The sequence below is a fragment of the Protomyctophum bolini genome (assembly GCF_963924005.1).
Source record: "Protomyctophum bolini genome assembly, chromosome: 13".
NCBI classification, from domain to species: Eukaryota; Metazoa; Chordata; class Actinopteri; order Myctophiformes; family Myctophidae; genus Protomyctophum; species Protomyctophum bolini.
In genome coordinates this window covers 24,829,277-24,901,365 of record NC_137874.1, presented here as the reverse complement: position 1 = coordinate 24,901,365, position 72,089 = coordinate 24,829,277, and the positions used below count along the sequence as shown (strand labels likewise).

Here is a 72,089-nt window from a genome sequence, read left to right as displayed (position 1 = left end):
GCCCACCAACGAGGCTCCCCTGAGCCGGGTGGTTGCGACAACGGGGTGTCGGATGCAGTCCTAGGCCTCCACCGACACTGCTACTACTTCACGCAGCGGCCGAAGCCACGAGTCTCACTCGACGTGACGACCCTCGACGACCGACTGCTTCCCTCAACATTACAGGTATGTACATTGTGAAGCTAGGTTTGTTTAGCTGTTTAGCTAACCTTTTTGAGGTCGGGAGTAGCAACCTCATTGGATGGCCGACGCCACCCTAGCATGTTTAGCATTCCAGTTAGGCTGTTTTCAAGGTGCCACACCAACTCGTCTATGACATAGCCATAGCATCGGAGCTACTTCGGCTATTGTCTCACGCTGCTCTCATACGGTCACTGAATGCCTCACGTTGCTGTCCAACAGCCAACGTGACGGCTGCCAGGATTACGACCGGCACAGCGTCTTTGGAGGGGCCAATCGGACCCTGCAACTCCGTCTCCAGGAGGAGCGTGCTCAGACGCTTTCCCATGCCTTGGGCCCCGTCCAGGGTGTAGCAGCCCCAGACTGCACACCGGGACCGCTCCCCAAAGAAAGGCAAAAGCTCTTGACACAGATCCCCACCATGGGTGGGTCTGTGGCCAAGCTGCACAGTATGTACACGACAAAAATCACTGTCGGGGGACCACCGCTTCCCCTGTCCCAGGTTTTTCAGAGCACATTACACGGCTAGCTGGAAGGAGCCCATGACTCTCCCGGCTACCCCGCGACGCTCTCAATGCTTCAGAGCTCCCTTCTTCAGGAGAGGGGCCACGGCCCTACTCCTGAACAGTTGTCTAGAGTTCGTCTCCTACATGAGAAAATTGTGACCTTCACGTACTGACTCACCGACCTGACCGGCCTTATGGCCACCGCTTCCATCACCTCAGAGCATGCTAGGTGGCTGGAAGCCTCACCTGGTCTGGATCCCGTTGCCCAGAGAGAGTTTTCCGAGGGTGTTATCATCCCCGGAGGCCTCTTCAGAGGCGCACTCGAGAGGATCACCCTCAACGTGGAGGTGCAGCGTCCAGGCTGCGAGGCCCTGACCAGCAGCCGAAGTAACACACTCCCTACCCTCCCCCCATGCGCCGGGCCCAGCACCGGACGTAGCAGTCTCGGACTGCACGTCCAGTCCGCCCGCAATGCGCTTCTGGACCATGGCACAGGTGGGCGTCCTGGGCGTCCCTGTAGCCAGGTCCCTCGATATTGTTTGCACAAGTACAGCATTTTTTGTCTGTAGTACAGGCTATGCCACAATACAAAAAGACAACAAAACAATATCCACGGAGGGGGGGGGACATGAACCCACTGCCACGGGGGCCCCATGGGCCCCCCCCGATGCAGTGGGGCAGGGCATAAGGTCAGTGGCGTACCAAAACGCCACTGGGGAGACGGGTCATGCCCAATTTTCTCCGACATGCTAGGGAACACTACCCCCAGGCGGGGCGTGCCTCCCATAGCCGGAGAGAACCCACTAGCCAAGCACCTGGCACAGTGGGAGTGGTGCGGAGCATCCCCGTGGATCCTCAACACCATAGCGAAGGGCTACAGACTCCAGTTCGCCAGAACACCCCCAGCGTTTTCAGAGGTCATCTTCACCAACGCCGGGGGTCCGGAGGGTCTGATTCTCCAACAGGAGATAGCTTCCTTGCTGGAGGAGGATGCCGTCAGAGAGGTACCCTTGGCCCAGCGTCGCAGCGGGTTCTACTCCCGCTACTTTCTGGTCAAGAAAAAGGGGGGGGGGTCTACGTCCCATCCTGGACCTGCGGATACTCAACAGGCACCTCAAGTCTTTTCAGTTCAAGATGCTGACGGCCGAGTCTCTGGTGCGCTCCATACGCCCAGGCGACTGGCTCACATCCATAGATCTAAAAGACGCCTATTTCCACATCCCTATTTACCCACCTCACAGGAAGTTCCTGCGGTTTGGGTTCCAAGAAAAGGCTTATGAGTACACGGTCCTTCCATTCGGGATGTCCCTCAGTCCCAGAGTGTTCCGTCCGCTGTACGGAGGCCGCTCTGGCACCCCTGAGACTTCTGGGTCTACGGGTGTCCAGTTGCATAGACGACTGTCTCCTATGTTCAGGATTCAGCGGAGGAGGCCGCGAGGAACACGACTCGGGTCGTGTCCCATGCGACCTCACTGGGTTTCAGGATAAACCTAGCCAAGAGCATGATGACGCCTACCCAATCCACGGATTTCATGGGCATCACTCTGGACTCTGTCTCCTACATGGCTCCACTGAGTCGGGACAGGGTCAACGACCTCCTGAAGTGCATGACCATGTGCAAGACAGGCCGCACACTTCCACTGGGTACGTGTCTACGGATGGCCGGACTCATGGCCTCGGCCATCTCTCTGGTAGGTCTGGACAGACTCCATATGAGGCCTTTTCAGCGTTGGCTGAAATCCCTCTTCCACCCTTGCCCCAAGGACCTAGACCTATGGGTCTGGCCCGTGAGAGGCTAATGCTGACTGAGGCCGGTCTCCCTCCGAATGTTGTCGCAACGATTCAGAAGGCCAGAGCCCAGTCGACAATGACCCGCTACGAAACAGCCTGGGCCGTGTTCGAGCAGTGGTGCTCAGAACGACCTAACCAGGTTATCCCATTCCAAGCTCCAGTAGTTTACGCCCTGACATTCTTGCAGGAGTTCCTAGACAGAGGTCTAGGCCTCTCCTCAGTGAAAACCCACTTAGCAGCCATCTCGGCCTGCCAAATGGGCGTTAACGGCCAGACAGTATGGAGACATCCGCTGGCAAAACGGTTTGTGAAGGGCGTACACAGGGTCAACAGACCCCTGGTCCCCTCTTGGGATCTGTCTCTAGTCCTCAGGGCTCTAACCAATGAGCCCTTCGAGCCACTGCAGACGGCTGACCTAAAATGTCTTACACTAAAGCCAGCCCTCCTGGTCGCCCTGACGTCCGCTAAGAGGGTCAGCGATCTACACGCACTTTCGACCAGAGTGACAGTGTCCTCGAACTACACTCTAGCTCTGAAATGGTGGTCGAACAGAGGTGTTCTGACGGAGGGGGTCCCGATGGGTCTCCCCACAGTCAGGAGGTTGGTCACCACCGATGCCAGCCTCTCCGGTTGGGGTGCCACCCACGACGGGAGGATGGCCAGGGCCGTGTGGGATGCCGCATTACGCTCCTCCCACATCGACTACATGGAACTACTGGCAGTGTTCCTGGCACTCTGAGAATTCGAACAATTCCTCAGAGGTCACCGCGTCCTGGTTCGTTTCCGAAAACACCACAACGGTTTTGTTACATCAACAGGCAGGGGGGACTCCGGTCCTCTCGCCTGTGTTCTCTGTTTTATGCGTTCCCCCCGTTGGAACTGATTCCGCATGTCCTAGCCAGGGTGCGGGATCAGGGATCAGAGCTGCTACTAGTAGCTCCAGCCTGGGGATCTTGGAGACAGGACATAGTCCCTCTCCTGTTCGATGAACCATGGCAGCTCCCTCTGTAGAGGGACCTGCTGGCCCAGGCCGGAGGAGAGATCTTTCACCCACGTCCTCAGGACCTAGATCTCTGGGTTTGGCCCGTGAAGGGGCGTCGCTAGAAGCGATTGGCCTGCCTCTGAATGTCGTAGAGACGATCCTTGGTGCCAGGGCTGCCTCCACCAGACGACGTTATAACACTGCCTGGCTTGTGTTTGAGCGTTGGTGCTCGGACAGACAGGAAGAGGTCTTCCCTTTCCAGGCGTCTGTGAGACACATTCTGATTTTCCTACAGGAGTTCTTGGACAGGGGTCTTGGTCACTCCTCAGTCAAGATCAACCTGGCGGCCATAGTGGCCTAGCAGGTTGGTATGAACAACAGACCATTCAGTGAACACCTACTGATCTGTCAGTTCATGAAAGGAGTTGCGCGCCTCAGACCGGTCGCCAGATCTCTGGTCCCCTCGTGGGACCTGACGATAGTCTTGGACTCCTTGATGAGAGACCCCTTCAAGCCACTGGAAACGGTGGACCTGAAGTTTCTCTCTCTGAAAGCAGGCTGGTGACATGCACGCGCTCTCAGTGAGCAGCGGCTGCTTGAGATTCAGTGGTAATGACACCAGGGTCACGCTCAGGCCGAACCTTTCTTTTCTACCTAAGACCTTTCCCTCGGGCTGCTCGCCTGTGGATCTCACGGCCTTCCATCCTCCTCCCTTCTCTTCGGTGGAGGATAGGAGACTACATTGTCTCTGTCTTATGAGGGCCCTGAAAGTCTACAGGTCAAGGACTGCCCCCTTCAGGCTGGGTGAGCAGCTCTTTGTAGCCTGGGATTCCCAGTGGAAGGGTAAACCCATTTCGAAAGTAAGACTCTCGCAGTGGATTATGGAGGCTATAAGGTTAGCCTATACCTCGTGTGGTTCTGAACCCCCAGAGGGTCTACATGAACACTCTACAAGAGGTTTGTCAGGAAGTCTGACTGTTTTTTGTTTTGGTCGAGAGGTCCCTTCTGGCCCCTGGCCTTTAAAAACCTTCTCAGTCTCCCTTGCGGGAGGGACGCACATTCACGTGACGTCTCTCTGGAAAAAGGGGGACCGTGGAGCGGTCCTGTCAGCCGGGGTGATCATACGGGAGTTTTATGATGACCCATATGACTCTCTTCGAGAGAGGCACTTTAGACAACTTCGGGTTACTTCAGTAACCTCAGTTGTATAAGTGACTCGAAGAAGAGAGTCATTGAACTGCCCGTCTGCTTTGGCAGGCGGCAGAAAAATGGTTGATAGGAATGACTCGGCGTTCACGCCCACCGGTTTTATACCTGCGGGTCAGGACCGGAGGCGCCGCCTTGAGTGACAGCTCCACGAACCAATAAATTAGCTCGTGAGTTTATGTTTTGTTCTGTGCTCCAGCGCCACCAAGTGTCTCGGACCCATATGACTCTCTTCTTCGAGTCACTTATACAACTGAGGTTACTGAAGTAACCCGAAGTTAATGTTTATGGATATTGATGACGTTAGTTGATGACAGAAAATTGGAAGCAAATGTGTTTGCACCTGGTGCGTGCGTTTTACTGCATGGGCACCTCCATATTTCAATTTTTATGTTTCTTCCCCCATACATTAAGACTGTCACAAAAAACAAGTAGTGTAAATAGCAAATCTACAAGCTCATATTGGCTATTACTTTATTCTTTTATATAAAAAAGGGACGGTTTTGGACATATGAGGTTTCCACCTGACAGTAATGAATAAGGAAAAGTGGCATTCATGAAGGTCAATTAGCTTACTGTATTTTCATAATCCATACCACAAAACGTACCTTCATCACACTGCAACCCTTTCCTTAAAATGTATTGGTTTGAGATTACTGATTAGTTATTGAGTGTGGTGCTCAATGGTCACCAGGCCGGCTTGCTTACAAACTTCAGAAAGCAGTCATAGCCATGGAATGGGATCCAAAAATCTGAAATCTCATAGCCTATCTTGATCATGATGTTTCTGTGCATGAGTTTTGCACAAAATCTGCAAGAGTCAATAAATCAATCAATCAATCAATCAATCAATCAATCAATCAATCAATCAATCAATCAATCAATATATGGAGAGTTAGAGGGGAAAAAATAAATTTTATTATACGAGCAACGAGCTACAGTTAAGCGTTATTGGCCAAAACGTTAAGTGGGCTGTTGTAGCGCCACAATGAGGTTGATATGAAATATCTTGGGTGGAGGTTCTTCCTTGGCCTATGTGATTGTAAGCGGCATTCATGATTTGTGGCATTTTGCGCGAAATGAGGCACTCCTGCAAAGTCCCCAGATGGGAAAAAACCCTTAAGAAAATGACCCTGTAGGCATTCTTGCATAAAAGTACTTAATGAGTTGTTTCTATATATGCTTTTTATGTGCTGAATCCATTTCTGCACAGACATTGAGTAATTACCATAATTAATCACTATAAAGACTGCAAATGGCTATAATTCTGATAAATAATTATTGTACTTAATGTGTTGTTTCTATATGATTTTTATGTGCTGAATCCATTTCTGCCATATGTCACATGATGCGAGTCACTGTTTTGTCAGAAATTGTCACAATTTATCACTAAAACTAGAAATTGGCTATATAATTCTTTGTACTTAATTTGTTGTTTCTACATGATTTTCATGTGCTGAATCCATTTCTGCTGTATGCTGAGTGCTACGAGTCACCGTTTTGAGTAATTCACATTTAGTATAGGTCCGGGCATGCTGCCATTCTGCCAGTGCCATCATGATAATTTCACTGTACCTGTATCAGTGAGTGACACATAAATGAATCCTTTTGCCAGCATCATTCTTGTGAGAGCAACAAAGGGTTGTGTAGTTGTCTGTTGGTTTGTATCATGTTGTTCTGTAAAAGTGGTGGTATTAGGGCTTGTTTGTTTGTGTGTGCCTCGACGGAGCGGGCGGTATAGTTTCTGCTATCTGCGCACTGGTTGCGGTTGGTTGGTCTGGGCAAAATTTGCACGAAAATGACCCGGCCGAATTTTTGTCCCAGTCCAGCCCAGAGAGCACCAGACATTACGGTCTGGTGCTTTTGAACCCTTTGATATGAGAACCAAGACGGTGAGTGCATGGTTTCTGGCCATTTTATAGGAAGCAGAAGTCCCCTACAAATATGTCGTTCCATAGACTAAAATGTATTCTTGGTGAATACATTTAAATATAGTGAATGGAATATAGTACTCCTGATCAGGATGGCACTAGAGCTTGGTGAAGGGGTCAGGGGTCAGTTAATGGTGTGAAGTAGTTAGAGTGGCACTACTTTAGGTTGGTTGTAAACCCAATGCACCCAATGCAACTGTCGCCTGTACACTATTACTTTCAAGGGAGTGAGGGCAGCGATTCTTTGATGAGGCTACCCTTAGATGTTCTGACGATTTGAATTGACGTGTCTTCGAGGTCTATTTCTCACTCTATGAATGGTAGTAGTCACCAGAACGTCATGGCTCCTGAGAAGCACAACATCCGGATGTGTGGCTGGAGTCTTCACCAGAGCGCCAGGGCTCTATAGTGAGGGTTCCAGTTATTTGGAACCACAACAGCTGGATGTGTGGCTGGAGTCTCCACCAAGGCACTGGGCTGAGGGTTCCAGTTTTCTCGATGGACAGCAAGAATCTCCACCAGAGCCCCAGGGCTCTAGCCTGGTTCCCAGCCTGATTTACTGTGTTCCGTGTTTTGTTTTGTTTTGTCAAGCGAAGTGACAAAACAAATCATGGAACGCAGCAAATTACTCTGGAAACCAGGCTCACAGGGCTTTTATAAGATGTATATCAAAATTATAGCTATTTCCAGTTTTTAGCGATTCATTATGCTAATCAATTTCTAACAAAACGGTGACTCATAGCACTCTGCATATGGCAGAAATGGATTCAGCACATCAAAATAATATAGAAACAACACATTAAGCACAATTATTTATCAGAGTTATAGCCAATTTCCAGTTTTTAGTGGTTATGCTAATTTCTCAATTTCTGACAAAACGGTGACTGGTCACTCGGCATATGGCAGAAATGGATTCAGCACATCAAAATCATACATTTAGCACAAATATTTATGAAAATTATAGCCCATTTCCAGTTTTTTTAAATTAATTATGCTAATTACTCCATTTCTGACGAAACGGTGACACTCGGCATACGGCAGAAATTGACTCAGCACATCAAAATCATATAGAAACAACACATTAAAGTACTTTTCTTCAATATGCCTACAGGCTTCAGGCTTTTGGCATTTCATGACCAGTCTATAATGACAGTACACTCCTAGATATCCAGTCATTCTCGGGATTGTATTAGGAAGAAACTTGGACATTCCCAGTCTGAGTCAGTTCCTGGCTGCCAGGGTTTTTGTCAAGACAGCCAGAGCTTTGCAAACGTCATTACGTCATAAATCACTAGTGTACGGCCCATTTGGTTCCATTTGTAGAGAGGGTTCAATTCAAACTCAGGATTTTACTATCCGGCTAATGTGATTGAATAAATAAATCTTTCAGTGGGAACGATGAGTCAACAGCATGGTGAAAGAAATCTTTCACCATGGTGAAATCCATCCAGCTGTTGTGGTTCCAAATAACTGGAACCCTCACTATAGAGCCCTGGCGCTCTGGTGAAGACTCCATGAAAGAAATCTTTCACCATGAAATCTTAGAAATCTATCAAACACTTGGCATTGACATCAAGTTTGTGTGTGTGTGTGTGTGTGTGTGTGTGTGTGTGTGTGTGTGTGTGTGTGTGTGTGTGTGTGTGTGTGTGTGTGTGTGTGTGTGTGTGTGTGTGTGTGTGTGTGTGTGTGTGTGTGTGTGTGTGTGTGTGTGTGTGTGTGTGTGTGTGTGTATTAGGCTAGCAATATACTTGTAATTACATATGAATCTTGTTCAGGCAACTGTTGATAAATAATAGATATTGCATAATTCGTGAGCAATGATTACAGACATCATCAAGGGAAAAAAGGGATCAACAGTGTACAACAATCATCATGATTAATGCACAATGGATTAAATGGCTGATGGGAATGACTCAGTACCTTGGAAATATTAATGCAAGTGCAAGGTCCAATTCCAAAATTACGAGAATGGCTCAGTTCTCTATTTGAAACACATTACATTCAACTTACTGTAAGCTAATTTTCCATCACAAAGTAACCATGTAGGATGCAGAAGGAGGAGAGGACACTGGAGCAGTCCAGTGTCCTCTTCTCCTTGTTGTCGTTGTTCCTGTGATGCACTAGCCTGACACTGAATTTTCATTTTGTTTCACTGAATCGCCAGGACATATTTTTTTAATGGTAGCGATTCAGGGCTGGAGCCAGGCTAGTGATGCACCGGACGGTCCGGACCAGTTGTTCCAGGCTTGGGGCGCGTTGGTAGGTTTCCTTTGTTCTAAAGTAACCCTGTAGGATATTGGAAGCATTTGTTTTGTATGGCATATGTGAGTTGTGATAGTTTTTCGCCAAACTTGCTCTTAACAAGTGATATTGACATTGCATAATTATTGAAATATTTTTTGTTTATAATTCTCTTCTCCCAGAACATTTATTCTGTAATAAGTATTTAAAAAGTTTCATAATTCCAAACAGATAAGATTTTTTCCCATTATTTTTGGGCGTTCCAAGGTTTTAATCTAATGAAAAGTAGTAGCCAAACCAATGTCTTTCATCAGCGGTTAACACAATTTAGCACTGATTTCCAAGAGAGATTAATGCATGTAAGTAAATGTCTACACAGTCGTTTGAACGTTGTTTCTGTCTATTCAATTGTGTTAACACTTGATGCAAGTCTGTGCAAAACAAAGAATGATCCCTTTACTGGCAATGTTCATGTACTTTTAAACCTAAACCTGCATGGAAACTTCCAACTTTTTGGCAATTTCTTTTTTTCCCTCATACAAGTACTTATGACAAGTAGGCCTATATGGCAGATATGGCTCGGACCGATGACCTAGTGGTCCAGGCAGGCACTAGGAAATGAGCCCCATTCCTGACTGTCTTTGCTGCATGTCTCTACCCATTTCTCTCTGCCTGTTTCCTGTCTATCTCTACTATAAAACATAGGCAGAAAAATACCCCAAAAATATCTTTAAGAAAAAAAGTACAAGACAGATTGATTCAAGAACTGACTCAATGAGTCATTGTTTTGGCCTCCCTTTTGGATAAAAGGGATATTAATTATTGCAATACAGATTGAAGGGCTTGATTCAAATGTCAACAGTCTGTGGTTTTATGTTTTAACAGTAATGCAAGATACAAACAGCACTTACTGTACGTCGTCTACTACCACAACTACCACTCCTACACTCTCTAGTCATATTTCCTCATGATAGTGTTGCTACATTTTCACAAAAAGTTGTATAGGCCTATGCATGTGACAAAAAAACCCTGTAATTTTAAGGTCTGAAGTAGTATTCCACTTAAATGATGTATTTTTTTGTCAGGTACAGTATTTTACCACCTGGTGTGAGTCCTATACTTTATTGTTTCCTTTGCTTGATGTTCTGTCACTGTGTAAAGGACATATAATTGCCTTGTTGAAATGTGCTAAACAACTAAAATGACCTTGCCTTGCCTTACCGTGGTAATAATTAAGCATATCGATCTTCACCTCAACTGAACTAACATGTGGGTAGCACAGCCCAGAATATGATGGGCACACCTCATGACGTGACCTCTAGCCCTGTATACAGTAGGTACTGTACAATCATTAACTAATGCCAACTACAGCTTGAAGATATGAGTCATGACTCATGCGTGAGCGTAGTGGAAATTGGCACTATAACATATTAAAGTTGTCAATATCAACAATGCTTTAACAGGATATGGGTGCAGGACGTGTCACTTCCGAGTAGAGTCCATCACTCTCTGTGACAAACTGTAACATGATAAAATACTTAAAGAGAGAACAAGGTGGGGTCTAAAAGCCTGCATTATATTTTGTATATACTGTATATACACAAGTGGTGATCAGTCCAGCGGTTCGTGAGATTCGATCCAAACAGACACACACACAAGCAGATCCTCTTATAAACTGCTTCCTTCTTACAGAGAATATTCCATCAATAAAATATGAATGAAATATTATGTTTTAAAATGATCTTTAATTTCACAATACAGGGCATTTTATGAAAGGTTGACACATGCAAACATTGTTGGCAGGGTTATGTCTTCTGGCATAGTTGATGCCTATAGCTATAGGCATAAACACAATTAGCACTATCTATCCTAGTCACAACATTAAAAACACACATCGAGTGGGAAGGCTAAATTCTCAAGCACAAACTTGTGTTTAACGTCACAAAACAACAGTAATGGTTTTCACTCAAATCATTCTTTGTACATCATAGGTACACACAGATTTTAATAGCTTAAGTTTATCATACACATCAAGGCAACTTGAACTACGAAGAAAAAATAAGGCACCTGTATTAAATTATTGTTCACCCCCTCTGATTTCAGAAATATACATTGTAGGCTTCACATAAAATGGTTTAAGTAACCATGATAATTACTACAGTTCCTACAGTACATTGTGCTTAACAATTGCAACAATGTGGTGGTAAGTGATGCTGAGGCTTAACAGTAGTGTTGGTGGCATAGTCATTAGTCAATAATAAAAAAGAAAGCAATGTAATGTTTTGACCGACACCCTAACCCTAACACAGCTACAATGTAAAAACGTGTTAATTTAGTGTAGTGTACAAATGGAACCACGGGTCAAATTACGTGTTAATTTGGTTCCATTTGAACCCTAGCTGAGTTAAATTAACACTGATGATTTAACCGGGCAGTTTGAGAGATCGAAATAAATTGTCCATAGCATACTAGACACATAATAGTGACTATTATGTGTCTAGTATGCTATGGACAATTTATTTTGTTGTGTGTGAGACTATTAAATAGTCTCACACACAACAGCCATATACAGTATTTAAAAGTATTTAAATAAAACAGAGAAATGTAATTGCGCAGCAGCAAGCCAGCAAATCACATATCGTGCAAACAAAAATAGTAATACCTTCATTGAAGAAATTAAATCCATAAAATTATAATTGGAGCTATTCATCAAAAAGGTTATGCAGCATTATCCTGGACAATGTCAAAGAATACTTGGAAATCTACACCATCTAGTGGTTGTAAGATTTCAATTCTACAGGTGTGTTAAATTGTGTGTACACTATATGTGCCACTAGAATCAGTGTTTCATTTGTAGAGGAAAATGGACCCCGTAAATTTACCCTAATGTGCACACATAAATTAGATGAGTCACCTTTATTTTGTGTATACAAGTAGTTCTCAAACTTTTTCGTGCCAAGCACCCCCAGTTGATATATATTTGGCCATGGACCCCCTGGAATCCGCTCGAGGACCCTACTTTGAGAAGCCCAGGCCTATAGTGTATACTGTACTGTTGTTGACTGGCCATTTCAGAGTTTTAGAATACAGCAGTACTTAATGTGCAAGTGTATCAGTTCCATCCATGCTAGCTATGGATTTATTTTACCGGGTGAATAATACATTGGTACTTTGGTTAATAAGTTAATGGATAAGCTCCTACAACTTTTTCTTCTAAGGCCTTAAATATTAAGCTGACAAATGAAAGGAAGTGCGTTGGTTTAAAAGTTCCATGATGTGAAGTTCTATGATTATTAATTAACGGTAGAATAGATTAGAATACAAACTGAAATGTAATCTTATCTATTTATCTGTCTATACAGTAGGCTACTATTCAAAATCAAATTGAAAGATTTGTCATTTTTGTAGTCTTTCTAATTGGCTTAAAATTAAATAATTCTGTGGAGTACCACGTTATATGTTGTTGATTTATCTTTTTGGTTCATAGTTTTCATTGAGTTTTATTTTTATATTTTATTATGTCCGTTTACCTCAGAGTCACTGATACTTAAGAGCAGTCTAACCTATTCCTTATATGTAACTGACTACACCACTGAAGGCTGTACTCTTGTGTCAAATCTGATGTTTTATTTTTTCTAAGAATCTGCATGACTTGATGACATTCATATTTGTCCCTGGGCTTATTAAAACCTAAATAAAACGATTTTGAAAAGAAAAGTGGCTTAACTTATCCTACTTGTCTGTATGAATTAAATAGGTATGGATGAAGGATTTTTGTTTTCTGCATGGTAGAAAGTCTTTGTGGTCTTTCGGTGGTGCAACGCCCATGGATCGATCATTCTTAACCACACTTTCTTCTTAGTAAAACGGACTTAAAGTTGCAACAGTAAACAACTTTTTCCCATCTACAACGCTAGTCCCTCGCATATACAGGTGTAATGTTTAAAGTTCAATGTTTGTTTTAAAAACGCCATTGACAATGAAGGGAAAATTTACGTCATCTTGTCCCTAACACAAACATTAAATGCCATTAACAATAAAGAGAATTTAATGTTTGTTTTGTCACCGTTTGTTTTACATCACCATTACATCACCTAGTCATAACAACATGAGTTAGACTTTAATAATTAGCACCCCTCACTTGTGATTTCTTTAGCTAATGTTACCCCCAGAATATGGATGTTGGGTTTGAAGTGGTTAAACAAAGGTCATGCAAAGGTCACAAAGCTGCTATTACAGAACTAGAAAAGCAGCAACAGACCCTATGGTTTTAACTGGCATTTTAACTGGTCTCTCAAACTATGTCTCTCATGTATTACTATATGTATCACACTGTTCAGTGTGATGCTTGACCTGTGGCCAATGTTACTTTCTAGGACCCCCTCTAAAACGAGATGATGCATCTCAAGTTGGCTATCCTTTAAATACATTTCAATAATACATTATGCACATCTTGTTTATTGACTTAAGCTGAGAGACAACATGTCCATGTACTAAGTCAATGCTCAGCAATGGGTTGTGTTCTGTTTGCTTCTCCTGTATTCATTGTACACCAATAATTAAAGACTGTATTTCTTCATTTTGATTTAGTAAAAGACTTTAAATTCACAGGTGTCATGTGATGGGTCTGACCTTCTGTAATGATGAAACAGCATAGTGTCACAGTCAGACTTTGTGTCTTTTGTTGTAGAGGTCTTGTATTTATTTATATGTATTGTTACCTGTTCTCGTTTTGGTTCTATTTTCTTGTCTTCCCCACCTATTCCCAAACATGGGTTTTGCACATGATTCTGCCTGGTTGGCCTGTCCTGCATTTGGGTCCTCACCACCACCAGATTGTGACACAGAGCTGTTCATATTAACCCTAAACATCTCCAAAACCAAGGAGATAGCTTTGGACTTGTAGTCCTTGAGAGTAAATGGTTTCAAATTCATGCGAACCACCATTTCTTCTTGTCTTAACCCATTTTGGGCGGGAACTCCTTTTGGTGTTAGCATTATGCTATATGCTTTAGCTATTGAAAAATAGCTCTAATAGATCTACAAGCTCGTGGCGCGCTACAAGCTTGTAGGTCTGCTATTTTTCAATGTGTCATAGGTAGGGGTGACTCAGGGGTTCCCAATCTTTTCAGCTCAAGTCGCAAAAGCATATTTTCTCTCCCCGCAAACCAAACGTACAATAAGCTACATTATGAATTCATAACTTAACCGTTTCAGAAATACTGAAAATAGTCAATCTGCAATCACAATGCATGAGGCATTGTGTCTATTTTTAAATGTATGTTTATGTTAATCTTAAATTTGGGCATTTTCTTTTACATTTTTACAAATGTTTTGAAATATTAATAAATAACATTTGTAGGAAAAAGGGGGATATTTACTAATCTATCAAAATAGGTCCTGACTCATTGTTTGAGAAATACTGATTTAGAGGGCTGTATTGTAATGGTCTTTTATTCAGTCTTAAATGGAAACTGCTCCAGCTTAATAAGGAAGGTAAAGGCAAAAAGGTTTCGCCAAGCGTCTATGATCTTTATACCACCTGGGTCTGAAAATATTCAAGGACCCCTCTCATACAACCAATGCACTTTGTCCTATTTTCTTCAGGTAAAACGTTACCAATACTCTTTTTTCCATAACAGCACATATCCTGAGCGAGGCAGTGAGGGCCCTTTACCACTTAAACCCTATCATTGACAGGTGTCCCCCAGGGGTCTATAATTGGTCCCCTCTTTTTACCCTCCAACCTCTTGACCGAAAATAGCCAATCTGCAATTGTTTGCCTATTTCCAATGTTTGCCTTATATGACATGCCCAGAATAGGGACACTAATGGCGTTGTGTACCCTAGTGGAGTTTTCTTTATATTGCACCAGTTTTCTTTATTTTGTTGGGATTATTTATTTTATACTGTATGTTTATGCTATTTTGCATTTGTATGTTGGACACGCCAAGACAAATTCCAATACATGTTTCATTGAAATGGTTTGAAATTGAAATGATTGAATCTTGAATGTATACGCCTATATAATACCCTGCAACAAAACATTAATAGATTTTTTTAAAGGGAAAATCAACATTGCATTTGCATCTGGTGGTCAAATACAATTACAGCCTCAACATGCTTTGATATAACCAGTTTCAGCCAACTAATGTTAAGAGTGTGATCTTGCTAATGAGGGTAACTGTTGGTAACGGTGAGTGAACTACAGTAAGTACAGTAGGTAACAATATTACTTTGTAGCTGCTGTGTCCCAGCATTTACTGTACATCAACACATTTAAGTCCTTGAGAAGGATATGGAAACAACTGTGATTCATGCACTGTTCCTTCAGCTGCACTTACAACTTTATATGATATACAGTATAGTCCTCAACGTTGCCTTGCATCATGGAGCATAATTAGGGCATGATCTAATCCAAGAATAATAGCATAGCATTGTGATGCCAGATCGGCTACTTTCACATTTGTTTTTGCCTGTCATAACAGACCAAAATATGGATGCCAAAGTGGTTGACCAATAAAAAGAAGCAGATCGAGTTGTGACTAAATCTCATAACTCCATTACATCCAATGGAACAGGGTTTTCTTGTTTTTGTCATGTCATGAACTGTCAATGAACTGTTTTGGACATAAAAGGTTTCTGCCCGAAGGTGACGATGTTTACATTGTAAATGAATGACCAAATAAAAACATCAATAGCATTACACAGAAAAACAACATCATTATTATTTATGAAAAACAATATAAACTATAAAATCTTCCATTTACTTCTCACTGCTATACTGTCCTTGGCACATCCTCACAGTGCAGAACCGAAGGGTCCTTGGTGTGACACCTTTAGGGTATATGTGGCCTCTGGTTGTGGGTTGAGATCCCTGCAGAGGACTAATGTGCTCCATGGCAGTCATCGTCTCTGAATGGTCCCCATCCCTTCAGCTTGTTTTTGGAGACTCAATGTGCAAAGTCGGCCACACTCCACAGAAAAACTGAACAGATTTTACACATGGCATTAAGTCATGTATTCAATATTTTACCATGATATGTTATAATGCATTTGATCATACTACACAGTTGTATTATAAATGCCACATATAAAACACTACTGCAACTATCCAAAAATTAACATACCTTTAATTTTGGTCTGTGTTTGAGGTAGGTTGATCTGATCTGGATGCTACAAGTTGGTGAACAAAGACATATGTTTTATGTGTGCAAAAGGATCATTACTTTGAAATGTTATATCATTTATCCAGAGAAATGTGCAATACTTGTGTATATTATGTATAACTCTGCTATGCATATCTCTTGAATTGACCTCATCATCCCCCTTTGTTAAAACACAAGCCATGGCCCATGACACTTACCTAAGCAGTATGTGGAGGTAAGACCCAAGGCCTGTGAAGATATGCCACCAGGCATGAAACTGTGTCATTGTTCCAACACCAGGTGGCAGTGCGTTCCTGCTGGCTCTAAGGGACAAGGAATTGACCAGAGTCAAGTTCTATTACTGTACATCTATCAGATTAGTCTGTCTCCAAGGTAATACTAGTACAGCCAAAGCAAAACTTTTTTTCCCCTCTTTGTTTGTTTTATTATTAAGAAATGAGTGTATAGAAGGAAATGCAATGCAGGTGTCCAGCAGGAATCAAAACTGGGATGTTGCAATGATGTTGTTGATGCACAACTAATCGTTCAGCTACGTGCCCCAAGTTAGAATGGAAGAGGGGGGGTTGTGATGTGTTTTAGTGCTGTTGTAGTAGTGATTTGAGAGTATTGTATATACCGGTATTTCAGGGATATGTATATCACTTGTAGGGGGTATTTAAGTATTTATGGTGTTCATGTATTGTGGGTTGTGAATGTATTGTGTTTAGTTATGTATTAAAGTATTTATTGCATGTTTTAGAAACACCCCCATTTGAATGGTGCAGTCCAGGTCACCTGGATATAAAAGGCTGCTGCCAGTTAAGATCAGGGGAGTGTAGCGAGTTGAGAGATGCGTATGAAGAGCACCATGTGTTCAATAAATACACCTTCTGTGCAACCTACTACTTGGCTCTGTATTGTTTACAGCCTCAAGTCGGGCATTCTCACAGTTCACAAGCTGTAGCATCAAACACATTTTGCATCAGTACTGCTGCTCACTGTATTATCATAAAATCAACTTTGTTCCAGGGCATGAGGGCACCTCCCTTAGGAAACACTGCATTTAGAGGCAGAATGGCTTCCGTAGGTGTGTAACCTCAGCTGCACCTTTTTTATGTACTTACCTTAGTGAGTCACAGAAGATGTTGTCAATATTCCACAGAAGGAATCCTAACAAGAAGACACATAAGGAGGTGTAACACATTGGCCTGAGCCAGGGGTACACCCTAAGAGTGAAACAAACACACATAGACACACACAAAAAAAAGAAAACACTTTTAATATCTCTTTACCTACAGTACAGAACTGTATGGAATCAACGGCAGATTTTTACTGTTTCCACTGGCGAAAACATTGTACATTGGTACAATCTTTTTCTACTCAGTCGTCTCATAGGAGGGTTGTAGGATACTTCAGTAATCTGCCTACCAGTTACATCATCGATTTTTATTAACGTGAGAACAATTACTTCCATGCTAATTTAGAAAGCTTGCTATTTCTATTAGTGTTGATTTCCCATCGATCGAACTGTCAACAGCCCTCCTCCGAGACAGAGACAGAGTAGACAAAATTGGTACAATATTATGAGCATTGGTGAGGAATATTTATATGAACATAGGTTGAAAATGGGAGCAGTAATTTATTTAATATAACGATGATATAATTAATTTCCTGCTCATCCAACTTACCATGTTACTATGAAGATTGATCGCATCACTAGGCATGCTACCAGTGCGCCATACATGACCTGTAAACAAATTAGGAATGGAATTAAATGAAGTGCATTTGATTTTGAAATGGCTTTCACAGTGCACACTTCCACAGGAAATTCATACAAAACCTAATTCCTAACTCAGCTAGTAATTTTGCACAAAGTACAGTCTAGTAAAATACTGTAAAAACATAGAGATTTGAATAGAAGTGGTCCTGGGTGGGGCATGCAAATGAGTACATTATTTCATATAGCAAGAATTTCTTGCCTCTGGTTTGGCCACTGTGGTCAGAGTGTGACACAGAAGGCATGACAGTTGTGTCTACCTGTATGCCACTATGCAGCATTATGATTTATGATCAGTAAGCAAAGCCTAAAAGACTAAACAACGGCTGCTTTGTCAGTTGGTCCAGACATACTGTGAGATTATTTACTATTTACATATAAAACACCATAAGAGGCTTTCATATAAAAATGTCCTATGACATTTTCCTTCTGGCATAAGCACCGGTATCCCAACAATGATTTATTGTGGTAGCTCCCACAATTTAACTACTTAAGACGTATAATAAACGTATAACTGTGGTGAAAATAACCAATCTATATCACAATTGTGTACAGTAGATAGGCTATTTTTGCCGTGCCACACTGTGGTACAATAAACTATAAATGAAGGACATAGGCTTAGGACATGTTTGAGAAGTTTCGCCCATTATAAAATTCCCAGTTTAGAGACTGCAGAGTTAATGTGGTTTATATTACATGTGCATCTGGGTGAAACATAGATGGAAAATGAATATCTTATGAATGCCACTTAAATTATAAATTATTGTGTGTACTTCTTATGGAATGATATGTTAAACATGTACACATAAAATGGAGTTGCTTGTCGTAGTTGTATCACCTAGCAGTGTTTACACAAGACAGAACTAAAGGAGGACATGCTGAACCCTAATAAGCAAACAAAGGCCAATGTCATTCATGCCATTAACTCCCATACCTGGTGAAAGACAGGCTCCTTCCATTGTAAATACACCTACAGAAAAGGTTGATTCTGGTTAAGATGTGGAGAAATACTTTTCCATACACTGTAGCATGACAGCTCTTAATTATTATATTGGTATTTGGCAACAAATACACATAGGCCTACTCACCACAGAGACAGAAACACTGAAGATTAACAATAATGCAATAGGAAATAAACTGATGGTGTTCTCCTGCTTGAAGCATTCATATCTGAAACAGAAATCAGTTGAACGTTACCTCGTTTTGAAAGGGAAATGGTCCTACACTGAAGCTCAGCCATAGTTACACTAGTAGTACCAATGTAAAAATGCATGTACTCATTGGGCTTGAATGGTGTTTTGAGTAATCTACCCATAGCAAAGTACTAATAAAAACTGATTATAAATCCAAAAGGCTGGACCACTTACAGACAATAGACGAAGACACATGTGCTGTAAATCATTGGCAACTCATCCAGTAACTAGAGGTGAGAACAGACAGAAGCATTAATTACAATATAATGCACCTTAGGAAACCTGATTGATTCAGTAGGCAAATTTACTTTACAATAGTCCTCACTAGTTTACATAACAAATCATTCCCAATGCAATGCTAAGACAATTTAGTCACAGTCACATGCAGCAGCAACAACAACAAAATAACTGCTGAACTGACTCAACAGTCACCTGTGTTCATTATTGTGTATTAAGGCTGTCCCCAAACATTCAAGGTTTGAATGTTCGCTCGTTAGGGTTGGCACTCGAATCTTAATTAATGCAACAAACACACACACACACACACACACACACACACACACACACACACACACACACACACACACACACACACACACACACACACACACACACACCAGCATGGCACAATTTGAGAAAAAGGTTAGTTCTCTCTCTCTCTCTCTCTCTCTCTCGCTGCGCTGTTGCGTCTGTGTGTGTGTGTGTGTGTGTGTGTGTGTGTGTGTGTGTGTGTGTGTGTGTGTGTGTGTGTGTGTGTGCACGCGCATGTGCGTGTGTGTGTGTGACACTGATTTATTGAATATTCTGACTTTCAATTCAAATGTACATACATTTAGTTTTGATTGTATTGTTGCTTTTTGCCTTGGCAATGTAAATGTAACCCAGCCAACATGGCAACCCGCAAATGGCAACCCATGTCAACTGTCAATCAAGGCAGTATAAAGGTGACATCAGTTCCTACACTCCCCACTCCCACTCCCACCTATGCAAGATGGCCGAAATGTTTGACAGCAGCATGTTCCTGTTCACTGTGACAACCTTTGGTTACTCTTCGTCTTCGGTGAGTCATATAGGCTTGGTGTCTTAACTTGGATCAACTGGTTAACTGTTTGTTTATTTTGAAAGCATTTGATTTATGATTTATGTTTGAACTTTTTGGTTTAATAATTAATATTGATGTATTCTATTATAATATATAATTATATATATTATAAAATATGGGTTGTGGGGGCTGACAAGGCTATACAGCCACATGTGTTTCTAATGTGATGTAGGCCTACATAACACTAATGACACTTATCTTTTCTCTTCATGAAATTCCAGAATATGAAGAGTCACTGCACCAGTGGTGTAGGCAGCACCAAGCCCTGGACGCTGAGACGAGCCATGTCCGTGGGCCCCACAGCCCCACCAATTTAGGCTTCCGAGGACCCCCACCCTACCCTGGAGCCCATGTGAAGTGTCCCAGACCGATGCCCCCCCCTCCCTGCACAAGACATTGAGGTAGGAACTGTACGCTATAGCTGCTGCTGGGAAGAGCTGCTTACTGCGCAGTGAGTACAAATCTTGTTTATTGTCCTTTGCTGTCGCTGGTGTGGTTCTGCAGGGTAGCCTACTGATGGTGTTGCTCTCGTTTGCGTTTGCGTTCTGGCTTCCTGCGGTTGCGTCGTGTCGGGCTGCCTGCTGTTGCACTCGTTTGCGTTGCGTCTTTTGCGTCGACTGCCACAATTTCGGCCGCTTCTGTCATTTCACCTAACTTGTGGACACTGCCTGTCATCTGCAGAAGAACGTGATGGTTCACAGTAACTGGGTAAGTATCTGTTTTTGTATTCTTTGCTGCTGGTAGGGTAGGGCTGGTAGGGTAGGGCTCCTACAAGGGTAGGTTTTTGCGTTGCGTCGCAAACAAAGCACTTTGGCACAGGCATGGAGCTCCTGGTTTACTGGGATGGGGTTCGATTCCCTGCTGCGCCCTATGCTGATTACATTTAATCTGTTAAACAGGCATCCTTTTGCACAATAGAGCGTCGCAGTCCCTCCCCCTTTCAGAACGACGAGTGGCCCAGGACATTTTTCTCCATTTCATTTTCTCCATAGGCATTTCAAAACTTATTTATTTAAAGACCTTTAAGCGTCGTATACGAAGCCAACTCCTGTCGTGACAAATCATGACAACGCACACAATATTTTGGACCAAATAATTACAAAGAACACAACGTATTGTAACCTGCCGTTTTATCTACTTTCTAATTCTTTGTTTGGCCCGAAAAATTGTGTTTGTCATGATTGGTCCGAATGTTCACTCGAAAATTCCTGCCCAAGTTCGAGTCCTAAAATAAGGGCTACGGTACAGCCTTATTGTGTATACAACTTCTTGCTGACAATTGATTTTATTTATAGAAACTTTAAGTGTAAATCAGCTCACCTGCATCTCATAGAGCAGGGTCATATGAAAACACCAGGAACCAATGCCAACAGCTACACGGGAGACAAAACAGATAAGAGTCAAAGTAAACAAGACAAACTTCCCTCTCAAATTTCCACTAACAAGGATAAAATGCATTATGATGATAATCTGGTAAGGAAACACTGGATTAACAAGGTTACTGGGGGGGAGGGGGGTGGGATTCATACAAGAGAATCATATTAAATGACATTCCCTGATGGTTCATTCGGTTTCAGCGTACTGTGTGGCTCCATGAGCAAAGACAACAAACTAACCTGCAAGTCCCAGAAAAGAGCAGATGTAGCGGAACTCAAGGCCATCTTGGAATGTCCGGATGGCACCATAGATTGGAGGAAGGATCATAATCAGGTTACTGACGGTGTTCCCTGTTTGAGAAAATGTGATATATGCTGCATCAAGAAACAGAGGGATACACGATCTGCACCATGGCTAAACTCTTGTTTCATATGTCTGAGGAGTGGATTGGCCCCTTAAGGGCATCTGTGATCAGGTGACATAATAGAAGGGGTTTTGTGTGTGTGTGTGTGTGTGTGTGTGTGATGTTGGTATTATAACAGGAAGGCTATTTGTGTCCTATTGCAGAAATGTAATGACTGCACCAGGTTTGTTGGCTATTATGTCAAGCTGTATTGTGAAAGAAGTGAGCTTGTAACCTCAATGTCAGTCTAGTCCTGTAAGGATTATGACATTTCATTTAACCTTCAACTTCTCTCCAGTCACTGGCCAACAGTGCACAACACTGAGCATACAGGTGTGAATGTCCATGTAACCACCTGCCCATTGCCAGTAAATGCCTGTGTTCTTAGACAAAGAGCCTGCTTAATGTGGAGTAAAACTAATAAATGCAGATCTTTATCGGCATGTGACTGATAAAAGTCAAGGGTGGAGTTATTAGTAGATTGTTTGGACTTTGATTATTTCTGATAGAATTTACTGTATGCCAAGATTACTGGTCTTCTATTTAATGTCTCTGTGACATTAATGTGTTATTATCCAAATGGAAAAGTACATGTCTCTCTTTGACCTCCAGCTCTTTGACCACATACTGGCCTTCTATTGTTCTCATCTGCTGAGGCACCAACTTTTGAGATAACGCTCAAAGGCCTGCAACACACCAGGGTTAAAAATCATGGTGGCCTCTCCCTTTGTGTCTTCCACACCAGGTTTACTGAACAAAAGCACATGTCTGTCTTTGAACTTACAGTTTACTTAGTTTAAATAGCAAACAATCCTCTGCCATCAGTTCATACATGACAGTATCCATTGAACTATGCTTGTGCCTGGTGGTGCAGGAAAGGTTATTTGTAAGAAAAGGTTAAGAAGAAATAAAAATGATGGACAAGACAATATTCCTTTATCTACTGTAGTCCCTAAATAATATTACATTATTATTAGGGCAGTGGCCAAAGCTTTTGGTGTTTCATCAGAATCAGAATGTCATGTAAAGTACATGTTTTAATCAAAATGTTATTGATTAAGTTAGTGTGTTGGTATAGTAGCTTATTACAAGACAAAGGGACTGAATACGGTACAATACCATAGACACTAGTTGTAACGTAGGTCACATATCTCAAAGAGGTGAAAGAGTAAACACTCACACTCTCTCTGACCAACTTGGCTTGGGTCCATATTAGATAAACTGTTGCATGCATGATAAAGCAAAACATCTTAGGTGGGGGAAAGTTGTTGAAACATACACTACAGTCCTAATTTCTATATGCCTACAGGACTCGAACAATGACTTAGTCCTATAGTGGAAGATAAATGTTTTATCATAAATTAATTACCGTAGTACATTCATCTCGACATACACACTGCATATAAGCCTACAATTGTGTGATGGTACATAGTAATAACCATAGCCTAACTTTCAGTCCCTTCAAAAGTGTAGGACACTGTTTTTGAGATAGCTATGACATGTCCCTGGGTCTGTCCGAGCACGAAAATAGCTTTTGGTTGGTTTTCACAACCAAGTGTCACTGTTGCGCAGCTTAACACACACACACACACACACACACATATCAACTATATATGATGATTTTGGGTGTTACAGTACAGTACAGTACCCCTACACGGTAACTCTGTCATTTCTCAACCATTCCGGACGCGGGGTGGCTCGCCGGAACCGGGTTGTGCCCCTGGGCGCATTCCTGGGGGTCTGGATGTTCCGGGGACCCCCCAGGGACCCCCACACCGTAACTCTGTCATTTCTCGACCGTTTCGGACGCGAGGCGGCTCGCCGGGAACCGGGCTGGGACCCTGCCTGACCGCGTTCCTGTGCTGTGGGTCTGGAACTTCCGGAGACCTCGGGGACCCCCACACGGAGTTGCACTACTCACGGTGCACCCACTTCACACGGGTGTGATTTTTTGTTTGACACAGAGCCATAGAGTAAGACAGAGTTGTGACATTGAGGGGGCAGAAAACAGCCTGGTCGTGGTTCATAATTTCATATACTCACGCGAGCCCATAGACTCCAATGCATTCCGTAAACTTCCGGTTGTCCCTTTTCTATAGAAGAGCCTGGCCCCATGAGTGAATGGAGTTGTCGTAACTCTGTCTTACTCTATGGCTCTGGTTTATTATGCTCAGAACACAACATAACACATTGTTGTTGTTTTTTAAATAAATATCTATAAATACTGTTAATGTATCCTGGGATCCATTTGTGCACGAATTGAACCAATTACAATGGTACAATTTGATTGTGGTATTTTGTAGTAGGCCTAAGCTCTTGAAATAAAATGTGAACGAGTTACCGTTACAGTGAATGAATCTCGTTCAACGGAGACTTTAGGACTAGACGGGGACAGACATGATGAGTGCTGTGAGCCTGTGACATAAAGTATTTATAGTATAAGCCACTTAGTCAGCAGCAGACAGCACTTTATCCGCTATGTGTTCAGTTCATTCAATATGTTGCAATATGTAGGAAAAACAGCCTAAATTGTAGTTGCACGGTACGCTTGCAAAAATGTGAAGACATCCACTGACAGATGTCATGTGCAAACTGTAGCCTACAGCTGGGTCGTGCAGCTGCTACGTACGCCAATATGAAATACCATTACAACAAAACAATTATACAGCCGCAGCTCTCTGTTGACGTTATTCGGCTTCGACCTTCCTTCCGTGCAGACTGCAGAGCTATCCTCAGCGAAGCCGGTCGAATTTCATACTTTTAGCTCGACTATACTAGCTACGATTTAACCCCGAGCCATTTGCATATTACTCACAGAATTCTGCGATGTAGAAAGTGACGACATAATTCTCTTCACACCAATCCAGTGTTGAAGTCGGTCGCCCCCAGTATCCCTGCCTGTCTAACGAGGGAGCCATGATGGCAGAACAACGGAGGGGGGAGGATGGATCAACTGTATATAACGTATTTAAAGCGCCATCATCACAGCCTCATCACTCCTCCCCTCACCATTATCAGGGAGGGGTGTGTGTACACAACACACACCCCTCCCTGATAATGTGTACTCCCTGTACTGTATAGTGACGTACTCTCACTAGTGTACACTGTACTGTAACACCCCAAATCATATATAGTGTGTGTGTGTGTGTGTGTGTGTGTGTGTGTGTGTGTGTTAAGCTACGCAACAATGACACTTGGTTGTGAAAACCAACCAAAAGCTATTTTCGTGCTCGGACAGACCCAGGGACACACATAGCTGTCTCAAAAACAGTGTCCCACACTTTTGAAGGGACTGAAAGTTAGGCTATGGTTATTACTATATGTACCATCACACAATTGTAGGCTTATATGCAGTGTGTATGTCGAGATGAATGTACTACGGTAATTAATTTATCTATCTGATTGCATTAAATAACGTTAAACAATGTTAAACCCACTTTGCCTTGCCTATCCGAAAGCGTGGATATCTCGCCCAGAAGCGAGGATATCTCGCCCAGAAGTGTATATCTCGCCCCATATTTATTTTACCCTAGTTTTCATATTTTTACACACCAGTGGCGTATGTACAATAAAGCGAGGACGGACAGCTGCCTGTCCAAATCCATTTCTGCCTGACCAAAATCCATACACTGAGAAACTCTGCTATCTATAGCATTGTGAGTTTGTAGATTATTGGCTACCAAGTATTTATCTATCTACTTTTTTGCTATTCTGCTATGTCAACTTTGAAACCATTTATTTTACACTCGCAAGAGATGTAAAAGAAAAGATCTATAAAGGTCCATTTGGTTACCAACTCTCCATTATTTAGCTGGGGACCAGCTGCTAAATGACCCCTCAAGGGTTAATAATCTGGTAAATATCTCCCTCCCTCTCCCTGCTGAAATCTGAAATTATCTTGTATATAGCCCTCTCCCTGCTGAAATCTGAAATTATCTTGTATACAGATTTATTTGATTGTATAGTAGCCTAGTCGACAAGTAAAACAACCCTCTGCAAGCAACAGGCTGGTAGAGAGCTAATTTAACTGCACCCTGTCCCTGACCCTGGCTACCCAGATTGGGACCTGTACAGGATACACTGTGATTATTCCCCTGTCTAGGAGGGACGTAACACAAGCACGCCCACACTCGCTGATGGCCTATTAATGCAATATAACAATAATTATAATAATACACTGCTGGTGGACCGAAACTTTGCATGCATACACTCACAGTAGGCCAAGGAAGAACCCCCCCAGCCCTCCCCCCAACAAAAAAATAATAAAAATAAAACATTCCCCAGGATTCCTTGGATCATGCATAACAAAACAGAACGCAACTAACTCCCCATAGGCCATGCCCATTTCCACCTTACTAGAGTTTCCACCATTTTTTGCAACTACTTCTACAGATTGTATTCAAAACTCACACAACTCTGTAGTAGTCATGTGATAAACATCATTCAGATTTTACATAATATTCAATTCTGATAGGCTATATCTGCTATGGCTTCCAAAGGCCCAATTTTCAAAAAAGAATTACAGATCATGAACAGTGTCACGATTTGATGATTAGGCCAACATTTTGTGTCAAATTTGAATCACACATTCAGGGCTATAACACATTTCTCTTCCACCCATGCCACAAGAAATGTCACTGTTGCAGAAACATGTTTTTCAAATATTTGTGTGTCACGATTGATATAATTATGACCACAACATCCAATCTACATTGGGTAGCAAGTACCCTTAAAGGCCAGTCCACACCAATGCAACTCGATCCTTGATCCTTCAACATGCAACTACAGTACTTATTGCAACCATTATCCGCAATGGCAGTTGCAAGGGCTTGCATTGGTGTGGACTGGCCTTAAACAGTGTTGTTGCAGTAAAAATGTGCTTTTATTCTTTTTGTTTTAGCCACACCCAACACATATTTGTAGCAACTGCTAACAAGGGATAAACCCAAGGGATATTTGTCAAGCAGCTGATGTGTTGAAGGTTGGCTTGGAGAGAGAGAAAGTGGAAGAGAAAACAGCAGAATTCTTAATTTAGCACAATTATTAAGTATCGCATGTGTCCACTAGGTGGCAGTAGTCACTTAAAAAGTCCCTTGATTATAATGTGTGGAAAGGGTGGAAAGATACAAGCCTATTATGAGCTAGTTTCATCATACTGTTGTCACCTCAGCAATATGATGGTATTTGGAGTAATCTATTGTGCTGGAGAGGCATATGTCATGTAATATTCCACATTTATGCTATTTTGTAATTGCTAAAATCTAGAGCTGTCTGATGGTGAAAATATCTAAAACTTAATTACTTGCGCAAACAGAGAGTGCAAGTACTGTGACCAGCTGGGTATGTACTGTATGTATATGTATGTATGTATGTCGGTGTCCTCCACCAGCCAATAAGGGAACACCATTCTTGGTGACGTAACTAAGGTACGTTTCAAGGTTGGTATAAGGTCAATAATGCTCTGCTTGCACACAAGTAGGCCATACATAGCCTACTTGTGTGCAAGTTGGCATACAGAGTGCATTTCTAGTTTATACTGAAATTGTCTCGTCATTCCAAATTCCACAGGATAGTCTTGACTTGACCAACACTGCACAAGACTAATCAGTCTTGGTATAGCCTATCATCAAAGCAACATGAGGTGATTGTGTTAGGCTAAGACATTAGCACCAGATATAATGAATGATGATTCAATTATTTTCATACTTTTATTGTAAAAAGTGGTAACAGTCGTAAACAATTCCTCTAAAAATAATTGTTTGTGGAAAAATATTAGCAACACTGTGTGTAGACCAGAGGAAACATCTCATAACCTTTTAGTTTCTAGTGCAGCACAGTGATATCACTAACTCAAACAATGCAGATTATATAATTCTGGGAAATATCTTCTTTGTGTGTGAAAATATAGATTACTAAGGTCAGAAAAGTATACAATTTTATGGTGGTATGTGGTGGAAAAATACAGTATTTATTTCATGGCTCCACAGAAAGTATGCCATATGTAAAGTATGGTAAATTATTGTGTCACAGTCTAGAATTCTCTGTAGTTTCAAGTAACGGCAAATGAAAAGGTTAAATGAAAAATGAAATGTATTCTGGGAGTTTATACTTAATGTAAGTATTCTTCTACAATGTAGAGCAAAAACACAATTATTAGTGCAATATGTTACACAGTGAGAGCAAAAACTTCTCCAAGGAAACTTGGTGGTTTTGGAGACTTTGCTCAATCAAACTAATATCTCAAAAATATCTTGAGTTGTGCATTGTGAATTTTCTTTTACAGCAGTAATTTCAGGGAATGTACTCACAGGATATCAACTGTACATTGCTCTCCTTACATTTATCTAGAAATGCACACACACACACACACACACACACACACACACACACACACACACACACACACACACACACACTCCAGGCTCTAAAACTGCGGTACCACAACGGGCTGGGCCGGGCCTTAACTCCACAGACCCATATTTTGTGCCCATGCAGGGCTCTGACACGCACGCGCACGCACGTGCGCGCACACACACACACACACACACACACACACACACACACACACACACACACACACACACACACCCCTCAGGGAGGGAAGAGCAAACATTTAACTTAGTAATATAAAAGCATGGTTATAATTCGTCTCTCATCTTATCTCCCTTAGGTCGAACCATCCTGCCAAGGAAGAGGATTGTGTTGGTCTTCTGGTCCTTCACTAGAAAAATGAATGGGTGGTCAGCATAGAAGAGCTTGGCGTTTTTCAGCTTATCTGTATTAAAGACACTGGGGTCAATGGGGTTTCCCTCAGTGCCCCATTCCATTGCAGAGGCATGAAACACATTAGACAGGTAGAGGTCCTTCTTCCCAGAGATGTTGGAGAAGTCAGCCTTGGTTTTGTCCACTGCCTCCGTCAAACCCAACTCCCCAAAATGTTTCTACACAGAGGGAGACAAGAGAAGGTCCAGTTATGACTATGAGGGTCAGGAGGTTAACTATAAGCTCACAATGCATTGCATTGAGGGGTGAGGGGGACACATGGGTTAACAGAAATAAACATTCTTAATAGTCTCAGAATCAGAATCATTTTATTTGTCATTTTCCTATGTACTTGCATACAAAAAAACATGAAATATCGTTTCCCCTCAGTTATTGGCAGTGCAACATAAAACATAGAGCCTATTTAAAAACACAAGCTAAAAACTAAAACCAAACATGGACAAAAAATTTTAAAGAGTCCCCAGTATGTATGATGACGTGCAATTCATATGGACAAGTTAAGAATTTACCAACACCACGCACAACCTATAAATAAATAAAGTGGCATGGTGCTATCCTTAATGTAATGTACTGTTTTGTAACCTTGGTCCCTTTGTCGCTTACCTGCAGATTGTGGCTCACTTCCATGCTGACTTTTGGCAGGGATACGGCTACAGGGGTCTGTTCCAGCTTGCTCATCCAGATGTCCAGTTGCTCCTTGGTTAGCATCTTCTCCAGCCTATCTAGAGGCTCCACACTGGTGGACATGATCAACACTGCACTGGACATCTTATGGGCCAGAGGCATACTCAACACTGACAGCTTATTGGCTGTATCCTCATAGAAGCCATATAGTCCTGTGATGAACAGAGTGCACGTTGTTAAAAACTAAACATGATATGAATATTGAGACTAGTTGTGTAAGCATTGTGTTAAGTGTCATTTCAAACTCCTTGATTCTCACCATTTTCAAGGCATTCACTTAGCTCTTCCTTGACCTACCTGTGGATTATATCAGGGACAGTCACAAGGGACTTTTCTTTCTTTTCTCTCCCTCATGCACAGTATATCTCCCTAGTAACTTGCGAATTATACCAGTGTCAGTCTACCTTATGTGGATTATGCCATTGACACGCACCGACTTTTTGCACCTTAATAGAGGATATGCACTTGCATAAAGTGAATGGCAAATTGAGTGGCAAATTGAGTTTAATGCAATCAGGACTTTTCTGTTTGGATGTATCGGCTGTTAAGTCTAGAAAGTAGTTTTTTGCCACTCAGTAGGCGTTCCCACATAACTTCCGGCATACCCTCTATATCATGTACAACGCACTGACTTTTTTGGTGTGTTTCTCTAGCACCTTAACTAAGTACGGTATATCATGCAACATGCACAGTATACATCTGCTGCTATGCTCACGCACATTTATATCTTATCTCAAGTATCTCAATGTGTATATCTATAGATATTTTTGTTTCTTGTTTTCTTGTTTGATCAGTACAGTACAGTACAGTACAGTACAGTACAGTACAGTACAGTACAGTACACCGTATGGTACAGTACAGACTATAGTACAGTACAGTAACGATCACAATACAAGTATAGTTGCACCGCTCAGTTCACACAGGTGTGATATTTCTATGGAAATAACGATGGGAACTGTGCACGAAAATTAATTTCACCCACTTTTTTACCGTGTAAACCTGTGATGTGACAATAAAGCTGATTCTGATTCTACAATGTCACAAATATTGACATATCACTTTTGTACCAAATAAAGCCTAAGCCTGGGCCTGGCATAGAGATTGAGTCAGAAAGACCTTTACCTGTACGATGCATCATTGGTACCGACACAGTGTGGCTACGGGATACCAAGAAGCCACGGTTGTCAACCATCTGATGATGGAACTGCTCATCCCAGTGGGCTGCATACATAGAGATTAGATAGATTAAAGGTGCAGCAAGTTATTCTCTTTAGTTAAAATACGTGTTTAAATGCATGGCTCTATATACCGATAGTAATCATTTAGTGGAGTAATCATTCACTAACGGAGGTCTCCTCATTCGCTACAGCTTTTTAGTAAACAGAAAAAACCCTTTCAAACAAAAAACTCTACCTTTAAGGAGATCATGAAAAGGTCAAAGATAAATGGTTAAAATAAAAGTTCCATATGAACTCACGTTTGAAGAACATTGCATTAATGATCATGGCTCCATCTGTTTTTTCCACATCCTTTGTTATTTCAGGAAGTTTGCCATCTGTGGACTTGGCTGCCCACTGGTTGATGGACTTTACAGCACTTTTCTTGTCTTTGAAGTTAATCTTGAATTGGTCACATTTGTAGTGCTTCTTGCTGCTCTTGATGAAATCATTTTGAAAGGTGATAGAGCTGGGCCCATACAGGCGGTTATTTATCTTCCAGGTGACATTGCGGGTCTTGGGATCGCTCACCTCAGTCAGCAGTTCGGCCAAGCCAGAGTGCAGCTGATCATCTTTAACTTTATCAGCGTTCAGCATGGTTTTTACCTGGGAAGCAGTGGAAGCCTTGCCCCCAAGAGCCACCAGACCTAGGGAGGAGGCGACCACCACAGGGGAAATGAGGATGTTCTCCAGGCTCTTGTCCTTAACCATGTTCTGGTAGAGACTAAAAGCCAGATTTGCACTGTTGTCAGCCAGGATGGTGGCAATGTTACTGAGGACTTGGTCGGCTGTGGCAGAGGTGGCAGCAGAGACTCCTGTGACCATTAGCACCAGTGCCACTAAATTTGCGACCCACATAATTAGCACAGAAATGGATGAAAACCTATGAAGAGATAAAGAGATAATCATCACTTACAAACATTATTAATAATTTCTGATTCTCTAGTACGTTATGATGGTGTAAGTTCCCAAATCAATTCAAGCATCTCAGCCCCCACGACTTATCCCAGAATCCCAGATCAGGATGGCCGTGGTTTTTACTCTGCACTGCAGTACTTTAGATGATAGACTGATAGAACAGTGATAGCAATGACAATCAAGGACTCCTGCCACGTAGGCAGCTGCAGGATGCAACATTGGAGCCAAAAACATTGGCCAACTGAGCGTATGTGTCATTCTTTTGGCAATACTGGAGTTATAACTAAAGAATGAACAAACTCGCTTAGTGCATAATACAACCTAAACCTGGGACCTTGCTATGAACAAATTATAAGTTCCTACTCAGGGCCTTCATAACATTAGCGTGTAGCAACAGGCCCACTAAAGTCACGGTCTGAGCAAAAGATGAGATCTGATCTAACATGCTTCAAATCAATGTCTTTTGAAGGATAATGTTATCCAGAACCTATGGTATATGCTGACCTGCAATTTCATATGATTTTATATGATATATCATATTATGTTAAGTAGCCTATTTACTGTGTGCAATGAACAATGATGTTCACTCATACTCAATGTACAGCATCTTTATAATTTCAAACAATTTTAGTAAATTCCATGTCCTTGTAAGGTAAAACTGCTGTCATGTATGAAGTGATGTTCATTCATCTTATTGGACATGGGACTGGCCAACCAGAATTAACACAGTTGAAATGGTTAAGAATAAGTCTTTGTCAACGTTTTGTGTTGTATTTATTCCATGGATAGTGCATTGTGAATGCATTTTAGTTTGTTCTAGCTTTATTGTCAAGGAGTGCATCCCATCATAATAAAACTACGGTAGAAATTAAGTAAATGTTGCAAAAGCGAGCTATTGATGGGTGGGTCCTTTATAGATATAATAACTACTGTAAAGGCTACAAAATGGCAGTCCTAGCAATGGTTTCACATGTCATTCTACCCATCTATGCTCTTAATGTCTTAATTCTCATGTCACTATACTTCAAGTAGGCCTACCACACTGCTGAAAAACTAAAATGCAACCTCACTACTGTATACTGTATGCAGAGGCAGATTTCGTGGACCAGAAACTTTCCACCATTAAATACACAGCTTTGCTCCTTTTGATCTTACCTTTTTAAGCTTGTTCAGTCATTTATCCTATAAACTGCCCTCGCCTGTTAGCTGAGCTGATAGATGAATAGATCCTTCGTCAAATCTACAGTATAAATACAATAGATTGTTGTAGAAGTAGTAGGCCTAGGAGAGTGTTTGTGTGAGCTGCAGAGATTTCTATGCACACTGCAGTGGGCTGACTGGGCCCACCCTAGCCCCTAGGCCCACCCATGGTATCCAGTTACTTACCAGAGCTATGAAAGCGGAACTCCCCCCTCCAGGTCCTAAAGCCTAGGAGACTTTAGGACACATTGGTATTTGGGAGGCATTAGGCTCTTTATGGGTGCATTCTCAAATGCCACCGCATTTTAAGGTAAAGTTATACTGTTTGACTGCCATAGTAAGTGTACCCAGACTGTACCACAATCATCCTGTGTATTGGCAGAGATATATTTACATATTTTTTCCTTTGTGTTAAATAATGGTGTTTGTTGTTTTACAGCTTGTATTGTCCATTTCCTCCCCTCCCCCACCCTGCCACGTCTGCAGCTCTGCCTGTCTGAGCTGGTATGTGTCTGTTCTGTTGGTGATCCTATTCAGGGGGCCAGCAGCACTGTGACGTTTATAATGTGACTTCACATTATCCATATTGATTTGGTTCAAACTAAAGTACACTAGTAAAACAAACTACTCCTCTTATAGAAGGGTTGTTGTGCTAGTGGCAACAAAGTTAGTCTGTAAAATGCTTACTAAGCATGCCACAGAGATACACAGCAACCAGAGTTAATGTATGACCTCAGTTACTAAATGAGGTCACATATAGTCTTAGAATATGAACGCAATTAAGGAGACAGCAATATGCTCCATTGAAAGACACAAATGAAATAATAATATGTATGAATATGATATTATTTCATAATTCACTCCAAGCCCAATGGTACTCTAAAAATTGCATGTCAGAAAACGTTTTACATTATTGAATCACGCCTTCTTGAACCATGGCACAAGCCTGTCTTTGAGTAGCCTGAGGGTAAAGATTACTCCTTTTCTTAGGGAGATAAATGGTCCCAAACCATATGTCTTTGATGTTAGGATTTGAAAAGGTTAAATACTGTTTAAAGACAGGTCAGGTGATGAGACAGAGGAGGAGAGCAGAGAGAGGACACAACTGGCAGGTGAAGGTAGGATCGAAGCCTTACTAGGCTAAGATGCTACCTGCTTGGCTTACTTCATAATCTTCTCATTTTAAGTATTCATCAGTCATCACCTTTTCCACAACACAAAACTCTATGTTTAGGAATTTAGCAGATGCTCTTATACACAGAGTGACAAATAGCAGAGTTAAAAAACGATTACATGCTACAAAGTAACTAGGATAGCAAGTAAACATCAAACCATCTGTCTAAACAACATGCTATCTACTGTAAATAACATGGGGGGGGGGGGGGGGGGGGGGTAAATGGCAGTAGGCCCAGGGGCCCCTGTGAGTCTTAATCCGTCCCTGACATCACCACTATATGTTGTCAGTTCATAGTTTCACACCAATATGAATTTACTATTTTAATCCAGAAAGTGGTTGTTTAAAATGAATACAATGAATAAATTAATAAAATGACATAGCACAATGATATCTAGCCAAATCCCTTTGACCTAAATTCATCGTGTATTTGATGCCATAGAAGTCATATAGGCAATAGGTCCTTCAGTATAAAACAGCTGTTTATGAAACGAGAAGTTCAAGACATGTTTTCCCATGGTTCCTCCTTGCCTTTTCTGTACGGTCATGTGTATCCATCCACACCAGCTTACATCACTGCTCTACATTCTGAATTAGAAACGAACAGGCAGTGGAGCAGCAGGAAGTTAGTAACGGATGCATGTCCTGTCAACACTGTTACCATTATTTCTACAGCTCTTCATTGTGCAGCTGTCGTCAACAAAACACAACACAACACAACACAACACATTATATAAAGACAGTATTTAGTTAAAGATGAAGATTATGGTGATTACAAAGAAGGATACTAGTCAATGTTGTATTGTCTTCATATGACCTTTGTAGTTAATTTGATGTCTTTAACTGGTCCTAAGCAAAGTAAACGATAGTTTGCTTGCTGTTAATTTAGCTTTATGAATAAAACAATTTCATGGCTCTATTATTGTGATAGTGTTGTATTAAAAATAAAATAATGGCAATTTCTAAAGTTCTCTGACATAATAATATTGGCTCATATCATTGAATGAGTGAGAGTAGTAAAAGTGAGCTAGCTAGAGCAAGCAATGGCACCACCCAGTGGGTGGAATATAGAAATATAGAATTGTAGGTAAGCAATATTGCTGTGACCCTAGAGAGGATGACCATGACTCCATGAGCAATGTTGAATGGAATGGAATCCTTAAGAGAACAGAACCAGAATGCAACATAAAGAATTTATGAGAGGAACTCATTCATTATTTAATCGGCCAATGGTGGCAGAGAGAGGCAAGAGACAGTCAGACAGACAAGCCACAAAGTGCAGGGAAGGAATGAAACACATGAGCCTGTCTTGTTTTTCCCTGGCACTTCAGGGGCTAGTCAGATTTCAGCTGGGGCCAATGCCTCTTTGGTCTCCCCGTGGATCCACCACTGCTGGCTGTAGTCTAAAGAACACCTGTCTGCAATTTGTATTTTTACATTTTTAAGCTTAACACCAGAAATGAACCCCCCCAACTGTTTACTGTACATATACGTTAAAGTGTATTGCTATAGTGTTGATAATGTCTTGTATTATATTGTATAGACGTGTCTTTAATTGTCTCAACGAATTGAATACACAATGGGAAACAAGCCCTTAGGGCTTTTTGTGTTATCCTTTAGCACCATTGTATACTATAATCGCACTGTACTGTACTATTTGCAAACTGTTAATAAATTAATCAATCAGGCGCCCCCCCCCCCCCCCCACACACACACACACACACACACACACACACACACACACACACACACACACACACACACACACACACACACACACACACACACACACACACACACACACACACACACACACACACACACAATTTAATTGAACAATGTGGACCCTGTTGTAAACAAGTGTAATGCTTAATTGGGTCGTCCACTCACAGTTAACAGTCTCTGTATTGAGTTTGTGCTTGAAATGTACTGTAATTCTACAAACTGTTAATAAATATTTCAATCAATCAAAACACACACACACACACACACACACACACACACACACACACACACACACACACACACACACACACACACACACACACACACACACACACACACACAGTGTCAGTAGGTCAAACCGGTGTCAACTGTTTGGTCTGGCTCTCGGTGCAGGCAGCAGCACAACCTCTAGGGGCCGCTAGCGGGCTTTTATATTGTAGTCTTGTTACTTTTTGTTGCAGTCGGTTGCTTTTAGGGCGCTTCAGTGAACATCAACTGTTAAATCTGTTCATTAGATCTGTTCACTAGACGCTCTTCCCTGCCTGGTACGATTTAAAAGTTTGCCTATTTTGTTTTCAAAGTTAAAAGTCAAAGCATCATGCCCTGCCCTGGCACAAACTATTTTCAGATGGGGGTCCGCGGACCGCGGCCAAATTCATATTAATTTGCGGTTCCATGACAGGACATGAAATGGTTTGACAATGACATCCACTGCTGTAAATCAGTTAGTAAATAAAACATAAAGTAAAGTACTCACAGGAGTCACAGCGGTGATGTATGCACATCGCCCTCTATCTACGGGAGGCAAAGGTGTCATTTACTCAACAGCTCCACCCACAACGTGTCAGACGGATTAGTTTCTCTTCGTCTATTAAGTATGAAACATGTAGGTGCGTCTAAATTGCACCACAATTTGTTGATATAACTTTAATTAACGTTATGACTCGCCGGTCAATAATTTGTACAGTGTAGTGCAGGCTAATGTGTTCCACTGGATTGTACACCGCTCCTGAAACAAACTTTGAAGATTTTTTGCAACTCAGGACTGAAACTGAAGCTGAAAAGGCAATAATATTTCAACGTATATGGGGATATAATCGATTATTTGTGAGCCTTTACGTTTTTAACCTCATCCAGAAGATATACAGTCTTGTTGGTAAGTGATTATATTTTAAGTGTGATGTTTGTGTGCGTAGTTTATCGGATTATCCTCCTCCTAATCCCAGAAACTGTCAGCCGTCACCGTTTTATTTAGCTGTCGTTTTGAGAGAAGTTGTGAGTGATCAAAGCAACTATATCTCTTCTTGTTAGTAATCATTTAATTTAATAATTTATGGAGGTGTTTTTCTCAAGTGACATTAGCCTTAGTTTGTTCCAAAACACAATTGATATTCTTTTCTGAGCACCTCCCATCATCATCATCATCATCATCATCATCATCATCATCAGATTCATCATCTATTACAGACTATTTGACACGTTAACTTGCTTATTAATTGGGTGCTGTACGGTACTTTAACCATGATCTTTTTCTCATGTTAGTTTAGCTTAGTTAACTGGATGCTTTAAAAAATATATCTAGTCGTCTGTATTTTACTGCATTTGCAACGGTACATTCAAGTAATCAGGCCTGCCTATATGGAAATATTAGGTACTGCCCGTTTCTGGATCTCTGTAAACGTAGGTTTCTAGTCTACTTTAGGCTACTGTATCAGAAACATGGGTGTAGATTAGAATAAGAAATAATAACTGTTGGTGACTGACAAGGAAGTGAACCATGGCTAGGTCAGTGGTGGCCATTTTCTGGTTCCATCAATCCAGAATGGTTCCCATTATTCTTTCCTATAGAGATTTAAACAAATATTTATATAAATTGTTATTTATGTTATTTGATTCTGTGAAAAATAAATAGAAATTTGAATTAGCCTATATGATAATATACTATATAAATAACCTTTTGTTTTTTCACAGAATCAAATCTTTTGTGGTCATGATTCACCAGGAAATAAAAACGTCTGGGTTTCCGAGGCTACCAGGATCCTTAATGCTTGATTCTAGAATTAAAATAATTTGATATTGATGAATATTTTTCAAAATCTCCATGGGAAAAATGAATGGGGTCTGGATCGATGGAACAATTCATATATTGTCTTTGTTAGGATGTTATCCATGTAGCTTGTCTTCTTACCACCATGTGGCGTGTATTCTTACCACCACCTGTTGAAGACTTATATAGGGTTTGGGAGATAACATCTCCCACAGTAGGCCAGGCTTAAAACTCTCCAGTGATACCAGATTTTACTGTGTATGTCCTCAGATCCTGGACCCTAACTTTTGGGGATTGATAGGCACATAGCGTTAATGAAAACTCTATTTTTGGCTAAATCCTCTGGAAGATCAGGGGTGTTATTTATTCATGCACATATATTTCATGTTCGAATGAATGTTGGAGGGAGTCAGTCTAGACTCCAGAAAGAGGCAGATAAAGGTCTAACTATAGTAGACAGACATAGCAGAGTAGCTACATGGGCCAGACCAGAAGTGAGGGACACATAAGGTGGCAAAATCTCTTTGCTACCATTTTGTTTGTCAAAAACAAAAAGTGTGAAGAATTGGAAATAATTTGGAAAGAAGATAAAATAGAAATCATGGCACAAAATCTTTGCGGCCCTAATTTGGGGGTCCTTGGCATGAAAACACAGAACCACTGCCATGGAAGTGTGACAGTCAGACAGATGTTTCTACTGGCTTTTGTGTTGCTATAATCTATTTGTTCAGTGATGAGGACATGGGACCAGTCTTGAGGAAGGTTGCCAGGAAATAGATCCATGCCTCTTTTTTTGTCCTTAACTGACAGCATTTACTCTGCCATCAAAAAGACAAATGAATAGATTCAGGCATTACTCAGCAGAATTGTGCAGAATTTGTGCAAGTCTTACAGATTTCCAATATATTACCATCCAATTTTATTACACTCAGCGTGCACTTAATGCTGAATTAAATGGAAACCTTGAATTGAATGCATGCTTTGCAATTTGGCCTTCAGATAACTAGATTTTGATGGAAGCCTACATGCATTTTATTTTAAAGTGCGTCCGTTAAGCCGGTAAGGAACTGATCTCCGGCATGAACCTTTGCATGTGTTACACTTTGACTTTTCCAGGTGAAACAACAAGCTGTGGCCAACAGTAGGGTTTGGCAGCTACAGGGATGGCAAAGCCAGTAATGGCGGGGATAATTGGCAGTGACACTGATCTATAGACAGACAGGGCACAATTAATCTGTTTACTTGTCCTATAGCTACCTGCTGTAAATATTTAATATTTAATTTGTTGTGTATTGCAGTTATGTTGTGTTGTTATGGCATAGAAGCATTATGAAATTAACCCATGCTGATCCACAACTGTATACAGTACATTACAATCTAAAAAAACAACCATGTATGCTCATAAAATGTAATATGCTCCGATAATCGGCCAGCAATCGGTGATCTGCCATATCGGCCGATATTCACTCTGATCGGTAACCTGCATTTACCCTATCTGGAGAAACTGATCTTTTACACCATTTAAGTGGTATTAATGTCAATCAGATCATTTTGCATTTTTGTGACAGACTTAAACATTCTCCCCTGCATGGGAAAATGAGCTGCGGACTTCAATTTCAGACGAGCTCTGGGAAGACAGCCTTGAAGAAGTTAATGCATGCTCTATCAACTCCAGACATTGCCTTATTCAGTTTCGAGTCATACATAGACTACATTATTCCAAATTAAAATTACATATTCCCAGATATTTCTTCGCACTGTGACAAATGTAATGCAATAGATGCAAATCTTCTTCACAGCTTTGCCCTCGGATACAAAGATATTGGATTAAGTTATTTGAGACGCTATAGTGATACTGGATAGTGATTGAATGAAGGCCTAAAGGGACAATTTATTGAATATGCTCATTTCTCTATGAGACCAATGAGCATTGAAAAGGAAATGTCAAATAGAAGATTAATTATTTTGTTTCTCTAGTCTAAACCGCCTTCCTCATGCTGAGCTCATAAAATTGTAAAAGCTATATTGCAAATGCATGAAATTACAGGTTTACTTACAGGTTGTTGCCATTAACATCATGCAACAAGTCTAAAAGTTCCACTAGTGGTTCCTAGAGGCAGTGCTGCCCTTACACCAGCCAGACCAAATGAGCTTGAACTAGATAAAGTGACCCTTGGGGCACAGGTCTCCACCAGGGCAGGTCAGATTGTGGCCTCCTGGTTGCGCTATAATAGGCCAATGTGAAAAGGGTGCCATATCTTCTTACACCTTGGGTGGCAATTGGATGATTTGAGGCATTTTGTTTCAAAAATGTGTTTTGCAAACCTGTTGGTGCCGCTATATCAGTTCAATGTGAAAAGGATGGGATATATTCCTCCACCATGCCGGCCTGGTGGAGACAACTAAGTGTCCATACTTACTTATTCACACAGATTTATTCAGCATCTTTAAAGGACAACTTTAGTTTTTTTCAACCACGGTTCATGTTTTTGGTTGTTGAAGAATTGTAAGAAAGGTGATGGGTCGCACACTCCAAGACTGCATTTTAGTTTTTATTCTTTATAACATAACTTCATCAGACACTGATGAAGGCTAGATATTTATGTTATAAAGAATAAAAACTAAAATTCAGTCTTGGTGTGTGTGACCCATCACCTTTCTTTCAATGTTGAAAGGTGATGGGTAACGGGTAACGCACCATAAGTCAGAGTGCGGTGGTCACAAAAAAAATGATATTATGTTATTAGTAAAAGATGAGTGTTCTTTTTTCATTTGCGGCTTTCTTTTGTTTAAGCGATTTCAGCTATTTTTGACAGGGGGGTGGGGGCATTCGGACTGTCGGACAAGTGGCTTTACAAGATTTAGCTGTATTGTTATTTACTATAGTGCTACTAGACCCCAGGAAATTACATCTGGCCACAAAAGATCATGGGATCGACTGAATTTGAAGGGGGATACTACTGCTATACTGTGTGCCATACTGTGTGTCGTAGACCCAATATGACAGTTTGTTACCTCCCCCTTCACATTCAATAGATCCCGTGATCTTTTGTGGTCAGATGTAATTTCCTGGGGTCCAGTTACTTCAGTAGGACTATAGTAAATAATAATAAAGAAATCGCCGCAAAAGTTTGTAAAAAGAAAAGACATATTTAGCTACTTGTTCAAATGCCCCCCGTCCCCTCTGTCAAAAATAGCTAAAATCGTTAAAACGAAAGAAAGCAGCAAATGAAAAAGATATAACACTCATCTTTTGCTTTCTCTAATAACATACTAAAACATGAACCTTGGTTGAAAAAAAACCCAAAGTTGTCCCTTAATTTGAGATATTATATCAAACCTGTCAAATCGGTTATAAAAACAGAAATAATGTAAAACTGGTCAAACAAATTAGGTCAAAACCTCTTTGAGAATGAGAAAGAGAATGACTCTTGTTGCCATCTCTACCAAAAAAAATCTTTGTGCCAAGACATTTCCTAAAGACACTAAGGCAACGAACATTTTTCTCTCGAAGTTAAAAGCAAGTGTCAGAGCATCATGCTGTGCCTGTCGGCTTTTGAAAGGCATGTTGCCAAGTGCACAAATCCATGGATATCTAAGTTTTCAATGACAGTAAATCATACTAGTCCACTTGCCAGAATGTGAACCCAGGCATGTTGAGTACACAAAAGCTTTATGTTATAAATGTTGAGTATGGGTCCCCACTGTGGCAATGCACAAGTCAAGCAGTCTGCCACATGTTCTATACTTTCTTAAATATTTAACTTTAACTTTGTAATGGAACTGAAAGGCAGGGGAATCAGGCTGAAACATACCTTTCTTTGGATTCATACTTTATGAGACCCACATGATTAGATTATTTATTTATCATTAAATGCATCTGATAAGAGTTTGAATTGCCTGTATGTATGAAATGAGCTGTACAAATAAACTTGTCTTGCCTCCCCTTGCCTTGCCTAGGGTTCCCTATCGTGTGTGGGATGTTAACAGACTGGTGGCGCGTTGAGGCATGGTGAAACACCAACCCTTGCAGCAGGTCTATGAGAAGCAGGTGTTTGTGTCCTTTGTCACTGGGATTTATGGTTGCCGCTGGAAACGCTACCAACGTTGCCATGAAGACACCTCTTTGGTAAGAAAGTAATTGTTACAACCAAATGCATACATGCACATGACATGTACAATAAGAATGAGTGTTTGTGTCGTCCTCATGGCAGGTGTGGGAAATACTGCAGGATTATTCAGCTAAAAAACGGGTTTTTTGGAGATCTATCTGCCAATCTGTAATCAATTAGGGTTTTTTGCCTTTTTCTTTTTTAACACAACCAGTGACCTGCCCGCCCGCCCATCAGAACACAATAGAGTAGGCATATAGATGTTCTGATGAATTGAGGACCCTGATGTAAACAAGTCTTAGTGCATTTTCTGGTTTTATCCTCGTAGCAGTCAGATTTTGTATTGACCTGTACTTTCGTTTGAACTGTACCCATTCTACAAACTGTGAATACAATTACATTTCCAATCAATCAGTCAATATAACAGCATTTGCAGCAGCAGTTTCCACAGGGACCCGCCAGCCGTAAGAACACACTACAGTAGGCATTTGCAGTTCAGTGGGCACAGCGGCCCAACTGATAATACTACAGTATAACATTAGATACTGTATAAAATAAAGTATAACAAGTTATACTTGTTATACCACTGCACTGGCCCATCATCAGAACAGTACGCAATGCTAATAAATACCTGTGCGTTGTTGTCCTCCTCCTCCTTCTCCTCTGATGACAACTCGATAACCTCATCAACGCTACTAATAGTCCGGCAGCCGAGGTGGACGGGTGGGAAATTTGGTATAGTCTTTTTAAAATATTGTCTATGTATACAGTCATGAATCCACTTGCTGACCGGCTGTCACTATTGGGCAATCTCTTTATAGAGGTTTCTTGTGACCCTACCATTAACATTCTATGGCTGGCAAAAATGTCAAACTTTCCTTTTGCTTTAAGTAGCATGTGACATGTCAAACTAAGGGGTTTTCATGATTCTCAATCCATTCCAAGCATTAGTTTGCACTCCTTGGGCTAAAAACGTCATGACAAATGTGATGAGGTCAGCACATTTTGTGCCAAGTGGCTATGGCTGCTTTTAGCCCCAAAAATCGGGACAGGTTGTTTGGGTTGTTGTGCTCTGAAAATAGCAGATCTACAAACTAAGCTTATAGATCTGCTATTTTCAGCATGCAACCAAGTGTGAAATCTGCCATTTCAACGCCACCAAGGCCCGCAAAAATGCATTTTTGTCGACAAAAAACAACTGTAGATTTAGTCGACTAAAATCGTATGATATTTAGTCGACTAAAACAGTTCCGATGACAAAAATATGTCTATGACTAAAATCAAAATTTGCTGCCAAAATCAACACTGAAACCATCTAAGCTTTTTATTCTCAAACACCCAGGCAGGCAGCCCAATTAATTGTATTGAATCAATGCCAGGCACAGACAATCACGAGTCAGGCAGTGGGGAGCACTGACCGCTTCATAGTGCAATCACATGTGTGTTTTATAAGGAGTTCTCTCAAGTTTCAGATCCCTGGCACAGTCTCTAGTATGGCTCCACCAATCACATGAGCAACATTTCTTCAATATTAATTATGTACTGGTCTGCCATCTAATGACATACTTGTCTGACACCTGTCCAAATACTTTCAAAGTTAAGACTGAGCCTTTCCTTGGAGACCTGTTCACGTTCATCATACTTTTAGGGTTATTATGAGTGAATCTGTGCAATATCTGTTGCCAAACTGCCATGGACTACCAGGGGATCCCTCTCGTTTGGACTATAGTGTACAATGTTTTGAGTAGTGTTCAAAACATTGTACTGTACTGCCCAAGATGATCTGCTTGTTATGAAACAAAAATAATAAAAACAGATTGAACTGTTCAATAGAAAACGTGAAAAAGTGAAATACGGCTGATTTAAATGAAACCCTTAAAGTTGTAACCCATCCTGAACACCAAATAATTATTTTGACTTGACCATACAGTACATACTCTGGGAAAGAATCTGGGGTCTAAAAATGACCACTGACCATCTCTTACAGAGCAACACCGTAAAAAGCTAGTGATAGTCAGTGTGGTGTTGAGATCCTTTGCTCAGAGCCATTTCAGCCAGACACCCAGCTGTGTTTGATACTAACTGTGAGCCCAGAGCCAAAACTAGATCAGTCCTGTTAGTACAAAGAGTGGGCCAACCATAAATTAGTCCATTTACGGGATGTGTGAACTGGGAATGGTGTGCTTACCAAGGGGAAAAATATCCAAGCACAAAGCGGTGTCTCTCCCCTTCTTTCCCTATTTACAAAGCATTATGTAGTTGTCCACTAGTAATCATGTACTGAAATGTTGTTTGTTTTGGACCCAAGTGGACCCAAGTTCTATTTGTCATAACTTGCCCTGAAGTGTTAAGAAACATGATGTATACATTTATGTGCAGAGCAATTGAGTCAGAAAATGACATCATTACTGCTGTGACCCTGTATACAGTTCGTATAGATTCTCTTCCAAATTGTGGAAGCACTGGCGGACCTGTCTGCATGTTAGACACTGAAAACCAGTTTTTCTACTGTACTGTATGTGGTTTATACTGTGTTGTATGTTTTTATTCATCTGTATTATGGATCTCCCTGGGTCTGAAATAAAGCATTGATTGATTGATTGATTGATTAAGCAGCCTACTGACTCATCCCGTTATTGAGGACAATATTCCTTTCTTTCTGAACTGGTCGTGTTTACGCTCAGTGCTTCCCTGTTCTTGTTGACAAGGAGACGACATACCAAAGCCTACACGGGTTGTGCAGTTGACGTGTTGTGATTGGCCAGTCGCTGTGATTGACAGCCTAAACCTAACCCTAACCTTAACCTCAGTAAAACTATACCTAAACCTAACCCTAACCTCAAGAAAACTATACCTAAACCTAACCTTAACCTCAGTAAACTTAACTTGCCCGGGGGCGTGGTTATAAACACAAACCGTGTAGGAATTGGTATGTAGCAACAAGGAGCAGACTATTTGATTGTTTATAACAATGTGTTATATAGCTCAATATGCTGATAGTAATCATTGCTATAGATAATAGAGCAGTGGTTTTCAACATTTTTCATATCGGGGTCCATTATTTATTAGTCATTTGAGCCACGGACCACCATGACATTTACCCTCTCAAAGATTTTGTCCTCAATTCCATGCTGTGTTGATGTAGTACCATAGGAAAGGCAAACAATCAAAATATATATATTTTTACATTATCTATTGTGTAGACCTCTTGTAACATTCATTTGGTTTCATGTTATGCTCTCAAGAGTTAAAGATCTATAAGAATCCATTTGGTTACCAACTTTCCATCATTTATCAGGGGACCATCTGTAACCCCCTCAAGGACCACTGGTGGTCACCGGGCCACTGGTTGAAAACCATTAAAGTCTTTGTTCAGTACTATGGAGTCTCCTCTCCATGTCTCTCCAGCTCTTTATTAAACAGAAAATACATTTTCAGATTTAATCTAATCAGGATATAGAACGCAGTCAGTTTGGATACAGATTAAACAAGTTTGATTTGAAAATTTGAAATTGAAAGTGACACAAAGAAATTGGATCTGGAACACTATAAATAGGTAAATTGGTACCCTCTACTGATTAGCTGAACTGTCAAATACCTGAACACGTATTTTCTGTTTATTAAAGAGCTGGAGAGATGGGGAGACTCCTGTTACTGAACACATTGTATTACTATACTATCAGAAAATAGTGCATTCAACTTTTAACAAAAAACATTTTTGTTTTAACTAAAATATATCACTTACCCTACCTTTTAACTCTGTCTCTCTCCAGAGTGACATACAAAGTGCAGGATTGAAGTAACATGCCTGCAGTTTAGATTAAGTTGTCTGTCTGCAAAATAAGGGAGTTAGGGTTCGTGATGGTCTCTATGTCTCTATGGGGAAAACATTTAAAATTTGACTACTTCATGTTGAAGTCGGCATGCTGACTAATGTTCAATTGATGTTCTGCTGCGCAAATCCTCACTCCCAACCAGCGCTGTCAGCACTGAGTGCAGTGTTGTGGAGTGAAGAAATGCACTATTCGCCAACTTGGATTTTAGTTGTATTTTCGATACACATAATGTCTCTGACTGACTGACTAATCATTCAGTGATTAAAGATTTTGCAGCATTGGTTGTTTGGCTAATTAGACTAACACTACTATTTATACTACAATGTTTTGGCTTGCAGCGAGCCCACATTGTTTCTTCAGGAACAATAATTTCTATAGTTATTAACATGATCTTAGTTAATAGTTAGATACATTCTCAGATACGTTTCTCAGCATGCCCCGTGATTTCAGTTGAGTGAGGTGAGATTCACGATGTCACTCTAGCAAGTTGCCTCATAGATTCACCAGAACTTTTCTAAACCATTTAAAAACACCCCCTCTTTGTTGTCATAGAGATTATAGTATTTGTAAACGGCCTTATTTGTTGTCATAGAGAGTATAGTATTTGTAATCACATTATGTCCTCAATCCATCATTATGTTCAGTAGCTGCATTAATTGCAGATCACTGGTTCGCAGGGTGGTATCCGGAGACCCCCTGGAATCATGGGGGGGGTTCCAGGGAACCACTTTTTGAGGGTATATTATGGAACCCCCTCAACTAGTTAGGAACGAAATAGGCCATTATGGGTGTAACTTGTAAGGTTCAATTTATTTCCATTTGTACCCTCTCAGAGTAAAATTAACACATTTATTACAATGTAGATTGGGGTCCCAGAGATAAATGTACTGTATGTTTATTAATATAGCAAATCTTTTCAAAGTGATTTACAATGTGCATTACATTCACCCATTCACACACATATAAGAGTGGTGTAGGAAACCACAGACAGACCTGCTCATCTGGAGCAGTTAGGACTATCACTATCACAAAGCCAGGAATTTAACCGGGAACTCTACCTCCAGAGCCACTGCCGCTCCAGATAAAGATAGTATCAAATGTTACTGTTTTCGATGATGTCTGCAGCCTCACCAAGTTTATTTTCTAAATTATTTACAATACCTCCCTTTTACGAAACCTATCTGCTATGAGCAGTCCTTCGTTCATTATCGTCCTGCCTCTAATATTAGCCGAGGTGTGGTTAGCTGAGGCGTGGTCTGGTGCAAAGCTGATCAGAGCTCAAAAGAGATTTTAGCCTCTCACTGGTTCCCACCTTCCCATGTGGCGTTAACCTCTAATCCTGTTAATTACCGAAGGCAAAGTATCCGTGTACAGTGCACACTCTCTCCTCAAAACCTTTGCCCCACATGTCATGTCAGAGGACAGATGAGGGGTTAAAAGGCTTAGTTAATGAGCAAAGCGAAGAGAAACTCTTAAGTCATCTATTTGAGATACCAATAGTGTCAACACTTGTAGCGTAAATTTACATTGGATGTTACTGTCTGTGTACATTAGTGCAAATACTAACATGTATATTCGAGCAGGGTGACATTTGTGGAAGAATTTTCTCATTATGAGAATTTGAGCACCTTCAGCTCAAGTCACACATAATGTCTGTCAATCCACCATTGTCCTGTACTCCTCTGTTGGACATTGGTCATCATTCACTGTGTGGTTTCCGTTGCATGTGGCTGTGTTAGTGGACGGAGGAATTAATTCCCGCTTTTTGGACAAAGCCAAAGAGCAGTAACTACAGTCAATGTGTCCCAAAATATATTAGTGCACTTTCGCTTTGTAGTTGTCCAGAAGAAAATGCTCATTCATTGTGAGTGCATAAAGTCAGGTAAAAGCTAAATGCCCATTGTACAATGTACAAATTGTGTGTTTTGCTCCACAGTGGGAGTGTGCATGGTTCTCTATCCTGTGCAGCTCTTTCCTCCTGCTGCTGTTCTGGGTCTACTTCTGGTTGGTGGCCCAAAACGATTACAATGAGTTCAACTGGTAAGTCAGTCATCTTACTACAGATTAAAGGAGAAGGGGATTGTAAATGAAATTAGAAAACATCTCACATATATACTGTATCTTATTATAACTAAGCAAAAGTCTGTCTGTCCGATAGCCCACTGCTCCTCACTGGCTTGCAGTTGATTTTGCTGTGTGTGCGCCACACACACATTTATGCGAGTCCCTGCAGGAATACCCCGCCCCCCAGGGAATGCTTCCCAGACCACATTTTTCCAATTTATCTAAAACGATACAGATGCTTTCCCGGTTTTAACAGGTTATAGGGACGCACGCAACTTTCATGTATTTGTTGTTTTAGGGCTAATGTTCGATTAGCAGACATAAAACTGAGCAGTCTTCCACGTGTCTCTGAAATGCCATGGAGGTTAGCTGAAAACTACACCCCATACTTTCTGGTCTTTAGTCACTAACCTTGGTGGCTTTGTTTGCTTTGTCTACGGCAAAATAGTGGTCTGTACTTAAGATAATATGATGTATGTCGACGCTGTCGGGCAGAAACCATGTCCATCTCCATATTTAAACTTTTTTCCTTCTCATAAATTAATGCCGCAATAACAGCAATAATGAAAAAGTTCTACAAGCTCAGGTGGTTAAGTGTGTCTGTGGGGTTTATAAATATTGAAAACAAAATGGGGGCTCACAGCCGATACAGTACCCTTACAGTTTGGCTCGGCACCAAGACACGGAGGTTGTGAGTAATGTTTTCTTTTAATGTTTTATAAATATTGAACCAATATTTAATTAAGTCATTAATAAAAGTAATTGTGACTAAATAATAACTACATTGGACCCCTGGAACACAGGTTCTTTTTTCCATTTCCTGAAAAGTAGCCGTCTAGGACATGCAAGGTTTTCACCTGACAGCAACAATATGATGCTGATGATGGCATGATGAGGTTGATGCAGTGACGTTCATAGACAATATGGGCATGTCACTGGACTACATCATGAGACTTGTAGGAACAGTGGAACACGTGAACAATTAACTGAAATGCACATTAACAGCATGTATGTCCCTTTAAATTAGGCCTCATTGTTGAGGTAAAAGTAGAATCTCATGAGATATTGTTTTAGCATTCATCAAATCATCCCTGTCTGATATTGCAGGTCATTGTACAACCGGTCTGGAGAATGGAGGGATGAGACTGTCCCCATCGTTGTTTCCACCGCTGTTGGATTCAGTTACATTACATTCTTAATGGTAGGTGGGTTTTCGTTCTCCTAAATATTTTGCACATTTGTAAGTGTGTGTGTGTGTGTGTGTGTGTGTGTGTGTGTGTGTGTATGTGTTTTAATGGATAAAATAAGCTATTCTGTTGTTCTTAACATTGCAGATTTTGGCACTTTTTCATATTTCACTGGGGCAGCAGCTAAACCTCTATTGGGTTCACAAGGTACATTTAATCATATTTCCCTTCTATGCTTTGATATTGCTCCGCAAAACAATTCTCAGGTAACAAAGCATTTGTGTGTTGCCACTTCAGATTGGAGTGCTGGCCACTCTGCTAACCACTATCTCAGGTGTGGTGTCCATCGATGATATTTGGGGCGATGAGTGGGACATCGTCCTTATATCTCTACAGGTTGGTCTTTAAACACTAAATAATTTCCTGTAAGAATTTGACTGTGTATGATCATTAAACAAATGATGCTGGACTTATAACGTGTATGTGTATCTGCCAGGTACACAGTTCCATTGTTGTGGGTGCCAGCATGGGAAGACCCATGCTTGTTAAACTTGAATTTCTCACATTTCCTAATTACCGGGTACTATTTTCCTCTTTCAATTAATGTGTTTGTCTGTGTTTTATGTGCAGTTCACTGCACCTTTCCTGCACATAGGAGCCCTAGTAGCTGTCACAGCTATGGGCTGGTTGGTGGCTGGATATGTGGTCCATAAGAGCAGCTCCAGTAAGTCTATTTCAATTCTATCTCAAACCAATGGGTCAGTCCCCTGGCAGCACCTTTTCTTTTGCGGCTTTCACCCTTTATTTGATGTTTTTTATAGAGGGACAGACAGTAGGCTGACAGGAAATGGGGGAGAGAGATGGGGGAGTGACATGCAGTAAGGGCCGTCGGGATCGGGAGTCGAACCCGCGGCCTACTGCCAGACTCGGACTACCGGCCAAGGTGCCATGACCGCTGAGCCACGGCCCAGGCCGGCAGCACCTTTAATGCACTAGTACTAGGTCATTATTCAACTTTCAGGGTATGATGCAGACCTGATTCAGAACAGGGCAATGTTTCCATTAAAAACACTGAAAACTAGTCTGAAAAGAAGGATGGGCGTGCCACTTGAAACAAGGGTGAAGCTCACTTCTGCTGACTCAACGCAGTCCAAGTTGCATACTGATAGGGATCGGTTTTGATCTGTTATTGTTAACATGATATGGGAAATGGCATAGTCAGCATCGGACACGAAAGTTCCCTGACGAAGCATTGAAATATGATGAGCTGGGAGGGAGAATGCATTGGCAACAAAACCTAATACCTGTCTAATATATCCCCAAAACTGGGCTACATAATATAACCCTGTTTACTTGTGGATCTAACTGTGAGGTCCTCCTCCCTGTTAGGTTTTCAAGTGGCTGTGGTGCTGGTCTACATAGCCATCCTCCTAGTGGTCTGTCTAGCACCGCTCACCTTCAACTGCCCCTGCATCATGGAACGTGACAGCCTCAAACCTCAGCCTGAGGTCATTGGAAGACGGGGAGCACCTATGGTGAGATCTGACTCCCTGTTTTGTTTTAAAATGTTGAAATAAATGGGAAATGGCATCAAAACAACATGGTTCTATAGATGGCCTTATAAGAAGTACTTGTTGTGGAGTTAAAATGGTGTATTCTGCATAACTTGATGTACAGTATATAATTATGCCATCAGACCAGCCACATAAGACCACTGTATTAGGAATTTTGGATTTTAGACTAGAAAGTAAACGCACCAAACTGCTGCTTCACAGCCAGCCAGCCAGATAAGCAAATACTGTTCCACTTCACTACATGTACTGTAGACAAACAAACACTCTCTCTGTCTCTCTCCCACCCCCCCGCTCTCCACCTCTCTCTGTCTGACACACTCTCTCTCACTCTCTCTCTTTTCTTTTTATATGAATATGAATATATATGTAGACCAAAAGTTTGTGGTTTTAAAAGCTGACAGATTCAATACAAAATATTTTCAGTACACCCACAAAATGGATTTTAGGATTAACATGTATGTTGGGTAGTTAATTTGTGATTAACCATCTACTACTATTTTTTATGCTCATTTCTATTGCTATCATTTCACCTTAACGGTGGTGTATGTGTTTTAATGTATTAATGTAGCTCTGTATTCCCCCCCAAGAAATGCGCGGACAAATTCTTTACTGAAACATATAGATTTGAAGCTGATAAATGCATTCGATTCACTGATAGGACAACATTGACAACCCACCTGAAAATGTATTTTCTGTTTATGAAAGTGCTGGAGAGACTGAATAAACAAACACTCTATAGCACTGATTACTATCAGAGCATAGAGCTTTAAACTTTTAACAGAAAAGCTTAAAAAAAAAAAAAAAAAAGTTTTATGCCAATATGTCTCACCTCACCTGTGACTTCCACTCTCGTCTCTGTATGTCTGCGGCAGCTGGCTCCAGAGAATACTGTCTTGTCTTTCAACAGAGCTCTACAGCAGGGGGCAAGCTCCCTCGAGGCAGATGTCGCTATCAGGTTATTAACTATACATAAATAATATAATAATCTTGTAATATTTAACACTTAGTTGAGTTTGTACTCTAATGACTTCACATTATGTCTTGGTGTTCGGTCACAAAGAAAGTCATAATGTTCTTATTAACTATCCAAACCACCTCACAAAATGCACATAGATAGAATAAAGTTGGATGGTCTTTACTTTGATATAAGTATGCAAACGTTTTCCATTTTCCATTGTTTAATGTTGTTTGTGTTTATGCATATGTTGGTTTTAAATGGTCCCCAGGAAGAATAGCTGCTACTTCTAGTAGCTACTAATGGTGATCCAAATATACAAATAAGTAAACACATTATAGGTCAATTAATTCCTTCTTACATTATATTACTCGATAAAAGGAGAACCTACTAAACGACAAGTGAGATACCTACAGTAATTACTCCAACTTTAGTCTAAATGTTGTAATACGTTTGTTCCCTTCTCCCAGTGTGGATGGGGTTCCCTTCTTGATGCGGGACCGTACCTTGAGGAGAACCACTGATGTCATAAAGGTCTTTCCAGCCAGGCAGTATGACGACGCTTCGCTCTTCAACTGGACTGAGATACGGTCTCTAAATGCGGGACAGTGGTTTTTGAAGGTATTTGAACTTTCCTCACCTTTCCCCTATTACAAATAGTATGACAGCACTTCATCATTATCTAGTTGCTGAAGGGGCCCTTAGCCCTTTCATGTCTTCGTCTCCTTTTCCATGGCTCTGTCTGTGAGTCTGTCTTTTCTCCCATCCATCCACACACATGCGCACACACGCACGCACGTGCACACAGCCACACACACACACACACACACACACACACACACACACACACACACACACACACACACACACACATACACACACTCATGCCTCACAGTCCATTTCCCTTCCTGCCTTCAGAGTGACCCCTACTGGACAGTCCGTTCCCTGACACAGAGGGATCGAAACAGAATAGGGAACCAAACGGTATGCAGTCTGGTGGAGATGCTGCGTGTGGCATCCAGGGCCAACCGCTCGGCTCTTCTCACCATCCGCAGTCCCCCCCCTGAGCACCCACGCCAGAGCAACTGGTTCATGGACACACTGTGGGCCATCCAGAGGGCAGGCATCTCCCCGACGAGGGTGAGAACTGTAGGTGTCTCCAATGATGCATTCACATCCTTTAATTCAGTGGTTCTCAAATTGGGTCCTTGGTGGGGTTCCAGGGAGTCGCCCCAGCTACATTAGCAAATTTAGTTTAAATCGGTTTAATTTCTTTAATCCTATACACATCGGTTATTTGAAAATAGCCAATCTACAAGCTCGCCATTGAAAACATTTTCTGAATAATTTGAACATTTTGGATCATGGGGGTCCCTGGCAAAAACATGTTTTCAGATGGGGGTCAATTTTGGGGTCAATTTTGGGGTCCTTGACAAGAACATATTTGAAACCACTGCTTTAATTGACCACATTCACACGATAGGCATTTTGCTTTTACTTGAATCTCGGTATGTGGAACGAGGATCCCCCTACCAACCTCCTGAGTTTAAAGTAAGAGCAAAATGAATATGGCCAATACATTTTATTTATATATTTATTTAAAAAAACAAACATTTCCATTGCTTTATAATTTGTTCAGTTTATGGTTCAATTACTAAAAAAGAACATGCCCTTTAAAGAGTAACAGTGCATATTATCTCCTAGGCAACTTGGAATCCTGACACGGATAGGGGGAGAGTCCGTGGGCTGCAGCAGACCAGCAATGAAAAGCTGTCAATGGAGGAGATAAAACAGAGGGGCATCACTAGCCTCACCCTTCACTACAGCAAAACCAGCCACAAAGACATAGAGTAAGCACCAACACCAGCTGTTAGGTGTCATTGTCTTCTACTTCAATGTGAAAAAGGGAGAAGGGGAAAAATTGATTAAAATTATGTATGGTATGATGTAAGTGGGTGCTTGTGTGTTGTAGCTTTATCATAGTAAGAATGCATGGGTTGATCACTGTTTTTGAAGCTACACATGGGTACAGAGTTGGTTACTGTAGGTGCTACAATGCTATTATTATAAATGCTGATGGGACAGTCATGATGTTACATTTATTTTTCTTCCCTCAGGGCGTATCTGGCCAATAATGTGAGCGTGACTGTGTACCCAGTCAATGAACCCTGGCTATACTCCATTCTGTGGTGCAGTGGGGTGCCTTCCGTCTCCTCCGATGCCTCTCAAGTCCTCCGAAAGGTGCCTTACCCCATCTGGCTCATGGTAAACAGTGCCTCCCTCTTTCTTTTCCTCTGACACTGCCGTAATAAAGACAAGGGCACGCAGAAAGACAGCATACAGTACAGCAGGAGAGAGGGCAGAGAGTGACGAGGGCACAGCGAGACTCGAGGGCGAGGGCACAGAAAGATGTGAGGCAGCACAGCGGCAGGCTGCAGCGCAGCGTGGTGCTGAAGGAGTGCAACGGGACACTGGGACACAGTCACACACACTTCACAGCATGGGACAAGGACACACAACTGAGGCTAGAAAGCAGCTGTCCCACATCCTCATTCATAGTCTGTAGTGCCCTGTGCTGGGCTCACAAGTACAGGATGTGGGAATAGTGTCCTCTAGTGGTGTGCATGTTAATACTCAACCTTTCTCTTTCCCCTCTGTTGCAGAGCCAGCAAGCATACAAGTTTATCTGGATTGCATCAGACCTCGTCTCCATCGCCATAGTCCTAGTAATATCCGCTTTTAAAAAGTAAGTTGTAGTTTTGTTGGGACAGTGAGTGTTGATGTTTGCAGACATAAATATGCACATCTATGGCACATGTGCAATTGTAATAGCACAGTTTTGTTTTGTCTAGTTGTTCTACAAGCTATGTAACTGTTTGTGTGAGACTAGATTAACAATTGATTCATAATTAAATGTAAATCAATTTATACAATACCATTTTCACCTGTAAAAACAGGAACAGAACTCACACTGAGGTACAAACTAAACCCTGTAAAACGACGAGTGAACCTCCTATTCAAACTCATGTTCCCTCAATTTAGTGATGGTAAGAAAACAACATTTCATTTTAGGTAGGCTATAATGTGCATAAGCCACATACAGTAATGAATTTTAACATTCAGAATTTAAGATATATTATCTTAGCTCTTTCCATCGAGTTCTATAATTGTCCCAGTGCTGCAACTCAATCTAGGGGTCACTCAGAGATGTGACCATCTCCAGCTATTCATCAGTGTTTGGCATGGAGTGAGGAAAGTTCATTTGCTAGCTTGGAGCAGATGGTTTCTTCATGGAGAGTTGACTTGAGATATCTTTAAAAACATCTTGAAGCATGGTGACTATTTCAGTTTTAGCACTGCCTCACGCAACAACTGCAGCTCTGGTCTTGTTATAGAAAAGAGAGAGCTTCTTCTTTGCCGCCCACCATATTGGAGATTCAGTCACAGGCTTGTTCAAGGGGCTGACTCATTCCAAATTGTATAATGTTTAGGATGATTGCACAGAAATGTGGTTCTTAAAATAAATTATTTGGTCTAGATTAATGTGATTCATTAATTCAAGTTAGACATAGCTTTTCACACATTGTGTCTACTCCATCGTAGCGGATGCTATTTTTATAGGTATTCTCCAAATTTGCAATGCCATAAGTTGGATTTGCTGAAAGCCTGACTTTGCAGCGTGTTTTGCAGGTATTTTTGGCCGTACAACATAATACCAAAGACGTATGGAGTCTGCTCTCTCTCTATATTGACTGTCATGTTTCTTTGCGGTTTCTCTCTCACTACCCCACATTTCTCTTTCTTGACCTTACTGCCTTTTGTCCTCTCGTTTCTATAATCTTTTCTATTTTTTGCGCCATCGTACGCTCTCACTCTCATCCTCTCTCTCGCTGTCTCTCTCTCTTTCTCTCACGCCCTTCTCCCCTTTCATCCTACTTTGTCCTCTGCTCTGCCTGATCTGCATGCAACCTCTTTCTGCTGCCCCTGGCATCTGTCAGCTATCATATGATCAGGTAACTGGTGGGACTGGCCTTGGCCTTGGTTTGCTGCCTCCTTGTTCGTCCTCCTTGTGCTCATTCTGCCCGAACGCCCCAGTGTCAACGTGCACAGTTCCCTCATATGTTTTATTTTGGTGACCATTCTTTTTGGCACTGGGTCACCGTCACACTGTGTTGTGTATTCCATCCATGGTAGTTTTCAGAATCTGGCGATTTGTCAAATCCTTTGTTCATTGAATTATATTTGTACACTTTGTACAAAAATAGTACACTCTTAGGATACAAATAGTGTACAAATAGAACACTCTTACTCCTAAGAGTGTACATATAGAATAACTGAGAATTGTACTGTGCAGCTTGACGTGTGTGTGTTCTGACAGGTGGAAAATGAGCGACCTACAGAGCTACAACCCGGAGCAGATCATGCTGAGCACGGTGGTGCGCAGGTCCAGCCGCGATATCAACATTATGAAGGAAAAGCTCATATTCTCAGGTGTGAACGCAGAGACGTTTGTGGAATACCATTGTTTTCTATTAAATAATCGTTTTGAGTGTTAATGAATTGTACTTTTCTATTTGCCTTCGTCACAGAAATTGACAACGGGCAGTGCAGTTCTGAAGAGCTGTCTCTCTATCCAGGGAATGGTTATGCTACCTACCACTGCAGCCTCAGCCACTGAATCTACAGTAGCACTAGTCTGGAAAATATATATAAACCGTTCTGAATATCTGAACAGCAGATGATGTTCACCAGATGGGGCAGTAGAGAACAGTAGAGAGTACTCTACTGCCCCATCTGGCGGAGTCAGGTTAATATAAGGAAGTGTAGGCTACAGACAGAAAGAGTGACAGGCATTATTCGGTGCTAATATAATATAAATTAACGTACATCAAATCAAGTAAAGTCTATAGACTAGATGAAATCCTGAATGTTAATTTAACTCAGAAAGTGAACAAATCTGGTCCATTTGGGTCCCATTTGTACACTTTGGATTAACACTCGTTTGTGCGCATCCACAACATCATCCATCAAATCGGTCTACTTCTACAGATCTCTGTATGCGTGTATGTCTGTCCTTTGCATATCTCAAGAACCAAGACCAAGTCAGACCAGGCTAAATATTGCAAGAATACACGTCTAACCCTAGCTTTAGCCTGCTCGCTTCAGTGTCCTTTTCTAGACTTAAAGTTTTTCCCTTGATACTTTGCTATTGTTTTTTAAATGAGGACAAGTGTGCCCTACTGTGTGTGTGTGTGTGTGTGTGTGTGTGTGTGTGTGTGTGTACAGTATATACTGTAGATATTCTGCTTATACGGTATAAGTTGTTTTACATATATTTTCCCCTCTGAGAGGAATTTCATGATATGGACTTGTTTGATATTTTATGGTTGCATTTATTCTCTTGCCATGAACTGTGTGAAACCAGATTTGTTGAGTAGTCTTTATTGTCTTGAATTATGGTTTCATGGTTTTCATATTTGATAGTCATGATGATGGCATTGTACCACATTCCAGTCTTTGTATTTCTGCCTCTTCTGCCTCTCTGTTATGCCACATTTACTAGTACTGTACTTAAAAAATCTGTATCTGTACCTTACTTCAGTACCATTTGGATTTTGGATACACTACATTTCAAAGGCAAATATTGTACTTTTGGACATTTCTAGGAAGGGAAAAAGTACATTTGGATTAATAGCTTCTAATTCAAATATAGTGAAAATAGCCGATCTACAAGCTCACATGAGGCTGTAGATGTGCTATTTTCCCTTGATATTTTTCAAAACTTTCTGAAAACGTATACATATTTTTGTATGTATAAATTTATATACAGCAGTGGATTGATATTAAAAAGAAAATGCACTTTGTAATTTATACTTTTGAAGCTCAGCCAATTTTTTGTTGCTATACTAGCTGAGTAATATTTGAGCAGGAGTTTCTATAGCCTACTTTGGCTTAAGTACTGGAGTTGAGTACTTTGTCCACCATTGGGTTAGCTAATAGCTATACTACAACTTTCACGTGGCTGCCTTTTAGTACAGCACAAGAATCATGAGGATATTTAAAGGTGTGTCATTAAGTAATAAAGTACAATTTAGAAGACCTATTTTAGTAGCCTACTGAGAAACTTTGAAATAAAACTGGTATATCCTTTCGAATAGGTGTGGGCTTGTTTGTTATTTGTTCAATAAAAAGAAAAGCTTGTAGGCCTACTGCATCACATAAAATTCTCAATCAAATTCAATTACTATTTCTATGCATTTGATGTACCTTGTCGACCTTGCTTTATGTAAATCGCTCTGGATTAAGAGTGTCCTAATTGATTTATTTTATTTGGCATGCAGTAGGCCTACAAATTACATTTACATTGGCTACCTTTTATTCCCTATTTTGTCATGCTACAGTATGTGGGGAAAACGTTTGAATGAATATGGTTGTTCAGGGTTTTTTCTTTATGATTTCTATACTACCTGTATCAGTATCTATCAAGTCTCAGATTCTTCAAGTTCTTTGCTGCTCGTACTCACCCCAGCTCCCGACTTAAAGGTGCTACATATTGCACAACTATATCTTCAAGAAATCTGCTACATTGGTTGTTGTAATGTAACCAATGCCATATGTAATTAAATACTAGAATCCACTTGTTTATTCTCACTCAAGTTGACTCAACTCTCTGAGACTGAAATTAAGTCTATAGTCAACAGTGGACTGTGCAGCCAATCAGCTTTACAATTAAATATGGTCGCTTCCTCTCGTTTTTGAGTGGTGCAACCACAACCAGCTTGCAATTTCCGTGTACCTGTGTGTGTACCTGTATCAGTGGTCATGAGCACGAGTGGTGTGCGCATGCGTGAAATTGGAACGATACAGAGAAGAAATTGGACGATACAAATTGGAACGATACAGAGAACCAATAGACGGGAGTTGCAACACTCACTGGTGTGATTTTTGAAGATGGTGTGAGAAAGGGACCACAGCTGTCATGATGATGAAAACGTGACGAATGCATTACAGGCAAAAAGGTAAGAACCGAATGTTCAATTTCAATGTGTCAGTGTACAATTTGGTTAATAATTAGGCTAGGCTATAGCCTACTAGGAAAGGTAATTTGTTCTTTGATCATTTAGCATAAAAGGTATTCAACTTGATATTTGAAACAGCTGGCTCAAAGTAACCTAGCATCACAGACTTTAGGCTCGAAGTAGCAACACAAGCAGAACCCAAATGTAGTAAAGTTTCTGACACTTTGATTACTTGCGACAATCAAATTTCATAAAAGCTTTATGTAGGGTTCCGAGAGGGGCTAGGCTCGAAGGAACATAGGCTATTTACGGTATGACAATGTTAGGCGGCTAGGCCTGAAAGCCTGGCATTAAAAGTTACAGCTCATTTCGAATTTTCCTTGCAAAGCTAATGCTAAGCTGCCAAGACATTTTATATTGGTGTCTTATGTTCCTGATGGCTTCATTGGTCTGCGATATATTTTGATTACAGGACCAATAAACATATCACAGCAAGCACGGTCAGGACCTGGAAACCAAGACTAGTCACATCTGATTTCAACCAACATAAATTCTGCCCACTAGACAGAGGCACAGTCATATCTGGCCCAGAATACGTTTTATTATTTATTTCTGGTGAAAATAACGTATTAAAAATGGATATAAATGTTAGATGTTAAATTCAGGGGCTGAAAGTTGGAGTACCATTAAAAACATAAGGCAAATATCTAATTTTAATTATGCTTAAGAAGCATGTAATGTGTCAAACTAGACGGTTTTCATGATTCTGAATCCATTCCAAGCATTAGTTTTGCACGAGAAACACTCCTTGGGCTACAAACGGCCATAGCCACTTGCCCATTATATGCCCAAATGAGTGAGGAGGTCAGCACATTTGGGCAATGGCTATGTATGGCCTAATATAGCCCAATGTGCGTTTTCCGTGGAATGGATTTTGCCTTATAGGTTTTTAATGGTAGCCTACTCCAACTTTCAACCCCTGAATTGACCATATGATCCACAATTTAAATAATACTCTATTTGTAATATGTTATTTGGATGAACCATAAGGATCATAAACCTTGAACGATTACTTTTGCAATTTCTTTTGGGTCAGGCCCTTTTTTAGCTTGGCCTAATATGGGCTGTGATGTGACCTAGTCCTGAACCATAGAGTAAGACAGAGTTACGAAAACTCAGTTCACTTCATAGAGCCAGTCCAATGGCGGCTCTTCTACATAGCGAACAGTGACAAAGTCCTGGACCGGAAGTTAGCAGAATGCTCTGGACTCAGGCCCAGCTTTAATGATCTTGAATCCCTTTATTTTAGACCGTTTTTTAGTAAAAGTACAACATAAACATTACAGAGATTTAGTTGTCACTGTACAATACTTTAAAACAGTTGTCATGTTGCACACATGCCTAAAATAGATCTTATTTGCGCCGCCCTCGTTGAAAACAATGTATTTAAAACTCCAGCTTGTCACTGTCAAGGCTGCATGAACAGCGCTCGAGCGCTCAGTTTTCTGTCGTAAACCTGTCTACATCATCATAACATCATCATGACGTCATTTGGCTTGCTGGGATGTTGTATCTCCTCACCTGTTCTCTGACTGACAACACTGGACAACATCTTTGAGGGGCGATATCCCTTCCTATGTCCAGCTTTTAGTGTGTGTGCTAACACACACTCTTGGACTTTATCCTAACACAAACATTAAATGCCATTGACAATGAATGGTCAATTTTGAGTGTTTGTGTAAACACAAACCTTGCTTAACGCAAACATTGAAGACGAAGGAAGCAAATTCTGATTGGCCGGAATGAGATGATATATGATGATATACGATGATAAGAGTGCCCCTCACTTCACACGGGTGTGATTTTTTTATGTATATATGTTGTAATGTATACATTATACATAACAGAAAAATATATATATATAAGTAAATGAGTTAACATTTCTGAGTTTCTGTTCTGAAGACACACATTCTCTTGTATTTTGCTGTAGTATCCTGCTGAAAACCAAATCAGTGAAGGTACAATTTAAGGAGCAATGGGATTAAAGGCTTAGAATAGGGTCTTTACCCTACATCGTTAGTGATCTCACTGGTGCAGGAAATAAGCTGTCTGCCTCCAGTGTACAAGTTGCATGTAAAACAGCAGCTGTGTCCAACAAGGGCAATGCAAAGTCTTGAAAGAATTGATTGTTATCAAGTTGCTCTTGTCTCATCCAGGGCAAATTGGGTAGAAGGAAAGTGTAATTCGGTGTCTTCTTTGCCATTATCAGAGCAGTCAGATGGTACGTGGCAGCCAGAGTCTCTTGAGTGGTTGTTCGTGTTGGCCTTGATGGGCTCAGTAGGGCTGTCTGGCTTCAGTTTAGTCACATTCTCCCATGGACATCCAGCTATAATGCACAAAAGTAAAGTCCGGCCAGTCAGTCGTGCATACTATATTGCAGTGACATAGATTAATCATGTTGAGCTATTACTCCTTGGTATTAAGAATGACCTGGCTATATCTGTTGAAGATGTCCTTGTGCATCCCCTCATCCCCGCACTATTCTCAGACTCTCTGGCATTATCCTGTTATCCCTAACCTTTTTATCTGTGGCCCCTATACCACAAAACTTCCTTCATCCCTTCACAACCTTATCTTATCTGCTTGAGATGTAAAACCTGTGGTCTCGGATACTCATGCATCTTAATCAGATATTCTTGGTACAACACGCAAAGCAGAATGTCCATCACACTGCAAAATCCTGAGTTTTAGTTGAACTGGAAGTGCAAAAATAGCTATTTTGACTCTCTCAGAGTTAAAGCAACGCTCAAGATTTTGCTGCATTCATGGCGTTGTCCTAGGATCATCTTTACTCACATCGCAGTGCACGGAGGGACTCGACAGCCGTTGGCATGCATTGCATGTGCTCTAGATGCGTCACATTCATCTCTCTCAGCAGCCTCATCAGGTCATCTACTGTTTGGTAACGACTCAGCTTTATAGCGGAGGCACACCTCTGCCAAACCAAGAGAAGCAACACTTGATAATGATATGCACAGTCAACCCAAAAGTAACTGAGATTTTACTTGATAAATCGAGTGTGGTTTTGCTATTGGATGTTCAAACATAATATCTGTGTCTAAATAGCAATAATAATATAATACCTGTAAACCTGGATGCTCTAATGGTTCCTGATGCGCTTTTGTGGTAGATCTCTGGCTCATTCTATGCATTCGCATGTTCTTACATGGATCAGATCCTTTGTCTCCCAAAACATCCACATAGATGAATTTGAAGTTTCCTATTTTGTTGTTCAGCATGCCTGTCCATATTCCCATCGGGGGCCTGGCTATTATGTTAATAATGTCTCCCACCTGAATAAATAATAGAATCTTTGTTTAATATAGTGTCCATATAGCTAAGCATAACCCTAACACACTATATATTGATAGCTCAATCCAATTCGGTATTCAAACTTGTTTACCTTGAGTGTAAGGGATTCTGTGTCATATGGACTAGGTACAAAGTCTGTGTGGACTCGTGCTCTTCCACAAAACTGTTGTGTTGTACACGTGACGTCTTCCATCAGCCTTAGGCTGCTTCTGTTACTGGTGCAGCCTGACCCACTGGTGACTCCACCTGGGGAGTAGCGCATAAACAATACGGTTCAGTGAGGGGTGAATGACTGAGTTTGTTGACTTCTGCCCCATTCTGTGTGGATTGTTCAGGTCAATAAGAATATAACGAGTCTATGTAAACAGTAAAATGAGCCCTGCGAGTAACATAAAAAAAAAGAATCAGTAAACACGTTAAATGGTGAAGACAGATCTTAAATAATAAAGACTGAAGGTGATCCCCAAAGTACTTCATATGGAATGGACGGGAAAGGATTGCATAACTCGCAGTGCAAGGATGTGGAAGGCACATGTTGGCTCTGTGCCAAACCGTGCTTACTTGAGGAGCTTTGTCCACTGCTGAGACTGTAAAGGCTTTCCGTGGAGTTAATGCTTCTTCTATGTCCTTCAGTAAATGAACGTCCACAACTGTTGTTGGCTTTCTCTGTCTCTTCACTCTGTGCAGTGGAAAAAAGTAATAATCTGCCATGCAGCAAAATCCCAGCAAAAGTGTAAAAGTGTACTACCCAAATTAGGTTCATTTGGGGGGGGGGGTTTGGGAACATAAAGGAACACTACCGGTATTCAAAATCTTCTTCCTCTGTCACAACCTATCTCCATCATCTACCACATGCATGGACGAGGAACAAAAGGAACAAGCAAGCCAACCAGAAACCTGTGTCAGGGCCCCTAGGCTTATGCACTGCCACTGTTTTTGTGTGATGAAACGAGTCGACTCCGTATCCTAGTTGATGCAAGGGCACAGAGATCCTCTGCCAAGCAAAGACCTTAATCCAGCAAGAGTTGACTTGCTTTTTATAGCCAACCTAGAAGAGTGTGGTCTACATAATCCCCCTATACCTGCTCTCAGCTTTGGAGTTGTTTCTGTAAAGGGACTTTCAGTTTCTGGAATGCACCTATACATCTGTATCTCAACCTGCAAGTCCTATCTTTTACTTTTAGGATGAAATAACTGGGCATATATGAGAACTCTGATGAAATGTGATGCAGATGGGGCATGCGCTGGATCCATATAAATGTCTATTGCACATACTATGCAAAGAAATAGAGTTTAAAAAAAGTAATTAATTCCAGTATTATTCTCTCAGTGTCACTATCTAGGACAGTTGTAGCCGTGACACACAGACACTTAATGTTATTTACTGTTGCTACTGAAATATCTCTTGAGTACTGGTCTGTCATCCTGGATTTTCCCTTTGGTGCAGTGTGTTTTTCTATGTCAACAGTAGTGTGCTTCAAGGAAGAAAGAGAACATCCGCACACTAGTTTGTAGAGCAACAAATTGCAACTTTTCAACCTACTAGGTCTTCATCAGGCTCCTTGATGTTTGCCTTGATGCCTGACATCCAGCACCTGGCCTAAATATAGGCATTGAGATACACACAATCTTCTCTGTGAACTCCCTTGTGTGCTCCCTTTTTGCAATAGAACATGCCCCAGCCCACAGGTTGAGAATCGCTGCATGATGTGTGGGCCCTGTACAGCGCATGACACCAGATGAGTCTGATTCTCACCAGTTCTTTTGGCACGACCTCTACATGGTTCATGCCTGCTCTGGTGCACGTCATTTGTGTGGCGATCATCTCCTTCCCTAAAAATACACTTGATTTGATGGGCTGACCTCTCTCCATTTGCAATCCCTGTGAAACAAAACACTTTATATGTATGCTGCCCTCTTGGCAGCAGCAAACCACTGGCACACAAGAATACAATAATATGTTACTATATTATATTATACAGTATGTCAAAATACAGGCCTTGTGATTTGTGAATGCACATTCCAGAATTCCAGACTATATTATGTTCCTAATACATCGAGTGCAAGGGATGTTTTTCTTACCAGAGGCCTTCCGTTATCCTGCGGTTCCATGAGAGAGTAGTGGTGTTTCAGTGCATCAAATCTGGGTGACCACTGAGGACATTGAGAGATTAATTGTGTGTTGTACTGTGACAGATGGGTACATTATCGGTTTACAACCATGTTTATATTTATCGCATCACAACAAAACACAAACATGTCTCGTCTGTGTTCAGTTATCTGATGTCACGTGTGCTATGAAAGTTGGTTAGTTAGCATATATATATATATATATATGGTAGGCCTATAAATTGATTCTATATCATTTAAATTTTAAAACATGCAGCCTAACCCTGAAAGTATACTTGAGACCTCATAGGATGTATAATTTTGCCTCTAGTGTTATGTACTGTAGATATACTGTACGGACTTGTATTATGGATATATCATAATCATTGCAGCCTCTATATTATCCCATATCGATAAACTTGTCTCTTCACTGATCAGAAGTTCAGAACAATTATCATTGTATAAGATAATAAACTGTACAAGCATCATTAAAGGCAAAGCTGCGTAAAACCAATGAACCATTCTTTACTAGTGGGCCATTAGATTCATTTTAGCGGTCATTCAGGGGTTCCTACAGAACATGTGCTACATTAACTCTTGGCTCATTTGCCAGCGTTGACCATCTGACCGTTAGTGAACCTTGGCCCAACTATCCGCCTGTTACCCACTTCATTGTTGAGAACCCCTTTTAATACGTCTAGGCAGTAGGCAGTAGGCACTGATATTATAAACCTAATACTGTGAGTATTAGGATGGACACTAATACTCACAGAGAGTATTTTGTGGACACTTTCTCAGTATCCATTTGACAGGAAAGTGGTTAAAAATCTTTGAAAACTAAAACTTGTAATGTGTGTGTGTGTGTGTGTGTGTGTGTTGGGGGGGGGGGGGGGGGGACGACAACAAAAAACATCCAGTGGTGGCTAATCTATGGCTATGGAAAGAAATGTTGGAACTACATTCAGGTTTTTTACTCTAAGGAACGGTCAGCGACTGCCATTTTGGTGTTTTTTGCAACACAGAATGATGATTAGCATAGCTTACTGTAGATTTTGAGAAGTCTAAATCTGTGATGGAGCGAAGTGGTGGTGAGAGGTCACACTGTTTGGCATCCAGTTCGTGTACCAAGCTTTCAAAATGATCCCATTTTGTGGTCCGTGGACCAAGGGTGAAGTCATAGTCACAGACCCACGGCTCATTTGGAGGCAGACGACACGTGTGGTAAGGTGAATTCTGGGGGCATTCTGAAGGACTCCAGTGATGTTCAGGATTCCATCCTAGCTGTTCTATGTCAGTGAGTTGACGGAGTTCTTTATGCTGCTGTTGCTTGTGTGCTAGGGGACTGTTGGGTGGCTTCTCTGCAGATCTACCCAGCCCCATGCAAGTTAAGGACGAGGGCTTGTCTTCACTGAACACAGCGTCTGCCAAGTGACATGAAAATGAGCATGAATGAATATTGAGTTATGGATATATTATCCAATTTACCACTTTAACCCCAGCATCCGTATTGTAGGGGAAGCTTTCGCTGAAAATAGCTGATCAGCGTTCGTTCTGAGCTTGTCAATCGGCTATTTTCAGAAAAAGCTTTCCCCACAATAATCATAATGGAATAATAAGCCCTGAGGGACTGTGCTCAACCATATAGGTTTAATGTGGTTAAGCCCTACTGTATGTACTTTGTCACACGAATAGCGAGAATAGCTCATCTGAACATCTTTGAAAATCTTTGCCTTTAATGAAGATGACATGACCAAAATAGAGACTTCAGGTATGAAGTGGTTAAAGGAGCGTACATACCGGTGTCTGTGTCAATAGCAGCTTCAGCCATATGATACGATATGATCATCTCTGCTACAGTATACACTGCAGGCCCTTGAGAAACATCATGCTCAGTAACTCACCATTATTCTCCCATACGCTGTTCGTATTCCCTCTTTTCTTGACATGCACCAGCCTCTGAAGCCTCTTCAGCGTCCCTCGGGGTGTTGTCTCAGCCCTCTGGAACAGGGAAAAGTTATGTTACATGTACTGGAGTGCTCTGCACACATTAAGCTGTCTGCCAAGCTCTGAGACCCTATGCAAGTTATTTTCCTTCTCACAGTAGTTGTTGAGTCATAACATCTAATCTTATTAATACAGTTTATATTATCGTATGTAGGTAGGTAGTTGTTTATTTTGGTCATAAAAAAGGAACATTAAATGTATTCATTTCATCTTTTTTCACAACAAATGGATTTGACCAATTTTGTAGAGTAGACTGAAGCCAATGACTTATTTTGCCTTTCCTTTTCACAACAAAGGGAAACTTAAAGAAAAAACAAGGGAGAAGAGAAAAAGACAACAGAAATAAGACAAATGTGATCACTCAGAATTGCTCAGGAAAAAAACGACGTAATATATATATGGAGTAAATGATGTCTTTATCATAATCAATTATTCTTCATAAGTTATGATTAATAGTTTTACCCTGGTAATTCATATTAATGTATTATGTTCTATAATTTATATGTTGATATTATATATACATATTCCCTTGTTATTGTGTGTGTGTGTGTGTGTGTGTGTGTGTGTGTGTGTGTGTGTGTGTGTGTGTGTGTGTGTGTGTGTGTGTGTGTGTGTGTGTGTGTGTGTGTGTGTGTGTGTGTGTGTGTGTGTGTGTGTGTGTGTGTGTGCACACGCCTTTGTTACCTATACATTTTCCTGCACCCCATAGTCAAGAGTCAAACACAGTAACCTAAAGTAATGAATGGTATTTCATATAGCCTACAAGTAATTTCATCTAGTTTTGCCTAATGCTGAATTCAACATTCTGGTACATTCTGGGAATGTGGCCAGGTTGAATGCAAAGTCTGCAGAGGGGCGACTGCCGCTTTCCCCACTGCATTGCGGGTTCGAGCCAGCAAAAAGTGAATACATTTGCTGGTTTGAGACAAAGCGTTGTAGATTGTAAGATTAAGCCATCACATGGCCTATTTCGTACGTAAAATGTGTAAATCCAAATAATCTGCCAGAGATGTGCATCGAGTGTCTGCACTCCTCCGGCCTGCATGTCGGACCTTGTCGGTGTCTGCTCCCCAGCCTGGTGCTGCTGCTTTGATCCCCTCGCTCCACCGGAGCTCTCACTGGAGCACAACCTGCTTATTTACGAGGGTGTCACTCTTAACCTTGGACAGACTTACGCAATGTTCACACTGAGAAGTGTGAAACACTGCTGGTGTGAAATCCTTTTTGTTGACCCATTTGTAAGCAGAAATCGACCTGACCAGACCGCTACTAGTAGTATTGCACCTATAGCACCTTGATTGCTCTTCCCCACCCAGTCATGATTGTCTGATCCCCATTAGGTGCCTCTTTGTTGTTGCCTGGCCTATAGACCAACGTTTCACTGCCAGCAGGACGAAACGTCAATAAATTAAAAAGAGCTTCATACAAAGCCAGGGTATGCAACACTTGTTTCTTCTTTCTTAGGCCTGGCCTACACCTATATGGATCTTTTTCAAAACGGATATTTTTGTCCTAAAAAAACCCTGCCCAAGTGCCCAATTGCCCATACAACAAAGATATCTGTGTCCACACACAAACACAGAAACATTGAACATTGAACATTGAACATTGATCACAGGAGAAAATCACTGCAGTAGCAGGTTTCAATTGATGAAGGCTGGATAGCCGAAACGGTTGTCCCTGTTCGAAAATGAAATAAATGTTTTGAACTGCAGTCTTGGTGTGTGCGACCCACTACCGTTATTTATTTGATATGTTTTGAACGAGTAACGCACCTAAAGTCAGAGCGCGGTGGTCACATGAAGAGTAACAGAATGATTGTTAACATTTGTTTTTGACTTTTTGTTGACACTTGTTTTTAATACATTTGATTTGACTTAATCCAATTCTACGTGGAGAAACGTAACTAGGTAATAATGCATTCTATTAGTAGTATGTAATACCACTCTTTCCCTTTTACAGGAGGAATGCAGGATGGAAGCACGTGCAAATCCGCGTGCACATAGGTCCAGGTACTTCAGGGGTCAAGCCTGCGAGACACTGACCGGCCATGTGGGTAAGGGATTACTTAGGCAATGTTCTGCCATCTGTACTGCTGTTGTTGTTATAAATGTGATTGGCGCCAAAAAGATTACAAGCTCAAACTACAGTTATTTACTCTGTATGTTACACAGGCATAACGGTCCGAAGTAATGGAAATCTGACTGATAGGTCATAGCATTAAGTGTCACTTCACTGTATCACCAAAATGACAAGCCATTGAAATATAAAGATCTAAAGACAGTGGTTCCACTGAGTGAAGCCTTATCCATTTTACAATAGTGTTGGTTTGCCCTTTACTGATATGTGACTTGCACACGTTTGCCCTCCCGCCAAAAGTTTTGTGTTATTAACTTTTCTGCGCCTAAATGCCGAAATATGACTTTTTGTGCACCTAGCAGTGAAATACCAAGTCAGACTTCTTTTGGTTGCTTGTAGTATGAGTTATATGAGAACACTGATCCTCCTGTCTCTTTGATAAGTAGGTAGATTCAACACATCTAGGAACCAAACAAACAGATAGCTAAAGGCCAAAAAGAGCAGCTGAAAATGCATAGAGCTGACAAAAGGAAGGTGACCGTTGTGTGCTTATAGATTTTACCTGAGTTGGCAGGTCTTTTTTTCCACTTTCATAGTTCAGTTCCTCCGTTCTGTTGTTCCTCACTAACATGGAGCTCTGCCAAGGACTGTCACACATCTCTGAAGAGTTATTTTACATGTGTTAACCGTTAGTTAACTGATAAATGGCCCGTTTCTATATTTCAGTTCATGCACAAGAATGTGATATAGTGCTTTTCAGCAACTATAGAATGTACGGCGTATTCGCATCAATATCACAATCAAAAGTTATCTTTCACACTTTCAAAAAGTATAAATCAGGCTTAATAAATAGCACCCTTTTAGTCTTTGCTCATGTAGACATGTTTTCTTACCTGTGGTCTGAGCAGTCATTTGATGAGTGGAGTCGCTAGATGATATCCAGAATGTGTCATTCCTGTCTTTGTTGTCTGTAACAGACAGATTGGGGAGGACAAGACCATGACAAGGTGTAGAATTTTAACTCCATGCAAAATGACCAAATCGGAAAATACACAACCCCTTTAGCTCTTTAACATTACAAACATGATGTTTGGATAGAACCTACTTAGATACATTTTAAATACAATGAATTGAAACCAACCAAATGTTTCTCTGGTAGATTTTGATAGCGGTATGTGTGACCTGCAAAGACAAAGAGTGTTATTCCAAAGTTAATTTTCTTTTTTCTGAAAAAAATAAAAGACAAATGAGTTCATTCTGTGGACCAGGTGGAAATAGAACGCCTAGATTGCTACTGTTTTAACTGTCATTCAAACTTCAACGATCATTAGCTGAGACTAAATCTTGGTTTCATATACATATGAATGTATGCTATTCTCCCATTCTAAATAATAAGCCTTGTATACTATTTGCACTTAACCACTGTATTTTGACACCTATTTACAAAAATGTGCTGCATCTACCTTCTGTACTTCCATTTAAATTTTGGCGAGTGGGTCTTAGGTGCCTCCTGTAGGAAACCAGTAAATGAATCAGTTGTTAGTTTCTTCACATTAATTTCAAGTTACAACCTTTGTCTGAATTCTGAAGTGGGATGTAGGCCTACTGTACGGATGATAGATAATGGATGGATTTATTGTTTAACATCTAACAAAAACAGGTTTAGTCTTTCATGTCCTTTTAAGAATAAGTGATTAAGCAATTTAACCCCCAGCGTCATATTCTGGGGTGAACATTAGCCACAAATAGCAGTTCTACAAACTCACAATGCTCGGCTATTTTCGGCTGAAGAGATTTGGTGTAAACGGAAAAAGTGGTCTAAGTACAGTTGTAACTCAAGTCCAGTTCTCCAAGACTACAGTTTAAATGGTTAAATGAAATGAAGCCAGAACACGCTTACCAATCTATGGATACACGGATCAGAGCCCCCGAGCCCTGACTTATGCCTCAGGAGAGAAGACCTGTATGGGCAATGTGGAATGGCTTCATGGAAGCTCTTGCTGTATGCAGGTTCATTTAAGCTGTCTGTAGAACTTTCCTAGGCAAGAAAAAGAAAATGCTGAACTGGATTTACTGTATATTCTTTTTTTAGGATTAGAGCCTGAACTAAACCTGTGATAAAAATTCTAAGCAATTTGAAAAACGTAGATAAAATGTTCTATTTGAGAACATTTAGCTCGAATTTATTTTACCTACTCCCTATAAAAGGAAATGTCAAAAATAGCCGATCTACAAGTCATAACGCTTCGCAACGTGTTTTGAAAACTGAACATTTTCACCAAGAATGACATGCCCAAAATATAGGGACATATATCAGCTGTCTATAACGGTATTATCCAAAAAGTCAGATAATGACCAACATATCGGCCACACCAATATATAATATTGGTCAAACTCTAATTAGGATCTCTAATTGAAGTTATGCTTGTCATAATTATAATTAGTATGTAATTCGGACCATTCAAACCATTTCAAAGTCTAATAAAATCATATCCAATACACGATTACATGTTTTATTTGTCAAGGTCATAAAGTTTGGCCTCTGCCACAAAATAGTCATACTGTAGCCAGGAGAGAGTTATGCTTTCCACCACAAAGCTATACAGTATGTGGTGGTGTAACCCTCTCTCTCTCTCTCTCTCTCTCTCTCTCTCTCTCTCTCTCTCTCTGTTATTTGAATAACACTGAAGGTTAAAGAAAACATCTGAGATTTAGTTTCAATATCATGTCGCTTTAATTGGATCATAACTTCAATTAATCTCTCGACCTCCACTGATGGAATACAAATTTGAATCATGAAGATATATTGTACAGTATAAACTATAAACACTTATATAAATATAAATTAGACTCAACTGACACTGATCCTTGATTAAGGTGTACGGTGTACACCATATGTATACTACAGTATAAACAATTATTATTACAAACCAACAAATCACAAAATAGTCAACACAATTCACAGGTTTAAAAAGAATAGAGACCAAAACAGTACATGCACTCTTCTAGGGAACTTTATAAAGCCTTGAAAGTTGTACAGTATGTGTTTTGTCTCTTCACAAGAGTCCATTGCAGATGCATGTCATCAGCAATAATATCAAAAGACTATCTCTCCCCAGACTCTTACAAAACAATGACCTCCTCTGACAGAATCTAAACAAGTCTCCTTGATAGACAAACTCAGATAAGAGACAATATCAGATAACAGTCTTACCAGAGTGAAGCAGAGGAGGTTCATGTTTTGGGCGCTTTGTCGCAAACCAGCCTCAGACAATGGTGAAGAGGTGAGCTGGTGTGGCCTCCAGTATACTCTAAATACACATTCACATGACCACACACCCACACACATACACCACTGTGCATCCTTAAATGCCCAAGTACACACAGCCCCCTTGCTGTCTACAGTCCCGTAGCTTAATCCTAGTTTCAAATCCCTCCCATAATCCAATAGAGGCAGTGAGCCATCACTGTGTATCCATCGGGAGGCACCAGTAGGATCCATGCCACCCGTTGTAATAACAGCATAACAACATAACAGACGAGAAACAAAACAAACTGCTACTGGTCTTTGTTTGGGTTGTGCCTACCAGCGGAGGAGCATTGCACAGTGGGATATGAAAAACCTAATTTTACAGTTACAATATCCTTTAAAAATGAATGACAGCAGAAACATCATTGTAATTAATGTAACACTTAACCATTTTAACCAATTATACGGTATATTGAATTGACCGGTGCATGTCCTCCAGGGGTCTATACTCTCTATACTATACCTTTTTACCTCTAAATCAAATAATCGCAGATCTACAAGCTCACAACGTGATGTGTTGTGATGCATTGGGAGCTTCTAGATCTGATACTTTTTGCCAAATGTTCACCTACTGTATTTTCTGTATGCTGCATGGGATTGATTATTGAGTCGCACAGAGACGATAGCCAATCTACTAGTTCACAGTGTTGCAATGAAACGCGTTGTTAGCTTGTAGCTCGGCCATTTTAGCTCATTTTGAAATATATTGAAATATTTTGTTCACAAAATGAAGGTCATTTCATATGATCAGTACAGTATTGTGAGCCTTTATGTCTAGACACAGATATTAAATCCATCCATAGCACTGTGTAATCTCTCATCTACCCAGAAGAGCTTTCGGGATCCAAAATGACACTGCTTTTGTCGATGAATTGAGTCATCC

The 72,089-nt window shown here is 41.0% G+C and overlaps 3 protein-coding genes across 6 annotated transcripts; 1 reads left to right on the top strand and 2 right to left on the bottom strand.

Annotated features, from left to right (window-relative positions):
* Positions 1-15,146: 15,146 nt before the first annotated feature.
* acer3 (alkaline ceramidase 3) lies at positions 15,147-24,774 on the bottom strand. The gene is made up of 11 exons (XM_080780431.1): positions 24,653-24,774; positions 21,674-21,784; positions 21,378-21,430; positions 19,130-19,182; positions 18,851-18,932; positions 18,697-18,732; positions 17,674-17,732; positions 17,110-17,211; positions 16,204-16,308; positions 15,968-16,013; positions 15,147-15,825 (listed from the first exon to the last, which is right to left on the bottom strand). The coding sequence occupies exons 1-11, from the start codon at positions 24,753-24,755 to the stop codon at positions 15,772-15,774; spliced, it is 804 nt and encodes a 267-aa protein (XP_080636557.1). The 5' UTR covers positions 24,756-24,774; the 3' UTR covers positions 15,147-15,771.
* A 3,352-nt stretch (positions 24,775-28,126) lies between these two features.
* On the bottom strand, positions 28,127-32,781 carry serpinh1a (serpin peptidase inhibitor, clade H (heat shock protein 47), member 1a). 2 transcript variants are annotated; one of them, XR_013965147.1, is made up of 6 exons: positions 32,595-32,781; positions 30,782-31,404; positions 30,427-30,525; positions 29,224-29,456; positions 28,224-28,778; positions 28,127-28,181 (listed from the first exon to the last, which is right to left on the bottom strand). XR_013965147.1 is itself a non-coding variant. In XM_080780051.1 (5 exons), exons 2-5 carry the CDS (start codon positions 31,377-31,379, stop codon positions 28,476-28,478), a joined length of 1,233 nt encoding a protein of 410 aa, XP_080636177.1. In that variant the 5' UTR covers positions 31,380-31,404; positions 32,595-32,781; the 3' UTR covers positions 28,127-28,475. The 2 variants fall into 2 exon arrangements, 1 of the variants encoding a protein (XP_080636177.1); XM_080780051.1 differs by having other exon boundaries at positions 28,127-28,778.
* A 3,604-nt stretch (positions 32,782-36,385) lies between these two features.
* On the top strand, positions 36,386-57,416 carry gdpd5a (glycerophosphodiester phosphodiesterase domain containing 5a). 3 transcript variants are annotated; one of them, XM_080780740.1, is made up of 16 exons: positions 36,386-36,694; positions 41,546-41,714; positions 47,470-47,573; positions 48,705-48,798; positions 48,932-48,991; positions 49,082-49,180; positions 49,415-49,508; positions 50,174-50,319; positions 51,231-51,313; positions 51,784-51,934; positions 52,232-52,453; positions 53,018-53,163; positions 53,431-53,578; positions 53,977-54,059; positions 55,692-55,804; positions 55,903-57,416. In XM_080780740.1, the coding sequence occupies exons 2-16, from the start codon at positions 41,595-41,597 to the stop codon at positions 55,989-55,991; spliced, it is 1,752 nt and encodes a 583-aa protein (XP_080636866.1). In that variant the 5' UTR covers positions 36,386-36,694; positions 41,546-41,594; the 3' UTR covers positions 55,992-57,416. The 3 variants fall into 3 exon arrangements, with proteins under 3 accessions (XP_080636866.1, XP_080636867.1, XP_080636865.1); XM_080780741.1 differs by having other exon boundaries at positions 52,232-52,462; positions 53,431-53,554; XM_080780739.1 differs by having other exon boundaries at positions 52,232-52,462.
* Positions 57,417-72,089: the final 14,673 nt, after the last annotated feature.

Excerpts from the sequence above, each read along its gene's own strand:
- gdpd5a (XM_080780739.1), top strand. The coding sequence starts at position 41,595 with ATGGTGAAACACCAACCCTTGCAGCAGGTCTATGAGAAGCAGGTGTTT. Across the intron at positions 47,574-48,704 it reads GATTACAATGAGTTCAACTG|GTCATTGTACAACCGGTCTG; the intron begins GTAAGTCAGTCA and ends CTGATATTGCAG. Across the intron at positions 53,164-53,430 it reads ACCAGCCACAAAGACATAGA|GGCGTATCTGGCCAATAATG; the intron begins GTAAGCACCAAC and ends TTCTTCCCTCAG.
- acer3 (XM_080780431.1), bottom strand. The coding sequence starts at position 24,755 with ATGGCTCCCTCGTTAGACAGGCAGGGATACTGGGGGCGACCGACTTCA. Across the intron at positions 16,309-17,109 it reads ATCTTCTGTGACTCACTAAG|AGCCAGCAGGAACGCACTGC; the intron begins GTAAGTACATAA and ends CTTGTCCCTTAG. Across the intron at positions 16,014-16,203 it reads TACCTCCACATACTGCTTAG|CATCCAGATCAGATCAACCT; the intron begins GTAAGTGTCATG and ends ACCAACTTGTAG.
- serpinh1a (XM_080780051.1), bottom strand. The coding sequence starts at position 31,379 with ATGTGGGTCGCAAATTTAGTGGCACTGGTGCTAATGGTCACAGGAGTC. Across the intron at positions 30,526-30,781 it reads TAATGCAATGTTCTTCAAAC|CCCACTGGGATGAGCAGTTC; the intron begins GTGAGTTCATAT and ends CTATGTATGCAG. Across the intron at positions 29,457-30,426 it reads ACCAATGATGCATCGTACAG|GACTATATGGCTTCTATGAG; the intron begins GTAAAGGTCTTT and ends TGTTCATCACAG.